The sequence below is a fragment of the Akebia trifoliata genome, chromosome 13 (assembly GCF_017979445.1).
Source record: "Akebia trifoliata isolate Shusen 1 chromosome 13, ASM1797944v1, whole genome shotgun sequence".
NCBI lineage: Eukaryota > Viridiplantae > Streptophyta > Magnoliopsida > Ranunculales > Lardizabalaceae > Akebia > Akebia trifoliata.
Window position 1 is genome coordinate 1,589,477 of NC_141387.1, and position 71,556 is coordinate 1,661,032.

General features: G+C 34.7%; 6 protein-coding genes and 1 pseudogene across 6 annotated transcripts in view; 3 read left to right on the forward strand and 4 right to left on the reverse strand.

Annotated features, from left to right (window-relative positions):
- The window catches only part of LOC147387195 (lysine-specific demethylase JMJ29-like), a 4,462-nt gene extending 860 nt beyond the window's left edge, over positions 1-3,602 (forward strand). The window contains 8 exon segments of the mRNA XM_086420498.1: positions 268-331; positions 423-1,128; positions 1,757-2,086; positions 2,180-2,713; positions 2,807-2,879; positions 2,962-3,047; positions 3,135-3,254; positions 3,342-3,602. Of these exon segments, the coding sequence (XP_086276624.1) occupies positions 268-331; positions 423-1,128; positions 1,757-2,086; positions 2,180-2,713; positions 2,807-2,879; positions 2,962-3,047; positions 3,135-3,254; positions 3,342-3,440 (2,012 nt within the window). The 3' untranslated portion in view covers positions 3,441-3,602.
- A 297-nt stretch (positions 3,603-3,899) lies between these two features.
- LOC147387196 (ribosome production factor 2 homolog) lies at positions 3,900-5,411 on the forward strand (annotated as a pseudogene).
- A 6,794-nt stretch (positions 5,412-12,205) lies between these two features.
- On the forward strand, positions 12,206-21,584 carry LOC147387197 (uncharacterized). The gene is made up of 9 exons (XM_086420621.1): positions 12,206-12,502; positions 15,679-15,750; positions 16,318-16,407; positions 17,284-17,326; positions 18,781-18,887; positions 19,692-19,787; positions 20,267-20,457; positions 20,594-20,663; positions 21,179-21,584. The coding sequence occupies exons 1-9, from the start codon at positions 12,305-12,307 to the stop codon at positions 21,302-21,304; spliced, it is 993 nt and encodes a 330-aa protein (XP_086276747.1). The 5' UTR covers positions 12,206-12,304; the 3' UTR covers positions 21,305-21,584.
- A 2,003-nt stretch (positions 21,585-23,587) lies between these two features.
- On the reverse strand, positions 23,588-27,433 carry LOC147387198 (uncharacterized). The gene is made up of 3 exons (XM_086421121.1): positions 27,039-27,433; positions 25,483-25,506; positions 23,588-24,360 (listed from the first exon to the last, which is right to left on the reverse strand). Exons 1-3 carry the CDS (start codon positions 27,259-27,261, stop codon positions 24,035-24,037), a joined length of 573 nt encoding a protein of 190 aa, XP_086277247.1. The 5' UTR covers positions 27,262-27,433; the 3' UTR covers positions 23,588-24,034.
- Positions 27,434-33,779: 6,346 nt separating this feature from the next.
- EMB2369 (tRNA synthetase class I (I, L, M and V) family protein) lies at positions 33,780-43,158 on the reverse strand. The gene is given in 21 exon segments (XM_086420332.1): positions 33,780-34,186; positions 34,595-34,726; positions 35,128-35,205; positions 35,774-35,951; positions 36,253-36,425; positions 36,546-36,647; positions 36,723-36,800; positions 37,441-37,522; positions 37,643-37,705; positions 38,711-38,790; positions 39,308-39,502; positions 39,594-39,858; positions 39,990-40,017; positions 40,020-40,143; positions 40,230-40,296; positions 40,409-40,632; positions 40,713-40,817; positions 40,913-41,032; positions 41,627-41,683; positions 41,787-41,931; positions 42,706-43,158. Coding segments are annotated over 21 exon segments (2,892 nt in total). The 5' UTR covers positions 43,059-43,158; the 3' UTR covers positions 33,780-33,943.
- Positions 43,159-45,174: 2,016 nt separating this feature from the next.
- On the reverse strand, positions 45,175-55,422 carry LOC147387200 (uncharacterized). The gene is made up of 9 exons (XM_086420333.1): positions 55,082-55,422; positions 50,919-50,990; positions 49,966-50,055; positions 49,247-49,289; positions 48,445-48,551; positions 47,187-47,282; positions 46,208-46,398; positions 46,020-46,089; positions 45,175-45,551 (listed from the first exon to the last, which is right to left on the reverse strand). Exons 1-9 carry the CDS (start codon positions 55,235-55,237, stop codon positions 45,450-45,452), a joined length of 927 nt encoding a protein of 308 aa, XP_086276459.1. The 5' UTR covers positions 55,238-55,422; the 3' UTR covers positions 45,175-45,449.
- Positions 55,423-59,208: 3,786 nt separating this feature from the next.
- Positions 59,209-69,940, reverse strand: EMB2729 (Alpha amylase family protein). Its single transcript, XM_086420995.1, has 21 exons — positions 69,521-69,940; positions 69,373-69,444; positions 69,118-69,182; positions 68,092-68,769; positions 67,229-67,401; positions 67,051-67,140; positions 66,582-66,657; positions 65,745-65,852; positions 64,951-65,041; positions 64,710-64,811; positions 64,363-64,465; positions 64,105-64,242; positions 63,719-63,790; positions 63,449-63,553; positions 62,377-62,454; positions 62,193-62,303; positions 61,721-61,801; positions 61,145-61,249; positions 60,033-60,118; positions 59,888-59,942; positions 59,209-59,700 (listed from the first exon to the last, which is right to left on the reverse strand). The coding sequence occupies exons 1-21, from the start codon at positions 69,775-69,777 to the stop codon at positions 59,668-59,670; spliced, it is 2,679 nt and encodes an 892-aa protein (XP_086277121.1). The 5' UTR covers positions 69,778-69,940; the 3' UTR covers positions 59,209-59,667.
- Positions 69,941-71,556: the final 1,616 nt, after the last annotated feature.

Genomic DNA, 71,556 nt, shown 5'->3' on the forward strand with positions numbered 1-71,556 from the left:
ATGATTTAAACAACCCCTTAAATAACTGTTGATATCTGAGTTATCTCCCAGGTTTCATGATTTAAAACAACATGTTAATGACACAATAAATATATGTGTCAAAATGGGTTAAGCAAGTTGTCATCCGTAACTTAGACATACCTGTTTAATAATCGTGTTAGATAGGTTGACAGATAATGATCCAAACCCACTAGTGTCGTGTCGTGTCGTGTAAGGTTGCCACTCCTTCCAATCCCAACTTATTTTTGACATGGTGTATTTGAACAGGTATATCATCGTGGAAACTGGAATTAGCAGAGGCATCTTGTCGCAATGATAAACATGTTTTCTGGTAGGCTTGCCTTTGTTTATAGTAGTTGTAGCCTTTATTTTGCAGTTTATTATTCCTACCTTCTGACAAATCTGTTCTCATCTTGGCACAGTAACAACTGTGCAACATCGATATTTGATTTTCAATGGAGCTGCCCAAAATGTCATTATAAATTATGTCTTAGTTGTTGCAAAGAGATTCGTGAGGGAAACCTTAAAGGAGGTGCTGAGGAGGTAGTTCTCCATTACCCAGATAGAGGGGATGGGTACATCCACGGTGGATATCCTCTTCAAGGGTCTTGTGATGTGAAGAGATCAGTAGATCAATTTAATCCATTGGTCAAATGGAAAGCCTACGGTGATGATGGAATTGTCCCTTGCCCTCCAAAAGAAATGAATGGTTGTCGTTATTATCGGTTAGAGCTTAAGCGGATCTTTCCCAAAAATTGGATCACGGATCTAGAAGTGAAAGCAGAAGAATTAACAAGAAGTTGTGGGGTTGTAGAAACTCCTTCCAAGAACCACACAATTCAAACAGGCAATGTGATGCTACGAAGAGCTGCTTCTAGAGAAGGCTACACTGACAATTATTTGTATTGTCCAAGTTCAAGAAATATTCTAAATGAGGAAGAACTAGTGAACTTCCAGAGACATTGGGCCAAGGGTGAACCAGTGATTGTTCGTGATGTGTTTGAACGTACATTCAGTTTTAGATGGGAACCAATGATCATAATGCATGCACTATGTAACAATGCGGATATGAAGACTGGTTCGAAGCATTCAGAAGTGAAGGCCATCGATTGCCTTGTGGGTTGTGAGGTTAGTCCTATTGTCTCTTACAGTTATTCCTTTAACAGTATTTCTACTTCAATGAAAGTATGTTTCAATCCCATAAGCAAAATCATAATCATCCAACTTATTTAATCAGTTTTGAACCTTATATCTAGACCAGTCACCACTGTTCAAAAAAATGTGATTTTGGGTGGTGGCTGTCATCTAATAAGGTTGATTCTTGACCCTAGACATCTAATGCGTGAACTTCTCAATATATATATTTGAAAATATGGCCTGCTCATATCATTCACATATTAATAAAAGGGTAATTAATAGTACCAAAAATTACAAAATCATATAATAGCTTTTTTATACTTACTTTTAATTTTTCCCTTCTTTCGACAGGTTACTGAATGGAAAATCTAAATTATTCTTGAACTTTTCCCGGGCCATATTTTTTTTATGAAGAATTGCTAACTAGGTCACCATGTTAGGAGGTGTCAAAGTTTTTCACACTGAAGTGTTAACTAGGCTCGTGATGGTAAAAGTTCAATTTGTTGGACATTTACATTCGGAATCTCAATGAGCAGTCCCATTACCGTCTTTGTCTAATTGAGTCACCGTTTTAGACTAAGAACTGTTTCAGAACACTGAGGTTAGTTTTAAAATGCAGGTTGAGATTAGTAGTCACCAATTTTGCGAGGGATATACGGAGGGTAAGGTATACGAAAATTTCTGGCCCGTGATGCTTAAGCTGAAGGACTGGCCTCCCTCAGCCAAGTTTGAGGATCTCCTTCCACGCCATTGTGACGAATTCATCAGTATGTTGCCATTTCAAGAGTACACAAATCCCAAGTCTGGTATTCTTAATCTTGCTGCTAAGCTTCCAAAGGACACCATAAAGCCGGACATGGGGCCGAAAACATTTATTGCTTATGGGTTTCCTGAGGAGCTTGGAAGAGGGGATTCTGTAACTAAGCTTCATTGTGATATGTCAGACACGGTATGCCATGTGCACATATTAATAGGTTTTGAGAAGGGTTTCAATGTCCCTTTTAAATAATGTTCATAGTTTTTTTCATTTTTATCAACACAGGTAAATATTTTGACACACACGGCAGAAGTAGCGCTGAAGAAAGAGTACCTCTCTTCAATAGAAATGCTGAAAAAGAAGCACAGAGCTCAAGATGAAAGGGAACGCACGAGTACTACAGCTAAAACGGATCAAGAAGTTGACAAGAAACTTACTGAGCCATTTGCATTGGAAGAAGATGTAATTGGAATTTGTGATGAAGGTATATCTGCCAAGGAATTTTATTCACTCAAAAAATGCCCCTTCAAGTTTAAACTACAAAATATGGGACAAAAGAGTGAAGACTGTGATGAAGATAGGAAAGATGATGTTGGTTCTCGAGGCATCAAATCTGAAACTAATGACACACTTGAGGCTTCGGTAGATGATCACGAGGGAAGAACAACATTTCCGGGTTTTTCAACAGGTGAAAATGAGGAAACAAGTGGTGGTGCTCTTTGGGATATTTTCAGGAGACAAGATGTTACCAAGTTGCAAGCTTATCTTAGGAAGCATTCAAAAGAGTTTAGACACACCTATTGCTCTCCAATTGAGAAGGTAACCCTGATGACACCAAGTAATTTCAATTTCTTGTTTTGCAATCCATGTCAATCATAGATGGCTAATTTGAATTATTTTTTTTATGGGCAGGTCGTTCATCCCATTCACGACCAATCTTTCTATTTAACCTCGGAGCACAAAAGGAAACTCAAAGAGGAATTTGGTTAGTATTTTACACCCAAATTAAAAAATTTGTATCATTTTCGATACTTGGCAACTTACACAACCATCGTATGTTTTCTAAGGAATCGAACCGTGGATGTTTGAGCAAAAACGCGGAGAGGCAGTTTTTATTCCCGCAGGTTGTCCGCATCAAGTCAGAAATCTGAAGGTATTTACCTAAGCTTTTCATAGACTCATGGTGCTATTATTTTATTTATGGACTTAATTTTCTTACTCTCTTTTCATGCCTGCACAGTCATGCACAAAGGTAGCACTCAACTTTGTCTCACCTGAAAACATGCACGAGTGCTTTCAATTGTCAGAAGAACTTCGACAACTTCCAAAGAATCACAGAGCCAGGGAAGATAAGCTAGAGGTGAATTAATCACACTTTTTTGGACTTTATTTTCTTATTCTCGTTCCTTTCTTTCTTTGATTAATGTTTTTTGTTCATGTGGAACAGATCAAGAAAATGACTCTTCATGCCATCAACCAAGCTGTGAAAGATTTGGAAGACCTGATGGCATCTAACATCGACTCTTCATGCCATCAACCCCATTAACTATGGGTTGTCAAAGATTTTTTGGTCCAAAAATCTGAGAGAGAGTTATCTGCTATAATGGTGCACGAGAATAAGCACAATTGTCGTTTTTGTAGTTTCTTGCATTTGTCACCATTTTGTAGTATATGTGTGTACAGTCTCTGAGGCAGCCTTTACTGGAGAGCGTTGTAGTTATAATAAGATTAGTATACGTACACTCTTACATTTCTTTGACTCTAACTGTATCATCCATTTGAAATTCCATTGATTCATTCTGACATTCATAACCTTACAAAAATTTAACAAAATGAAACAAAGTATGGACAACTCACCATAAGGAAAGCTATATAAATAATACAGATTTATTTATGTTTTCGAGAAAAAAAATCCGTTAAAAAATAATTCTACTAAATTGGATGGGGAAGAAAATAAAGGGGAATTGTTTGGTATTCCTGCAAACAGTTGTAAATTGATTTAAAGATGACTAGTGTTTGGTTGCCTTTCTGCAAATCTCTATGTATCATCGTAAACTTTTTTCGGTGGTTTGAAGCGAGAGGGATTTATTTTGAAGACTTCTTGGGGAGGTGGGAGTGGGTTTGTAACCATATGGGCAGTTCGTAACTACGTGGTGTTGTTGTTTGTTTCCTTTTTGTTTTGTTCGTTTTGTTCTTCTGAAAAGGGGTAATGCCATAAGATATACGAGGAAGAATGAGAATATCAGGCCCTTTGAAAGTGGTGGTGAAACTTCCTTAAGAGTTGTTCCCTCTCAGAACTGATTGCAGTCTTTTCGTGGTAAGCAAAATACTAAGAGGCACAAGTTCTTGTGTGTTTCGTCTTTCTGCTATGTTGTTAAAATATAAAATCTCTTGTTCTCTCTGATTATTAAATCTTTGTTAAAATATCAATAATAATAAAATACTGAATACAGTGATTTCTACTGCTGCCATGTTTCTTTGCTTCTCTTTGTGCAGACATGCAAAAGAAAGTAAATTAATGTGGCCTTATATTCTTGGATTCTCAGCTTGTTTTTCATTTTTATAGATGTGGTTATCACCTATAAATTAAAGCATATCCTTGGTATCTAATTTCCATTTAACTCAATTGATTATGTTAGTTGATGGCATTCAAAGGTAGTGTAATAGTTTGTTTTTGCAGTTTGGTTCTCACTTGAAGAAACGACCCAACAATCTAGTTATGGGTTGGACTTATGATCACCACGTTTATGATCTTGTGGATGTTGGGGTGGAAAATTTCAAAAGCATGGAATCGTTCTCATATGACAAAACCTTTCTTTGCTTTCATTGGAGAGGCTTTTGAGAGCGTAGAAGAGCTGAAACATTTGAAGGAGGTTTTGGTGGATTTGTTCAGGGGAGAGGTATGTATTTTTAACAATTTTCCAATTTCTTTTATGCAGGAAGAGAGCAAAACAACATTATCTTATTCATGCAGGTTGTAGAGAATTTAAATCTTGCTGGGGTAGACCGTGTGTACATGTATGTACAGCCGTGTCCCTGAATAATGTGTTGTTTACGCATTGTGCCTTGCGTCTGAAAAGATCAGGCTCTGTTGTCCCAAGGATGGAGCTTGTAGAAGTTGGGCCCTCCATGGACTTAATAGTTCGGCATCATCGACTTAAAGACAGCCTTAGGAAAGATTGTTGGAAAAAATATGAGATTGATCACCTTTGGATTGCCATTGTAGCTGCACAGTTGTTCCCCTTTTCAAGGGTGTCTTCTTATTTGTTATGTTGTATATAAAATGGTATAACACAGAAGTTGTCATGGCAATGTAAACGGCCACTATATTAAATTTTATCTGATTCATATGTCCTTCCACTGATTGTGCCAGCCAGATGATCCAAATCATTTAAAACAAGAAAATGTCATTTATCATCATTCGGGCACAGCAATGTTGCCTATTACTAGGCCTCAAAGATTGCCTGAAGTTCACCCGTCTGATGTGGGCAACAATGCCCAGAATTTGCCATTTTAGAGAAAATGGGTCTTCTTTAACGTCTTGATTTCACACTTATACTTCTTGATTTCATACATGTCCATGCCCAACGCAACGTCTGTTATAGCAGAAAATGCAAAATCATAACTACATCAAAGCTAGTAATCTTTAGAGAGTCAATTATGTTAGGTGAAGCATTAATCAAAGACCAAAAAAATAAAAATCTTTTTTTGATCGATAAAAAAAAAAAAAAATAATAATAATAATAATAAAATCTTAACCAGTGTAAAGTGGAAGATTCAAACCTTGGATACTCATAACATAAGAAAAACACACAACTTGATACCGACATAATGTCCAGCCCAATGTGTCGATCTATACCAAAAGAAAAACTCTTTATGTCCCTTCAAACAATTAAACTATCAGGATAACTAAAACATCAATACCAATTATTGAACAGTGAATTTGTTACCTGTTACAAAAGCCAGCAAACATTGTTTTCTCTCATACCTAGAACTCAAATTCAAGATCGAGTTTTCACTTAAACAGAATATCAAAGCGAGCAAAATAAATAAAGAAAATCCAAATAGAGCAATAAGAACTCTGAAATCAATTATCGTCATCCTTCACTTCATAATGCAAGTGCATCAAATTGATGTTTTGGAACATTAGTTACAAGCTACACCACTACAAACTGAAAGTAATGCTTTTGAATTTAGTAGATTACATGGAGGACTCGCAAAATCCAGTTATAGGGACACAAAATGCATGGTGTATGAATTTACTTTCAAAAAACGGATGTGTGGTTATCACGGGATAAACTCGTGCATCCTCAACAATATTACAAGCACAAGAAATGGAGAAACAAACTTGATCAGTGTGTTCTTTTCTTTTTAAAAGCAGAATGAATACTTGCATTGTACTTATCAAGTGTCTCCATCTTTGAAATACAGTCATTCATCCTCTTCAAAATGATGGGCATAGCTTCTATGTTGCTGGAAATCTTGCACTTAAGTGAGTGTATTTTCTCAGATGTCTCAGGATCCTCTTCTGCTATCAAGGATGCTCCTTTACTTGACTCGACATTATCTCCCGCATCTGTATATTTTACATATGGGTCAAGGCTTCCACGAGAGTTGGAGAAACAACAAAACCATAACAATATATGAACTACTGAAAAAAAAAAATTGTACAATACCCAGTTCTCAGATCGGAAAAAAAATTGAGTAGTTGTTCGGGGTTTTCTGTTGTTCTTTCTCTTTTTCTCTTTTTTGCTTTGTTTCTCAGTTGTTTTGGGTTGGTCCTCTCAACGACACCCCCCCCCCCCCCCCCCTTGTTTTCTTTTCCTTCTCAATAAAATCATCTTTAACGATCAGAAAAAGAAAAAAAGTGACACAACCCCAACTGGTCTAACCAAGAAGAAACCATGTACATGTCTATATGGTAACGGGTATGTCCGTGTTTGTCAATGTTTTAAAAACCGAACCCATGGTAAGATCTCAAATTTGTCAAATTGGATCTCCATTGGAGCCTGGTTTAATTTGGTTTGATGGATTTCCATTCTTTTATGGGTAAAAGAAAATTATTAGTGTACGTGCCGGGTAAAAAATTGGATAGATTTATTTTTATTAAAGGCTTTTAAAATGTTTTTTCCCTAAAGGCCTGTAATATTACCAACCCATCATAGGTGATTTTATAGTAAAATCACAGCATATAATGGCTTAGGAAGAAAAATATTTGATTATTAAAAAAATTATCCATTTATGGAAATTACAGTATTTTTCAAAAATCTTACCTTGAAAAGAAAACAATTTAAAAACAAAAAATGTATTTTAAAACAGTTTACGGAGTATAATCAGTTAAAACTAAATAAACCAAAAATAATTTAGAAAAATAAAAATAATAAGCAACTAATGAGATGAATTCAACCAAATAGCCCTAATAGGTCATCCCCAATTTCACAGATTCTACTCTTTTCTATTCGATTAACGCCTGTTTGGAACTCCATTTCCGTAAACCCTTCTTTAAATGGAACAAAAGTGGCAATCCAAACAGACCCAAAGCATAATCTTAAACAACACATACAACAATGTCGATAAGAATCGAAAAAACAGGAATCAGAACTCAAAAGTTGAAATTTTGACCTGGGTTTCGATCTTCGATGGTTCCAGGATCGAGAAGAGGAAAAGCGACTGGTCTCTGAGCGATGAGGAGAGAGGCGAAGGTTTTCTTGAACTGATCTGGGATTGTTGATCGGTAATGGAGAATGGATTGAGCCATCTGCTTCAATTGGAGCTCGAGATTTTCGAGTTCATCTTCATTTTCTTCGTGATCTTGCGAGGTTCGATTTTCTAGGGTTTGATGGAGAAGTTCGTCCGCCATGGTTGGGTCTGTTAATCAGGTTGTAGTTTGGACTTCGGGTATCCGTTTCGGTATTAGGGACTGAAATTTGACTTGATTTGAAATGCCTTTTTTTTTTTTTTGGAGGGATTTTCGGAGAAGGGGATTTCTACTTGGACCCACCATTTGTGCTCATTGCCCCCACTTAAAAGTCAAATAAAAAATGTTCAAACAACAAATTTGACTTTAACGAAAAAACTCTCCTAAAAGAAAATAGACTAACTTTTTACTGAAAATTTTCAGGTGATTCTGTAAGATACTATCAAATTTATCTGAAAGGACTCGGTAGAAACCTACTAGTTAGGACATTTGTTGGAATTAATTAAAAAAATTTCCCGTAGATTCAGCAAGATCCTATCGATTTTTTTATGTTATCGATATTTCCTAATTTCTAGACCAGGAGTTGAGGTTTTCAAAGTTATTTCTAAATTATTTTACAATTTTTAAGGAAATTGTTTCTTGTATTGTGAAATCAAAGTTAAAATCCTTATAAATGCAGATAAGAAGAACAAACAATTGAACAAACGAGGTATGGCGATAGAGTGTTGGGTGTAAAAAGTAAATAGAAAAAAAAGTGAATGTGTTTAGATTGGAGGGATTTTAGGGAGGTGCAAAGAGTAAGTAAGTGGGTGTGAAGATGCTAAATGGTTACTCCAAGTAACTTGACTTTTTGGAGAATATTTGAGATATCCCTAAATATTTTGACACAAAAAAAAATGATGACATAAAGCAATCATTTTGACTATTTCACAAAAAACCTTAATAATAAGTTCATCAAAATTAATAAAAATCACCTAACCACCTTCTACTTTTGTTACTCAAGCAAAAAATTTTGGTGTTAGTTATTGAACAAGCCTATTTTTCTACAACGTTTGAATTATTCTATTCATTGTAATTGTAATCATTTGATTGAGTTATCTCTCTTTTTAGATCAAATTTTTTTTTTTTAATCATTCATTTGAGTTCAAATAAATAAAATCAATCAATCAAAAAACCCAAAAAATAAAATGAGATTTCAATAGTAACCAACTTTCATCTTCGTAATCCGTCAAAATAATGATTTTTAGAATCCTAGAATCAACAAAAAATGGAAGAACTAAGAGGAGTTATCTTCATCTTCCCATATGGCACGAGCAGAAGTTTAGGGTTTTCAATTTCAAATAGTTAGTTAAAATAATGGGTCCAACGGCTAATACTAACGAGACTCATTCATTGTTTTCTTTTCATTTTTTAAGTAGGTGTAGATACTTCAAAAAGTGAGTGCAACTATGCTTACCCAATATTAAATCTATAGTCATATTTAGGCCACTTGTAACTTTGATGTTGTGCTCATTTTGTCAAATAGGCCTATAATTCATGAGGTCAATAACACAAGTGAGTAAATTTTGAACCTAGGTCTATGGTATCAACACCCATGCGCTTCATAAAAACTCACATATTTATCAACTCCTTAACCTATGTCTAGGGTATCAACACCCACATAGTTTACCACCACCTGCAAACCTAAATCTATGATATAAATATCCTTCTTATTAATGTTGTTAGTTGTGCATTACATGCATAGTGCGTCCTTTTTGTATAATGTTATATAATTTAGTTATATTTAAGTTGCTCGTAGCTTTGGGTCGAGTAGAAGTCCAATTATATGGATAACTTAGGTGATGGTTGATTTTGAGCCCAAGCCTATGGTATCAACACTAGAATATTTTATCATTGATCTCGATTTAGGTTGACAATATTAACACCCTCCTAAGTAATGTTGTTATTTGCGTAACACATGATCTCAACCGTTTAAACACAAAATTCAATGATTGGGATTTATTGTCATGTTAAGTATATCTGCGATGTATGTTATGGGGATATGCATAAATTTGACTCGTTGGATTTTGTGTTTACACTATCTAGATCACGTGTTTTCTCATTAGTCATTCTTCATGAGTCACTAGAACCTAATCCTATTATATAATAAAACACAATGGTAACCCTTTTCCCTCTATCCCTTACATGAAAAGGGGTTTGGATTTAATCTCATTACTAATCTCGATAACAACTTCTACTTTATTCTATTTTCTCTTATTTTTCTATAATACCTTTCTAACTTCATTAAATTTTTCTCTTCCACCCATTTCCAAGAACACCCCTCCAACTTTATTATATTTCCTTTTCTTCCCTATTTTTCAATAATACCTTCCAATTTTTTTTACCTTTTCTCTTCTCCCCATCTTTCAAATAATACCTCTCCAACTTTATTGTTTTTTATCTTTTACTCTAATAATGAATCAGAATAATAACTCATAGGCAAGTTTTGAACCCAAGTCTATGGTATCACACCCACAAATTTTATAAACAACACATATTTCACATTGCTCAGAGACCTAGATTTATTTTATCAACAACCTTCTGAGTAACTTTTCTTGTGCATCGAATGCATAACATGTGTAATTTCTTTATAATATTAAATATAGTGATTATGTTTAGGTTACTTGTGAATTTGGGATTAGTAGAAGTCGTGTAAATTAGATAAGTCCATAATTAATGGGGTCATTAAATTGGATGAATTGACTGGTTTTAACCCTATTAGGTTTGTGGTATCAATACCCACAAATTTAATAATCACCCACAAACTTTACCATTACCCACAAATTTTACCACCGCCCACAGACCCAAGTTTACATTACCAACAACCTTTTTGAGTAACACTATACAGACCCAAGTTTACATTACAACAACCTTCTAAGTAACACTGTACAGACCCGGGTTTGCGTTACGAACCAACTTTTGAGAAACGTCATAACTCACACAGAACATGCATAGCACGTGTTGTTTCCATATAAATTAAAATGTCTTAATTATACCTGATTATATTTAGGTTACTCATGCCTTCGGATAAGTCCGTAATTAATGGGGTCATTAACTTGGGTAAATCTGGTATCAATACCCACAGATTTCATAAACACCAACAAACTTTACCATCACCTACAGACCCAAGTTTACTTTACCAACAACCTTCTAAGTACCACTGTATATCCCCAAGGTTTACGTTGCCAAACACCTGTACATACCCAGTTTCACTTTACCGACAACCTTCTGAGTAGCACTGTATAGACCCAGGTTTAGGTTACCAAACACTGTATAGAACCAATTTTAGGTAACCGACTACCTTCTGAGTAACACCTGTACTAACCCAGGTTTACATTACTAACCACCTTTCAAGAAACGCCAAAATGCGTGCAGCATATGCATAACACGTGTTGTTTCCATATAAATTAAAATATATTAATTACACTTGATTATATTCAGGCTACTTGTGGTTTCGGGTTCAGTAGGAGTCTTATCTATCAGATAAGTTCGTAATTAAGGGGGTCATTAAATCGAGTGAATCTGGTCTTAATCCCAGGTTTGTGGTATCAATACCCACAGATTTCATAAACACCAATAAATTTTACCATCGCCCACAAACCCAAGTTTACTTTACCAACAACCTTCTGAGTAACACTGTATAAACCCAAGTTTACATTATCAAACACCTGCACATAGCCAGGTCACTTTCCCAACAACCTTCTGAGTAATACTGTACAGACCCAGGTTTAGGTTTCCAAGCATTGTATAGAACCAATTTTAGGTAACCAACTACCTTCTGAGTAACACCTATACTAACCCAAGTTTACGCCATTAACCATTTTTCGAGTAGCGTTATAACTCATGCAGCACGTGCATAACATGTGTTGTTTCCATATAAATTAAAATATATTAATTATACCTGATTATATTTAGGCTACTCGTGGCTTCGGATTCAATAAGAGTCTTATCTATTAGATAAGTTCATAATTAATGGGGTCATTAAATCGAGTGAATCTGGTCTTAATCCCAGGTTTGTGGTATCAATACCCACAAATTTCATAAATAGCAATAAACTTTACCATCGCCCACAGACCCAAGTTTACTTTACCAACAACCTTCTGAGTAACACTGTACAAACCCAGCTTTACGTTACCAAACACCTGCACGTGCCCAGGTTCACCAACAACCTTCTGAGTAAAACTGTACAAACTCAGGTTTAGGTTACCAAACACTGTATAGAACCAATTTTAGGTAACCGACTATCTCCAGAGTAACACCCGTCCTAACCCGGGTTTACGTTACTAACCACTTTTCAAGAAACGCCATAACCCGTGCAACGTATGCATTACACGTGTTGTTTCCATATAATTTAAAATATATTAATTATATTTGATAAGTTGATGTTTTGTAGATCCACAACCCTTAATTTTTTTTTAAGATAAGCATCAACACGCTTATGATCAGTGGGCCTAAACTATATTCCACGTGGCATGCAACCAAGACTTGGAAGTTATGATTTAAACACTCACATAGGAGTACCGGATACATACTATAAAATGCGGAAGTACTATTTATATGTCAGCCAATTATAAAACTTTCGCTCATACTCAGCTGTCTCTAACGAACTCTTCGTCTCCTCGAGAGGAAAACAGAGAGGAGGAGAACGGTGAAAGCTTGCAAACTCGTCTGTAATGGAGTCGAATAAGACTCCATCTCCCAATCCCAATCCCTCAAAAGAAGGGTCTGACGCCACTTCTTCAAACGCTGCTACTAATGCTGCTGCTGCTGCTCAGGCCAACAGAGAGAGGAACATATCTTTGGCAGAGCAGTTGATTCTCGAGCTCAGGGACCCTGAACTAAGAGAAAACGCTCTTCATGAGCTCTCAAAGGTTAGAGCTTTATCTTTATCGACCCCTCTATGGGTTTTGTTTTATAGTTCTCTTTGTTTAGAAATAAACGATCCCTGCTTTGGAATGTTTGAGGTTTGTATTTCTTATTTTTGATTGTTTGTTTATATGTTAGGTTTGAGAATCTTATTTTCAAATTGGGGAGTTTGTTTGGGTCATCATTTGATTGGTTAAATGACTCTTCAGAAACAAGAAATTGGGCTTCTGGTGTTAATGCATTTGGTGGTTTTATTCAAAAAGCTTGCGTTTTTGTAATTTTACATTGAAAAAAGCTTTCATTTTTGGTATCAAAACCACTGAAATCTATTGAGATAAGTGAACTTCAACTTTTCCAAAGCATTGTATGTGGCTTTATTTGTAAATTCTTGTCGCCCACCCAGGAGACCCTCATGCCTAGGCCATTTATAAACAGTTGCCGAAGCACTAGGTGTTAAAGCATTGGCCTTAGCCGTTGCATGTGTTGTGCAGAGGTCATCTCCTGTATTCAGGACACAATGAGAATTATTTGTGTCCTGATGGTATTTTTCTAATCAGATCGATGTTTTAAAAAAATATAACTTTGACTTAGGGTATGTTTGGTAACACTTCTGAAGTCTGAAGTCTGAAGTCTGAAATCTGAAGTCTGAAGTCTGAAATCTGAAATCTGGAATTTTGTTCTGGAAAAGTTGTTTGTTTATAATTTATAAGAGCTTCTGGTTACAAACAGAATTTTAAAACATAATGATCATTTTGACAATATTACCCTTCTGTAATTATAATAAATTGTTAACCAAAAAACATGCATAATGATGGTAATTTTCAAATTGAATTCTCATTCAAAATACAAAAACAAATCATTTATATATAAAATAATATAATTTTTTTTCCAATTTTCTGTTTTTCGTCTCTCTCATTTATATTATTCTCTCTCTCTCTCTCTCTCTCTCCAATTTATCAAAACCAAGAAAATACAAGAACCAAGTAAAACACAATAACCAATTAAACAAATCATACACTCTAAAGAGTCCATCATCCAATGACCAAGGAAATAACTCATACACCCTAAAGAGTCCACCTAAGGACTAAGGAAACAACTCATACACCTAACAAAACCTATCCATCTCTCTTTCTTTCTCTCTTTCTCTCTCTATTCGTCTAATGACCCAACTTTATGCAAGAAGAAAAATAAAAAAGATAGAAGGAAAGATAAAGAGAAGATGAAGAGAGAAATAAGGAAAGACGTTGAAAATGGTTCGATTTCTCCATAATGGGTTCGGTTGGTTATTTGAGATTTTAGGATTTTTGTTGAAGTTTTGATTTTTTATTTGGTTGTTTGTTAAAGTTTTGATTTTGGGTTTTTGTTGAAGTTTTGATTTTTGATTTGGTTGTTTGTTGAAGTTTTGATTTTGAGATTTTCTCAATATGAGATTCACATGCTATTAATCGATCAAGGAATAACAATAGAGTAGTAGATGCACATACCTTTGTAGATCTTGAAAGCCGAGTTGGACATGAAGGAGATGTAGAAGAGAAAGGAGAGGTAAGGGTTTAAAGATTTTTATAAAAGAGGGATAAGTGATGGAAATAATTATTTTGAGGAGGGTATTTTAGGTATAAAATATTTTTTCAGATTTCAGAACTTCGTCCAGCAACTTTTTATGGCTGATTTTTTTCGACTGAAAATGTCTTCTTGTTCTTAAATCTGAAAATAAACAAACAAGATTAAGACATCTGAAGTCTGAATTTTAATGGTGGACCACCTCCATTCAGACTTCAGAAGTGTTACCAAACACACACTTAGAAGGGAGACGGAGAAGGGTGGATCCCCTTGTGATCCTTTGCTCGTGATAGTAAAGATGATCGATCGCCTCCAAGGACGTATAGCCCATAAAGGGTGAACCTCGTAATAAATATCTGTGTTTGCATTTTTGTTCTTTGTTTCCATTGTGTGTTTGCTATTTCCTGTTGTTTCTCTTTTTTCCTCTGTTTTTTTCAGGGGCGGAGCTGAGCTAGTAAGGAGTTGGTGGGGACAATTGCCCCCACAAAACTTTGAGACACCCCCCTATATTTTCAACTAAGTACATGCCCCATTTGTCCCCACTCCCTCCAATTCCTCCCTGGCCCCTCTTCAATTTTTTGTTGATGACATTGCCTCTTGACTGGCCCTCTCTCATATACTAATTGGAAATGACCTAAATATCCTTTTCTTCAACTTCTAACCAAAAACCTCTGAATGTCTCCCTAAAACCATAGTTTGCCCGCACTACAAGAAAATCCTGGCTCCGCCCCTGATTTTTTTCTCATCTGTTTTCTTTATTGGTCTTGTTGTACTGTCTAAATCAAAAATTGCAGTGGGTTATGTTTACATATACATCTATTTTGCTAAAGCATTAAAAAAAATATTTTAATAGTAATAAATGATCAAGTTACATAATGATAATTGAAGGTGCCAACTTCTAAGTTGGTTAAGGTCAGTGAGTGTTCATACCACGACCCTGGTTCAAAATTCACCTTCACCCACTGATTACTAACCACTAACCCACTTGTATATCAAAAAAAAAAAGAGGTTATAGAATGATAATCATTTTAGTTATGTGTGCTACATATTCTATATAAATGTGCTTTACTTCTACTTTATTATTATTATTATTATTTGCATTCTTATTCTTTAATTCTTACAGATTAATTGAAGAAATGAATGGACCAACAATATGTTGCTTAGAATTTTCCATGGCTTTGCTTAGGGCTTAGGCTTCTCCTCGATTGAGTGAACCATGTTGAAAATATTTCTCTATTTTTCAATTTGTTAGTTCCAATAGATAAAGAACCAAATTTGGACCGAGGGTGGTGGGTTGAACACATTTTAACTTTTCATGTTTAAATGGCAATAGAATGTTTCCTTGTCAGCCAAAATGAACTCCGATTTTGCGTATCTTGGGGCAAAATGCTCTTTTTATTTTTATTTTATCATTGGAGTTTATTTTTATCAAGTTGGGGTGTCTAATGTTAATTTCAGCCGCTTTCTGTTTTGTGCTAAAAGAATTTGGAAGTGCTTAGGGTGAAAAACGAGCTTTTGTCCTTCATTGTAAACCATTTAATGTGTTACATTATAATTTGACATTTTGAAGTTAAGCATGATAAACTTATAAGCTCAACTTCATTGTTCCTTTTCTTTTCAGAAAAGAGAGGCTTTTCGAGATCTCGCCCCTTTGCTATGGAACTCTTTTGGAACAATTGCTGCACTCATACAGGTATGTTTGTGTTGTTTATACACATTCAGGTAACCCATATACTCATTTTAATTTGGAAAACATGGATTAGTTCTTAACTAGGCTTTTTGCAGCTGGTTGATAGCCATTTTCAGTCTTGTTTTATGTTACCTTTCTAATTTAATCACTTTTTTTTTTTTTTTTTTTTTTTTAAACTTATATTTGTTTTTTTTATACACATAAAAGTCTCTGTGGCCTCACTATTAAAGACAAGTTACTTTCTTCAAATCTAGGGAAAATTTTGTACTTGTAAGCATATATGTTTCATGTTTTTTTCCTGTGATGCATCCCACTGTATTGTTCTTTTTTTTTTTTCTTTTTAAACTTTTATTTACTTCCCCCCACTAAAATATCACCTTAGGCTAGCTTCTTTTTCAATGCTAGATCTTTGTACATTCTACATCTTTATTATTATTATTATTATTATTATTTATTTCTAAATAATTTACGTCTGTTTGCGACACATTCACATTCTCTTCTAACATACCACCTTACTTTTTGCACGATTGATGATTAACATCACAACTCACAACTTCTCATTTCTTGCAGGAGATAGTTGCAGTATACCCTTTACTCTTACCACCAACCCTCACCCCAATAACATCGAACCGAGTTTGCAATGCACTTGCTCTTCTTCAGGTTGTATTAATTTTTTTATTAGTTTTATGACATGGTATTCTTAACCTATCTCTTTTAACTAATCATTGTTGAATTTCTTGTTTGGAAGTAATTACATGTTTCTTTCATGTAATGATAATTTTTTATTTTTAAAAGGAATTTAATTAGAAGAGAGTGAGCAAATAAATGTGAAGGATGGAAGGGTGAGAGTGACAATTACTGAGCTCCAAATAAAGATAAAGAATATCAAAAGCTAGAAATGACAAGTTGCTCCCATCTAAACATAATCTTCAAAACTGACTCCCCTGAAATCATCAATAATGGAGGTCCACTGGTAGTCAAGATATTTGAACCTTTGTAGAATTGATTCCCCGGGCCGTCCTTGTTGTCATAGTTTCACTTTCTCCATAGAGAGCGAAGGATTTCAAAGATAAATAGGTTCCATAAGGTCTTCCCTCTAAAGTACAAGTCTTGGGTGGGTAAAGTAGCTTTCTCACCCACTATGCCCATTTTTTGTTTCTTGTAGGCAGGCTCAGTACTGTTTATTAGCTTTAATCTTCTTCAGAAGTGTTGCCAAAAAATCAATTTCCCAATCATTTAGGTTTCTCCTCCAACCCAAGCCTCTTTCCTCTCACTACCTATACATTGGATAATAACTGCTTCGATGATGACAGAGGATAGATCAAAGGAATTTGCAGTCGTAAAGGAGATCTTCGTTTCACGGATCTTCCCAAAATGCGCAATACTACTATGATCTGAGTGAAGCAAATGCCACCACCAAAATATAGTGGTTTTTTCATGCATTATATTTCAAAATATTAATGTTTTCTTTGCTTATTCATTATCCAGAAATAACTGATTAAGTTTTTTTTTTCCTTCAAATTTTTATTTATACAGTGCGTTGCTTCTCACCCACAAACGAGGGCCAAGTTTCTCAATGGTAATTTTTCTGATTCCTTTTCGACATATTTAATCCATTTCTTAATTAATCAATAGTTAAAAAAAATTTACACATTTTTATGAAGTTAAAGCATATTTAAAAGCCTGTGAGAGCTTATGGATGTGGAAGTATGTTGTCTGAGATTATCTTGAATTTAGGGTCCTAGCATGTTTTTTCGATTTTCATGGTAGGCATATGTTACTCCCTATACTTCAGTAGAAAATGAACATTATTCGTCTTGGGAGGAAGTCGTACATCTTTATTCTTACACAATGTTTTCAGACATTGAGGTATGAGGTTAAACGGTCGGTTGACCAGTGCTCTGAGGCGTAAGTCTCACAGGCATGGAATTTTACAAAAATAAATATAACTTATATAATTAATATTAAAAAAAAGGGTAGCCACTACATATTTTCGATTTTCAAGTTTCAAGTTTCAAATCCACAAAATACAATTCTAAGTTTCAATCCCCTAAATTAAAATAGTATGAGATGTTACAAAGAAAGAAATATTTTGTAACATTGAAAGTTCTTAGAATAAATAATTATTTTATATTTAAAATATAAGCTAAGCTTTGTTTTTTCAATGACTTTCTCTGCATAATACTAAATAGTGTTAAAATTATTCATGAATCAAATCAATTTATACAACTTACTTAGCATATATTACTATTTTATATTGAAATGCCAAGCCCTCTGCATGTTAGCAATAACAAGGAAATAGAAGAGAAGAAAGAAAAGAAGTAAATGAAGAAGAGAGAGGAAGAAAATAGAAAATTTTGTTAATATATAGTTTAAAAATAGGAAATTAACAAAAATAATCATGTGAGGTGTATGCTTCTGCCAAAAGGTTTCTCTTGGTCTGAATCGTAAGTCTTGGTTGTTTTCTTTTACGTTTTTCCCTTATGCCTCAAAGCATTTTTAATGAGCTTCACTCTGAAGCATGCCTTTTGGCATAACATCACACACATTTAAAAACACTATTCTTATTTTTCATGCATCAGTATTTTATCTTTGTAAATTGTTGACATAGTAGATGTGAAGCTGGATTGATGCAAGGTTTCAATTTTAACTAGGTGTAATGTGGGAGGATTTTTTTTTTTTTTTTTTTAAATTTCAAAGTGTAATATGTAAATTCAATTTGATCAAATAGTTTATAAGTTCAAAGGACTTTTACAGTTTTTACCTCGCTGAGCCTGTAAATATTATGTAAGTTTATTTAGAAAATCACTGTAAAAAAATGTTTTTCTTCTTTTTAGGTGCATGGTTGCAAGAAATTTCGTCAAATAATTAACTTTTAGATCCAAAACTTTATCTGCTCTCTGAGTTTGTTACACATGGATTATGGAGTAATTGTTTGACAATCTCTTCCATGAAGATGCATTTGGTACTATTTGTCTGGTTGAAAAATATAAGGAAATTGATGATTGAATATTTCCATTCTTTCTTTTGCAGCTTATATGCCTTTGTATCTCTACCCTTTCCTGAATACAACAAGCAAGACAAAACCATTTGAGTATTTGAGGCTTACCAGCTTGGGCGTTATTGGTGCACTCGTAAAGGTATCGAAGAGCTTGCAGATTATATATATATAATACTTGCAGATTGTATATTTCAAAACTTCTGGAATTCCCTTATTTTATACCGTAGACGACTTTCTGAAATAACTTGATCTCTAAATACATTTTGCTTCTAAAGTATATAAATGCACTTACATTTTCATTGAAAAGACGAAATTAACCTTATGATGTTCTAAAAATTACCCAATACAGTATACATGACTGATCTATCAACCATTCTTTCCACAGTTCGATAATGCATGAATTTTGAACTTGATCTAGATCAAAATAAAATGCCATATAACATTTGAAAATCTGTGAGCAAAAGTCCATTCGAATGTGTGCGTATAGGTATATGGTTCGTAATGTATGAAGACAAAGTTTTCATGTCAAGGCATATATCTCCATAGCTTTTCTTACTACCCCCATCCTCATCAGTTCCAGCCTTCCCCTTTCCCTCTTAGTGTTCTTGATTTTCACCAAACTTCTCCTTGTGCTGTTTTTGGTCTTCCTTCCCAAAATCTCATATACAATCATTTCTAATTTTGTCTTTCTAGTCTTACCACTATTTTGGATGAATGAGTTGGACTTGAACCCACAATCTCAAAGTTGCATTGCGATATATATCCTCAACACTTGTATATGAACATTTTTGGATCATTTAAGGGATTGACATTATTTAACATCGTCTGTCAAGCTGACACAATAATCCTCCTTTTATCTAGTCTTGGGATTGGCAATACAAACCTAATGTACACATTGGTGGAGTTTGGGAATGATTTTAATTTTAATTTTTTTTTTTTGCAGGTTGATGATACCGAAGTAATTCGTTTCCTTCTCTCGACAGAAATAATACCCTTGTGTCTGAGCAGCATGGAGATGGGTAGTGAACTTTCGAAAACAGTAAGTTACAAGACTTTCTTGATCAATCGTGAATATTTGACTATTTTTGGTGTCTCACTTTCCCAATAGAAACTTTGCATTTGTGTACATTCCTATATATTGGTTCCAGATACATCAATGTTTAGCAGATTATGAGATTTTAAAGATGATTCAATTATATTTTATGGTTTTTAATAAAGCACTTCGTTACAGGAAATTGTGCAACTTCCACATCTTTTAAATATTTCACTTCTCTCAGTGTTTGTGTCCTGGTATAGGTAGTGTGTGTATGTGTGTGTCGTTTGCTTTGCAAAAGAAGAATCAATGGGTTCCAAGAACATCATCTCCCCTCAGTTGAACTGCACTACCATACTGCCTCATATTCCTCGTTTAGAACCTTATTTTTATTGACTGATTTTGAGATTATTGTCAGAGAGCTATCATTTTGAAGCTAACATGCTTTTCAATTCTTACTCATTGACTCTTTTTTTACTGTACAGGTGGCGACGTTTATCGTTCAAAAAATTCTGTTGGATGATATGGGGCTGCGTTACATCTGTACAACACCAGACAGATTTTTTGCATTATGCCATGTTTTGGGAAGCATGCTCACAGCGCTTGCTGAAGTGCCCTCAGCCCGACTGCTTAAACATATAGTCCGCTGTTACCTCAGGCTTTCTGAGCATCCAAGGTTGGTTGATTAAATAATTTATGACCTGAATTCTTAGGTAGTAATGCCATTTTTATTTTGTAATTAACTTTTTTTTTTTTTTCATATGTATATTGGCATTGTTAAGTAATTTATGGTTATTGTTTCCACAATACAGGGGTTGTGAAGCATTAGGAAATTGCCTTCCTGAAAAGTTAAGAGATGCTACCTTCACCCCCATCTTTCATGTAAGTCCTACTTGTGAAATTTGTTAAGATCTCTATTCTTAAAATACCTCTCGCATAGGAATTGTATATTCAACTAGATGTATATTTCTATTATTATAATATTACGTCTTTTAGACTGATAGAATGCATTTTCATTTTGACTTTTGTTTAATCGCCCAAAACTTAGCGACCACCAAGGTTTTCTTGTTAACCATTGCCATAGCCTTCCCAATCCAACTTTGGGAGAGCTAAAATTGAAATTTGGTTGCCGATTTCCTTGAATTCTTTAGGTGATCATGGTTACCTCTACTTTTTTTTTCTTTTTCTTTTTTCTGTCTGACAATAATGCCCATTTCTTTGGGTTATGATGGACAGATCTAATAGTAGTCCCTAACTTCCTTTTACTTCCAATGCATCTTTCTAGGTGCTCGAAAATGGCAATAACCATATCATTGAACTAAACTTTGTGTGTTTTTATATTTATATTTATTTTTTCACTTTCAATTTCTTATATATATAAATATTTTTTTTTTCAGACTGACCCAAGTATCAAGCAATGGGTACAACAGCTCATCCATAATGTGTCAGCAGTTCAGGCTGGGGGAGGGGCTGATAATAAGCTGCGTGTAAGCCAAGCGAAAAACCAAGCAAGGGTTAAATAAAGAACCCTTAAGTGCGTCCCATTTTGCTTCCATGGGAACGTAAGTTTGATGTCAAAGTGGCAAGGGTGCCAGTGGAAGCAACCTTTTATATTTATCGCTTTTGAACTTATATATATATATATCGTAGGTGTGAACTTTGAGTAGTCCTTACATCGAGCAATTTCGTGTTGTTTAAAATGGTACTTATGTAATAATAAACAGCCACGCAGGTGGACTGGAAGACAAACTGAAATCAGTGTCTGAAGTTGCTGGATGGAAATAATGTTATCTTTTGCTCTCACCCTCCATCTTATTTTATTTATTTTTAAATATTCTTATTCATTTCTAGTCTTGTCAGATCATGCATTGTGTATGGCACAACCGATGCATGATGTGGCTCTTCAAGTACTTGTTTTGCATGATATTATGATATGGTTACTTACTTTGTAGGAGAGTGCATTAGTTAAATTTACAAGTAATAATAATGAAATTTTGTTTAAAAATTAGATAATGACAGAGATAGTTATATCACCCTTATGCATGTAATTGTTGGCCATGAAAACACAATTTGGAGTGTAAAATTAGTATAAATTATATCACTTCTTAAGTATTTGAAAGTAACTTTTAGCTCTAAAATTAACATTTTTCAAATTAAATGACTTTACAGGATCAGGACTCGGGACATAGATAGCCATTATTTATTTTTTTACTATGGTATCCATTTATCCTTCTCCTAGAAAACCACCTAATCCATTTTTTTGGTTTGGTTAGAAAAATAAGATTTTCTTAAATCTTACATTTCTTGTAGTGGTTATGAAATCAAATCCATTCTCCCTCTTTTATCTCCTCCCCCAACCTCTCCCACTGTTTCATTTTCCCTCTTTTTATGGTTTCTTTTCTTAGAACCCCCCCCCCCCCCCCAAAAAAAAAAAAAAAAAAAAAAAAAAACTTAGAAGATGGCTTTCATGCTTCTTTAATCTTAGTTGGAGTGCAATATATAAGAAAAGTTGTCCCAATAATTGAAAATCTAGAAGAAAAATTACAAGAAGCACCCATAGGAGGTGGTTGGTACAATTTTTTGTCTGTTCTAGTTTGTGCTTGTTTAAATGTTCAACTAATCACAAAGAGACATGATATCATCCTTGCTGCTTTCGTAGTTGATAGCCATGCGAGATAATTTTTATTCTTATTTTTGGTCATGTTATTTATCTTTTTGAGTATCCATAAATTGCTTAAATCTGTAGCTAAAATCATCTTCGAAAAATGCTCGAACTCAATGGCAAAAAATCACCAATCATACACTGATAGTTGGTTCATGGGACGGACTACCGACAACAAACATTTAGAGGTTTACATTAGGGTGTTTTTGTAAAGGATAGTTAAAGATGAGAATTGAACTCATGACGGTTCAACTTCTGAAAGTTGAACTTGAAAGTAAATATTAACTTTGGTGTTTGACAAAATAGAAGATGCAAAGAAATTTTGCTTCAACCTTCTTACCCTTTATAGAACTACCAGAAATTTCCCTTCATTATTTGATGGTATTAGTGGCAAATTAGTAGCCCCAATTTCGAAACGAGTACCCACAAAATCAATCTGAGTCTGCATATGGTTGAAATCAATTGCAATTTCATCCGCAATTTTGAGATCATCCGTTGGAAATCCAGCAAAAGGGTCCTATTACCAATGTTAGTAGGAAGGATAATCTCATTGGCAAAAACAACTTGAGAAGCAGAGACCAGATAAACATTGTGTCTGAAACCCACAATAGTTTTCATGATTTGAGCTCATCTAGACCATTGTTGAGGATCGTAGCTGTTGATTCAAGTTGACCAGCCTGGTTAGATGAGGCAGAGAAGTGAGCAGGGACTGGTGGTGGAGCTTGAGGTTGGGATATGGAGATGGGGAGAGAAAGGGAGATGATGAAGAAGATGCAGATGTTAGGATACTTGAAGGCAATGGCTGTTGATTTGAGAGAGAGAGAGAGTGAGGGCAGATCACGGGCTGGGAAGAGAAGAGAGAGAACCTGACGAGGTTGAGAGTTATTAACTTTCATCAAAATCTATGTAGGTTGAAATACTTGTAAAACTGCAAGTTGAAGAGTCTGAGAGTTCTTAACTTGCGTGGGTTAAATGTATCAAACACGCAATTTTAAGTAACAAGCGTGAGTCACAGACTCTCGCACACAGCTTTCCATTTACAAACACTCTGTAAATTGGATGGTTTTGATGATCACAACTACCATACCCATCCAATGGTGGTTTCCACTGCCATGGAAGTTGGTATTATACTTGGAGCATTACATATCAGTAAAACCTATATGATATTACACATTAGCTTGCAATCCCAATCACTACATTTGTTGTGCTTAAAACTTCAAAGAGCCAAAGTCCTTCCTTGTCTCGTGGAAGCTTTTCAAAATATGAAATAGGGGTGGAGAATGAGAACCTTAGATCTTACAAACATGAACTATTTAAGAAAACCAGAGAGCAATAGCAAATTCTAAACTGACTAAAAAAAATAAGAACTAACAAGTAAAAAATCGAATCTCCTATGCAACAGGGGACACTTCAGCCCACACAATTTCTTCCAACTCAGTCGCCTCCAAAATGCCCTCTTCGAGGTGTGATCCCAGTTAAAAATATCATCATCTCATTTACCCATGTAGAATGCCGATGTGAATGAAAATAATCCTTCTTGATATTGTATCTATCGGGAAGTCAATCCTTATTACACAGCCAGGACTTCAAATCAAGGCTGAGAATGAATCTTAGCAGACCCTTCTTTCCATCCTCTCTGACGAGCCCTTAGTTCCCACATTGCGGTAAGTCTCTTTTGTGAGGCCAATGCAGCTTCTGCCTTCTCCCTTGCCTCTTCGCAGGTCTCCATCCCTGAATTGCACTTGTCTGCCTCCTTTTGATATTGAGATGCCACCTTCTTAGCTTCAAGTAGTGCCATATCAGCCCGCTGCTGGTTTTCCAAAGCTTCAGCTTCTCGTAGCTTCAATTCCTCTGATAGGAGCTCTGTAAAGTTCTTCTCCATGTCTTCACTGACCTCCGGATCATGCTTCACACAATCTGCAAGATATACCAATAAAACTTATAGCTAAAACATCTTAAGAAGATGCAGAAAGATCGATAAAGATATTGTCCATAGAATTTGATGTGAAGTGTGTTTCTAGAATGCTATGTGACCAAGCATCCCAATCAAATTTCATAAACCTAAAGCAACACAGGTTATGCTTTATGGAACTGAATAATAGGGAATTGATAAACATATTCATTGATGAAACGTAGCAGAGAAGATGCAGATTAGATGAGTAAACAACTAATGAATAGCAAATAACAAATAAATGAAATCATGCAAATGTAGGTAGCCTCATAGTCATCGGTGATAAACTAGATTTGATGATGATGATGAAACACAAATGGACATTGTGATAAATGACAGTTAATTCCTCATATACCCTCGCATATATCATACCACATGAAATCTACTCAAAGATCGAATATAACTACCATGTCAATAAATTTTGACAGGTTTTAAGTTCTTGACAACTTGAATGAGGTAAAGAGCATGCAAATTTGATGTACCAATTGACAAAATGTCATCAACAATTATTTTTTATTATTTTTACGAATGAAAATGTCCCCAGATTGTTGAAGGTAGAAATGCTAAGCTTGAACCACAGACCCTTTTATGCCAATGAAATGGCATGGAAAATCTATCCATCTATTGTTTTTCCAACACAGTTTTAGCCTGGAGTTAGTTGTGGAATGTGATCACTTAATCTTACGAACTTAAGTGATCTTTTTTCATCAAATAAATATCACCACATCACCCCATTAAATAGTTAGAAAGAACAATCAACCTCCCATGAATACTGATGGTGAATTATTCAGAACACCTGAGGCATCTGACAAAACATGTAGGATCCAAAAAGAGTTAACACCTTGGAAACACTACACAATGAAAGGATGCACAATACAGATTCCATTGAAGCACATAGGACACAGTGCACTTTGGGCAAGCACAATAACACTTCAACTGATAATACATGTAACCTCTAGTTGCATGTATGCATCTCAACTTCATATGAACATGACAACCTCAACCTCAAGAAAGATGCTAACAGTAAATCAGATTTCATATACCAATCACCACCTTCTTTACATATAACTTGCACAAGGAAATCTAACCTGCAAGGGAAGAGTTGCTCAATCCTGCAGGAAAATAGATTCAGGAAACAAAGATAAGCATTTGTTAGACTGGCTGAGATCAAACAGATTAAGGAAAATAAATGAGTAATACGAATTATGGTGCAAAATATAAAAAATAAAAAGACTAGCCTCCAAGTGATTCATAGAAAACCATATGTAAGAAGATTGGAAAAAACAGGCACATAGAAAATGACATATTTTAGAAGACTGTCTAAAAGATAAACATGTGAAACAAATATAATTCAGCACAATGTTTATCAATAGGAACTTATATTGCTCCCAAAGATGGGATTATGTTCATAAAAATCAATCAGTCAACAAAGTCTTACAACAAGGTGAATAATATTAGATGGTCGACTATATAATGATCCAGTTCCTCCACTCATTATATGCTCCCCTAATTTCTACTCATAATTTTCTTCCTCTCTTTTTTTATCTTCTTTGTTCTTCTAACGACATGTATGACCCAATGATGCGTACAAGAAGATCTTACAATATATTATGAATAATCATGACACATTTAGATCCAAATTAAAAGATAGCACACGGGAGTATTAAACCGAATGACAAGAGAAAAAATAAATAAAACTATTGATATATTAATCAAGTAAATAAAGATGAAGTATTTGCACAAGTTGGCATTTATCTGTGTTGTGTAAATGTCTTCTATTCTGATTGAGCTTGGGCTTCAAGAGGTAAAACAGTATCAAAGGAGACTTTTTCCGAAGTGAAGTGGGCTCGGCCTGAAGGGCCCATGTGAGATTTGGGGGCAGCACCCCCGAGGCAAATTTTTTTGAAGGTATATAGGTAGTCTTTTGGGGAAAGTCTTCTAGGGTTTTCTATTTTTGGGAGAGAAATATTTTCTCTTCTCTCGGTTTTTGCTAGAGATCTCTAGGGTTGTAATTCAGAAGAATATAGTGCGATTGGATTTTGTTCTGATCCGTGGATGTAGGCACACTGCCAAACCACGCAAATCCTTGTGTTTTTGCAATTATTTATGTTCTCTTTGCTGCTTCGTTTATTCACAATCTGAAAGTTAAATTGACATGGAAGAAGGAGAAAATTCAGTAAAGACACTATTTTGAGAAAAAGTTCTACTAGTTTGATATCTACTTTATTATAATTAGCACGAACCTCGCAAGTAAATTCTTCTGAAAAGTAGGTAACTCGGAAAACCCATATAATAAGGATATTCCAATTTCGGAGACCACATGACGACACACTTCACCAAAGAAATCTTTAATTTTTTCAAACATTTTTTTTCCTAAATGTATCTAGCTCGTAAGGATCAGCAAGCCAAAGATGGGTTTCTTTGTCACCACTTTCACAGTCATAATTATGACAGATCTGTCAAAAAAACCCAAATTAGGCTTCTTTAATTTTTTAAGTTCCCTATAAAACTAGGGTTTACAAATCAAGAATTATCATTTATTACTAAGATGCTGAAATTAGCACGAAATCAATCAAATAAGAAACAAAAGATCTAAGCCGATAAAAATAAAATAAAATAACTAAAATTGATTGATGATTGTTACCTTGAGGCATGGAGAGAAGGGGTTGAGAAGAACAATCGCAATTGCAGGGAGGACAAGAAACAACAGCAGATGAAGAAGCTTGTCTCACAGCGGCCAAACCCTCTGTAAAGTGCCAGTACAGAGGAGGACCCAATATATAACCAAACAAACAAACAGCCATTAAAGCCACAGAACCCTTCAACACGGCCGGGCTACACGAACCACCAGGCCGATTGATAGCCATATCTGTGTGGGCAATTTGAAGAGGAGATCTAGAATTCTAGATTTGAAGAGTTTAATAGAGGAAAAATCAACGATTCGGTTCGTGTAGATCGGACTGGTGGGATTAGGGTTTTATGGTTTTTTTTTTTCTCTTTGTTTGGCGATCTGAGATTGAAAATTGTTCGAGATCGAGAGTGAAAGTGTGAAAAATCTAATAAAAAGTTAACAACAGTAACTAACCTTCTTTGTATTTTTTATTTTATAGACCTTTAGGTTTTGGGTTAATATTTGAGATGCCCATTGTTTCAGACTGCAACACACGCCCCTTGACTGTTAGGTCTTTTGCGAATGACTAACGAAAAAAAATACTAAATGACGGAAATACCCTTATTTTCACACCCTTTTGCCCTTAAGCCACCATCTTTTTTATCTCCAAGGGAAAAATGTTTTACCCTTGTCTTCGACCTTTAAAAAAGGCCTAAAGTCAATCCCAAAAAACAGTAAAGCTTCATAAGATCTTTCTGTTCAGATATGAAAATAATGTGCAAGGTTTTAGAAATCCTTTAAAGGTGTAAGGACAACTCAATCCTTTAAATCTCTGGTGAAGGATCATTCTTGAATCTGATATGTTTTTGATCATCTAATTGTTAAAATATCATCGTGTCCTACTAGAGAGTTTTATATAATTATTTATTATTATTATTCTAATACGATGATCGAAAAGTTGCCTATAGTATTAACAAGAAGTCAAAACATATATCTTGTTTTTGATAAAGCAACAATTAGGGGAAAAAAAAAAGGCGAAGTAGCAATTTTCATAGGTTGAAGATGAGGGTATTTCTGTCATTTAAAAAGATTGTTAGTCTTTGAAAGAAGACTAATGGTCAAGGGGTATGCCATCAGTTTGAGAACAAGGTGTGAAAAAGTCACCACAACGTGGAGGGGCTAGTTCTAAATTACAGTGAACAAGTTTGGGGGTTTACTTTTAACTTCCTATAAATAAGTCTCCTTCGATTTAAATAAGTTGAGTGGAGCCTCTTGATAGAGACCCTAAGTGGAACCAGAACCGATTTCAGCATTAAATGTTGGGATCTATGAATTTTTTATAATTGTTTGGTTAATTTAGACACACCCCTCCAGGTTTTGGTGAATATTTGAGATACCTCTGTTCTAAAACTCATGACATACCCCTTGACTCTAGTCTTCCATGAGAGACTTTTTTAAAAAGAAAAAAAAAATTCCATTATCTTCAATCTCTTCTACCCCTGATGTAATTTTTTTTTTTTTTTTCTATTAGACTTTGGTCTCTAATCCATCTTGTTATGACTTCAAATGGATATGGCTTAGTGCTTTCTTTCTATACCACTAAAACCTAGGTGCTTTGGTGTATTGGTTGGGTTCGTATAATTTGTATCAGTAGTTTCACCTCATGGAGTTGTCCAAGCCAAATATATATAAATTTAATATTTGGTACTACGTATCTAAAATTTAAGGAATATCATGAGGATATCAAAAGTTAATTTATAAAAATTTATTGAAAAATTAAGATAAATTGTGAATCTAGTTATCGAAAACACTAGGTGGTGACTCTATCCCCGTTATACATATATGTATAACGAGGGTTATCCGGATTTACGTCCGACTAGGGGGATCAGATGAGTCAGGGCTAGAGCCAAAGCATATGGGTCCTTGCCCTAGGCACGTGCAACGCCCGCACATCACAAGCATCAGGTAAGTGAGAGAACGCCCTCGCGGGTGGCCTCAAAGAGATATTGCTTATATTAGGTGTCAGACACACAATCTACAGACTCTCACCGCTTACTAGATCTGAAATTGCCATTGAGCCGCCCCTTTGGGGTTAAGTATAGAAGTATTGTTCTATAATACCAAAATGTTTAATTTTATATGAAGTACCTAACCATACTAGCCACTTTTAACACAACCTTACCTTTTTTCTTCTTCTACTTACTAACTAAACCTGAAAATGAATGACACTAACATTAAGAAAGGCACATGTTACAAATACCTACTATATTATGTGACCCACCTGACGTGTTTCTAACATTAATTGATTGTCAAAATATATAATTTCAATAACCTACTTGGTGTTCTTGTACAAGTTAATATGAAAAAAAAAAAACCAAAAGGGTTTGTATTATTAGATGTTTCTTTGATGGGTTAGAAAACCTAAAGAGAATCAAACTCTTGGCCTTCTCTTTCACCCTAAGTAAACGTTATTGATTTACTCGTTTTAATTAATATTAAGACACACTTTATTAAGTAAGGGAGGAGAGAATGGAGTCAAGAGAATGCCAAACTATTGACAAAGCTTGGATCGTGGATTTCGTTCTTCGACAATTGGGAAAATGGAGTATGCAAAGTACGCGATATATGATTATTTTAGTTTTGTTTCTATTAATTCATTCGAGTATCACATGATTCCAAGTGATTTTGCATGTTTAGCAAATCACATTAGTGTATAAAAGTAGAAATATGTAGTAAAGAAACAAGAAGGGAAGGACACCCATGAATAGAAGGACATGGCACCCTTCTTTCTTCTTCAACAATAACAAACACAAACTAATGGAACCTAAACTTATATCCAAAGCATATCATGCAAATAATTAAAACCATACTCAAAAGCCCTTATGATAGAACCCATGAATCCTTTTCCATGAATCCTCTCTTTGTATCTTCAATTGCTTATAGAAGTTCCCGATAAATGTTTCCGCCTTCGTAAACAGCTCTTGTCCACTAAGGCTTCCTTCCTCTTCTTCTTCCTCCATCGCTTCCACTTCGGCTTCCCCACCTCCTATAAAGAAGAGACTTGGCATGGAAGGGCACTTCTTCACATTACGTGCCTTAACACCTGACACGATCTTTGCAGATTTCGACTTTTCGATTATCTTCACCTTCTTTTCGGTTAAGTCTTTATCGGTGAGAGTATCAAACTTATTGCTAGAAGACGCTTCTCGTACTATAACAGGTTTAGGTGCATTAACAATAGGTTTAGTGTCCTCTTGAGGTTTAAAGAAGGAAAGAAAACCACCTTCTGAGACTAAAGTGAAAATAAGAAGATTAAGAAGGAAATAACGATACGGATGCCTCATCGAGGTCGATAAAAGAGGAGTGATGAGGAAGAGGAGAGTAAGTAGAGATAATTTGATTATTTGAGACTTCTCCATGGCTTCTCCTGAGTGAGTGAAGTTGTGAGGGTGTGGGATGGCTAATGGGTGAAGAAGGTGATAGTAGTAGTAGTAAAGAGCATGCGAGGGCTTGTACATTTATAGTGTGTGTGTGTGTGTGTGTGTGTGTTAGAGAGAGAGAGAGAGAGGTGGAAAGTCATGTATAGAGAGTGGTTTAGATAGTAAAACATGTGAGGGGAAGGTTGAAATTTAATTGGGCGAAGCAGGATAAGGTCGGTGGGCAAAATATTCCTTAACTTTTTGGACCTTCACGTATGAATGGTGATTGGCCCCAAGTTGATTGTGAGTAAGTGGGACCCATTTGAGGAGGCCCTTTAGGGTATTTGTTTTTGGGCCCAGAGAAAGAAATAAGCAAAACCGAATTTTTTACGCTAAGTGCAACTTGGATTAGTGCATATGTGGGCCCTCTCTGTCTCTACCTTTTGACTGGTCTGTATATATTTTTTTGAGACTTAATGGGCTAGGATTTGGACAGGCCCATTCATAAAAAAACCCATTATCAGGCCTTGGTTAAAGGATGATTTGGATATCCAGTCAAATAATTCAAATTCCAATTACAAAGAAAGGCCATACATCATGGTGAGCTCGATACCCCATTGTAGGCTCAACTCTTTTAGGCAGATTTTTTAAATTAAATTTTAATTTTCAAATCGTACACATGTCACTTCAAGATTAAAAAACAGTTGAATTTCACTAGAAACGAGAACAGAAGAGGACTAACAAAATCTCTTAGTCGATTCCAATACACAAAGGGGATCAACTATGATCTCAGGATTCACGGAGACAAGCGTCATGGGTAAAGGAAACTTGGCATAATAAAATGAATAAGATATATAAAAAAAGGTAGAAAAATAAATTTATTTATCAAATTTTTAGTTAGCAATACTACCATATTATTATGTGACTTGAACGATGAAGTAGAATTGATGGGTACTCCACTTGTCTAGAAATCGAGGTGAATGATCAGTGCAAGTATTAGTTCCCGAATAATTTTTAGTATATCTATTATGGGCCTTGAAATCATTTAACCCCATCTGGTAGGATAGTTAAGTCCAACTAGGGCTTAAAATGGGTTGAGTTTTGGCTAGATATGAATATATCCATATCCATATATATTAATATTCAAAATTTTATCCGAATCAAGATCTGGACCCGACTCAGATTCTATTAGTTAAAACCATATCTGAACCATTTTAATTTCACTAAACCAAATTCGGATCTGACCCGACTGAATTAATTGATTTGGTTGATTGAGTAGACGTCACCGTTTTTAGAGGGAGGCTTTAGTCACTGTGCCCAACACTTGTTATTTGAAGAAAAATATATAAATATAATTTTCAAAGTAATATATTATTCGAATCTAGGTGAATATAAGGTTGGATTTGTATATGATTTGGACCTAACTCAGGTCAAGGAACATCAACCCATATCTAACCCATTTTTATTCAAATATACTCAAAGGAATCAAATTCATTAAATTCAGATTCAAATTTCGAAAAAAATTCAACCCATTTTATGCCCTAAGTCCAGCCCATCAGGAAAGTTGGGAATTGAAATATGTGTCCCTCCCTCTCTCTTATCTCATTTTGGTGGAACCTCCTCCACACCATTACATAGATGCTTGTGGGATCTTTTTCACATTAAACATCAATTTCTAGTCTTACAAGTATTTAGATTCTAAAAGGTGGACCAGACCTTGAGAAGATACCTTGCAAGTACCCATTAGAGGGTTCTGACCTGGCACTCCTTAATATTATCCAAATCTTTCTCTCTCTGTCAACCTAGATTTTGATAAAGGGTAACAATGGAATATTTCTTGTCATACTAAAGAAGTATAGATCCTGTACTCCCAGGAGTTAGCTAGCTACCCAACTCCCTCCCTCCTAAATGCAACACATTTGCACCAGAATCAATGATAATCAACCCACACCAGTAGGACTATTGTTGACTCTCTCAAGGTCTTAGGTGTTGACCAGTCATTTAGCAGATTAACATGAGAATATGATAAAAGTTCCTCTTAAAAAGGAAGATTCTTTGTGGATAGCTCCCATGTTATCCACCTCTAGATAACTTCTTGTTCATATTTTCATTCAGGGGAAAAGAATTATAAAAATAAAAATAAAAATCACTGTACACTGTTTTTTTTTTTTGGGGGGGGGGGAATTACTTGAAGGACCGTAGCGAAGGGATTTTTTTCTAAATAGTCTCTAAGTTTTGGACATTTTCTTCATAATCCATTTGGTAGAACTTTTTTTTTTTTTTCTTACTAGTCCCCCGTTTTTGGCGAGCTCACAACCTTTCTTTTTTCGAGGTAAACATTTTTGTTGTCGAGCTCGCTAATTTTTATTGTTGAATTCGACAATTTTTTAAAAATATTGAACTCGACAGTAAAAAGTGGTGAACTCAAAGCTGGTAAAACCCACACATCTTTGTTTTTTGAGTTTTTCCGATTAAAATACATGAAAAAATCGATTAAAACTCGAGATAATGACTTGTCTAGATGATATCAAACCAAAAGAACCGTCCTTGATTGTTTTTTATCCTAAAACAAAGAAAAAAAGTTGAAAACCCCCTTGAAAATGACTTCTTCCTTCTTAAATCATTTCCGATAGAATGAAATCTATGAAACTTGATTAGGATACCAAAAATCCAATTTTTTAGGATGAAAACAGTGAGATTGAACAATTAAGACATTCAACCGTAAGAAGTGGTGAATGGGGATTAGGGATTGACTAGGAAAAAAAAAAGATTTTACTAAATTGAGTACTAAGAGAAGCACAAAAACTTGGGTACTATTTTTTTTAAAGCACACATTGATGCACCCAAGGAAAAGGAGGGAAATAGATTTTTAATGCAATTTTGTGTTCTTTTTATTCTTTTGGAAAATGCCCATTGAAGGCTTAGTCTTTGTATATATTATTGTTGTTATAGTCCTATTATTATTATTTTTATTTTTAAGTTGATTTTAATTAGATTGGTACCCATGGGCAAGGTTTAAAATCTCATTTCAAGGTAACGGTCTGAATAAAAGAAAAATCAAGACAATCTCGACCAAAACATTATTAGACAATTCGAAACATTTGGAAAACATCCAATATTTCACTTTGATCTTAATAAATATTGAAAATGCCTCAAATGAAACATTCTGAAAAGCGCAGAATTTCAAACTATGTGCATCAGTCACTTAACCACCCAACTATATTTCCATAGGGGATAACATTTTGTCTATATTTCCGTTACAATCGCAGAGCAAACCAAAATGTCCCAACAAAATATTTTGAAATGACACGAAACTTTGAACAATGGAAAAAAAAAAAAATGGATTGACAAAATATTACCCGAAAAGAACTGAAATTTTCTTCTTTTTTTTTTTCTTTCTATTTCGGTATGTTATACGTTACAACTACAATCTCGGGGTGATTGTGAGGGCACAGGTCCAAAATCACAAAAAAAAATTAATACATTTACAGGTAGAAAACCCAGTGAGACAGAGAGAGACTACCGTTGGCCTACCTTGACATTTTGAAGGTCCAAGATAATATTCAAGATTTTGCCGCGAACATATATTCTCTTTTTGATTGTCTTTCCAACTAAATACTTGGAGAGCTTATCATCGAGTGATGCTAATTTGAATGCGTCCTCTTCCTCACATGTTTGATCAACCTGAATGGTACCCCTCGTCTTCCCATTTATTTGAACTGGTAGGACTACCGTTGAGTCTTTTAAGTACTCGGGATTAGCCTGCAATTTAGCAGATTAACATGAGACGATGATTGAAGTTCCTCTTGAAGGGGAAGGTTCTTTATGAGTATCTCCCAAGCTATGCAACAACATACATAACAATGACAAGTGAAGAAAATACAAGTTTTAGACGACAATTTCTATAAGACATCGAAGCCTCAAAGCATTCCTAAGTTCATATAAATCAATATCCCGTATCCAACCACAAGAAGAGAAACCCATATTTAAGTTTTACCGATTTATTTTATGGAGCGTGGAGGTTTGAATCATATTAGCCAAAACCAAAGTAATACTATTCTTCATGTGTACAACTTTGAAAATTAAACTAGTCTTTTGGCATTTTCTTTCAGCATTTGTCATAAAGTACACAAGCTACTGATGATCTTTCAAGAAAAGACGAATAAATACCTTTGGGAAATGCTCATACGCCAATGAATTTGAGTGACCAAGGCGAAGCCAAAGCTCCTCTGCCATGTGAGGTGCATAAGGAGAAAGCAACAAAACGAATGCTTCAATGATTGACCTTGGATGTTTATTCCACTGAAAATACGAAAAATGCCGAAAACTTAAGTTCGACAATTTATGGGAAAAAACTCTAACATACCTAAAAAATGGGAGTAAGCGAAACAAATGGTAGCCAAGGATCATGTCATCATATAGAAGGTGAGCTATTATATTTTACAAACGGATGGCATAAATAAATTATAAATGGGGGATCAAAACTTCACGTATTGTTGAAGGAATAGATGATCCATAATCAAGAACAAGTTTAATTATTAACCGATCAGACACACGCACATGCACACTCCACTCAATCAATTCTGATGTGAAACTAGGCAACAGTCAGTATTATACTACATGATAGGTGGTCAACCTCAACTCGTAATGGTTATAATTTAGAAAATCTCGTAAATTTTTGGGGAGCAAGTACAAGTGGAAACCTTATATGCTGCATTAATGAACTCCATCATTGCAGAAATTCCAGTGTTGAATCGTGTCCCTTCAATTTCCTCCGTTACCTGCTAATCAAAATCAAACCAATCAATCAGTGGGAACAATTTAATCAGAAGATAACCCAATTGAAAAGTGCAACTGAAACAATACATAAGAGTGCCTACAATAGAGAATTCTATTGAGGACCAGTTACTTTATTTCAAAGTCTTATGTTCTCTAATAAGATAGCTTTTTGATGAGAGATGTAAAAGTTTTATATTAATGGACAAGAACATTGCTATCTACACCATTTATTATGCCAAGAGAATATTATCCCTCGCTTCTAATTGCCTTAAGTAATCTATGATGTGATACAAAAGTCATAGACCAATCCTTTCACAACTTACCCATCTAAGGGCATTAGAAGAGTCACTCTTCATTATTTATCAGGAAAAAAAGTCACTCCAATTTCCTTTTTTTTTTTGGAGGTGTATTTAATGCATCTTAATGTGAGCCCTTAGGGCACATGTTAACTGTACCCATAAGAACAGAAGTCAACAATGTCTAGGTAATACTTGTGCTAGAATCAAGGCAAAGGAACAATACAGAAATTAAAGGCTGGAAATAATAATACAAAATTGACATAAATATGACCTTCTCAATGCATTTATGCAGAGAACGAAGCTGTTCCAAAGTAGGTTCAACATCGATTGCCACCGTCCCATCTTTGAATAATCCATTAGGCAAAGGTGGACCAACAATTAACCTCCAAGTCCTCCCTAGAAATCGGTGGACACCTTCAATACCACCAGTACTCCATGTTTTCGAGTCTCTGAAAAAAGAAAATTAAGGTAAACGTAAACAACACAATTAAAAAAAGCAGCTGCAGTTGATACTCCATCCCTTGAATCTCTAGAAAAGCAAAGCTAAAAGATGGAAATATGTTCAGTAGAATATATTATGAGAGATTATATTGCCACATCAACTTTTGCTAACACCACATCAATTCATATGTAAATCACCAAAGAATTAGCACACATCCAGGGGTGGTGTTAGAAAAAGTTGGTGTGGCAATACAAGTTCTCTATAATTCTATATTATAGAGTTTGGATTTCTGCTCAGCCAAAGGCTACCTTAATGGTCCCATGAACATTTCATACAAACGAAGAGAATCTGCACCATACTCGGAAACGACATCATCGGGATTAATGACATTTCCCCTACTTTTACTCATTTTATAAGCTCGTGCAATCAAACGGATGCTTGGATTGTCTTTGAGTACAAAAGAATCACCAGATTTCATGACCTATGTAAAGGCACAACAAGATGTAGTAAGCAAATTGACGAAATGATGAACTAATAGAGAGAACCTATTCCCTAATTCAATAGCAAGTTGAATGCATCAATTTCGTGTACCGAGACAGACCTTTTCCTCCGGCACCTTTTCCTGACAATGCTCTGCCAGCACATCAGCCGCTTCAGCAGATATTAATTTCCCATCGGGGTCTCTGCATGCCGTATACTCAACCTGTTACTTAAATTATTAGAAATTTATATAACAATGGGTAGCATTAATTTGGTGCAAGCAAGCAACTCCACTTACTTCCCCAAGTATTAGCCCTTGATTTATGAGACATTGGAAGGGCTCCTTGGTGGACACAACACCTATGTCATAGAGCACCTAAAATGCAGAATCTTATTAATGGTCCTTCAAAAAATACACCAAGCAGAATATCAAAATTGAATGATTGATTCATTATGATAAGATGCACGCAAGCAAGTTATCTGAAATTCAGTACATTCTTTGAGTTCTTTAAACTTAATAAAATGGATATGATAAGAAATGAAACCATCAAAAAGAAAAGCACACTCAGACGGTCATAATCTTAAAATTCTTCCACCAGTTTATATAAAGCATTACTTTGTGCGTGAAATAGTCATTGGATATAAGATAATAAGATACCAGAGTTTGTACACTTTTCAGTTTTTAATAACATAAAACAACTTGAACTTGTCAATGAGAGAGATGGTGTCAAGTAATATCTTCAACCAAAGATATACAAGATTTGTCATATACGTTTTTACCTAGACGGGATTACAAAGGATGTTTGAACATGTAAAGTTTCCCTCAAGAATTGTTCGCCACTTGAACCTAGGCAGTATGGGTTTTTAGCAAGAAAAAAGAAAACAGAAAGGATGGTATAGAGCCAAACAAACTCAAATTTCAATATAGTATCCACTCATCCCCCAGACATACAAATCATTAGGGAGTGATATATTAATAGACTAAATGCCAAATGGCACAAATTTGGATGACAAACCTTGTGCCAGAACCTTGCATAAAGTAAGTGAAGCACAGAATGTTCAGCACCACCAACATAAATATCAACTGGGCCCCAATACCTGCAGATGAAAACATGCTAAAAGTGGTTTAGATATCGAAGCTTAACTTGCACCGCATATACTTTTACCATAGTAATCAGACAAACATAAAGTAAAAGGTATGGAAATAGCTACTCTTACATTTCTCTAGATTTGTCAACCAATGCTTCGGAATTTTTTGGGTCCATGAATCTCAAATAGTACCTGGACATAAATAGCAAAGAACCTCAAATCCCATTGTATAGAAGTTTCCTAGCATTCTAAATCAGCGAGGAAAAAAATGGAAGAGAGAGAAAAAGACTTAGATGTTAGTCGATAGAGATTACATAAACACCAACCAAAAAAAAAAAAAAAGAAATGATCTTCATTTAAAATATGCCTAAATGCTTAATGCAAACTACAACATAAAAAACCAGGTAAAATTAATTTTTCAATGTGGGTTAGAGAAACTACAAAAGAACGACATTTAAGACCAAACATTTGTTAAGAGTGAAAACTCTAATTTTGGGTTGATGCCGGTTTATAATGCAGATGGATGTCTTGACTATTAGCATGATTGGCGAATTACACAAATTATCTGTAACTCACCAACTAAAAACCTGCATTTAACATATACATGGGAAAAAAACAATATATAAATACACGTCACACATGATATACTGTCACATAATATTTAAATATTTATGCAATAAACTTTTATTGATGGGCTTATTCTTCTGTCAATTTCACATGTTTTCCACTTCTCAATTCTTTTATTTTTTTAGTTTAATCCCCACAACATAACCCATTCAAGTGCATGAGCTGTACCAAACTTGGATAGTAACTAGGTATATGGGTCTACTGATCTTCCAATGGTTTAGTGCTCACTAATTTGTCAGGATGGGGTTTCCCCGTTCCCTGCTTTCTTTCCCAACACTTTTACAACTACAACGACAACAAAACCTTATCCCAACAAGTCGGCTAAGTGAATCCTTATCGGATATTCCCAACTTTTTTATTAAGTTTCCCTTGTTGTACCTCTATATAGGTTGCTAATCAAAATAAGGGCTATAAGAAGACATCAATACGTATTGACAAATTAAACTTGAAAAGGAGATAAACAGATGCTCCACATATAAGAATAATCATAACAACAGAAGCAGCAACAAGAACAATGACAACAACAGATAAAAACTATCCAAAGCTACATAAGAACTCAGAACTCATTACCAGCAAGAACCAGCCCATTGTGGCATGGTGCTTGTTTCTCGTGTTGCAGGTTTTCCAGATATAGGATCAGTGGTTCTAATCTGAAACACAAAAATAATGATAAATAACTTCATTTTTTTTTTTTTGATAAGTTTAAATTTTATTTAAAAGGGCGCCAGGTGGCCCCAAAGAACAAACTACAAAAAGACAAGGCCCACTTAAGAATCATCTAGAGTACAAACCATATCCCATCTAACAATGATTATAGGCATATTAATAGTACAAAAAGAGGTAAAATATATAGTTGGACAATCAAGCAACCAGCAAAGGACTCCGGAGAGAATCAAAAGAAGCCAATTAAGGCTACCAGAGAAAGGATGAAAGAAGGTTGTAGAGCTCTTATTTAAGTTTCCCATTCACATGCTTTAGAGCTAGCATTTGGAACTGAAGATACCAAAGATGTACATCGAGAAGGCATTTACCACATAGTTGGACTATCCAATGGTTGAGTATGACGACTCACAAGTGAGGAGGCTTTTATATTTACCTCAACAGTTACAAAATATGTCCATAAAAAAATTAAAAAATTAAATAAAATCACATTACAATAGGGCATACCCAAGATGCGGCTTTTGCTAACGGTGGTTCCCCTGTTCCTGTAGGAGTGAAATCATCCAATTCGGGTAGCGTAACGGGCAGTTCACTCTCAGGAAGCGAGACAATCTCACCAGTATCATCTAAGAAAATTAATGGGAAAGGCTCCCCCCAATAACGCTGCCGAGCAAAAAGCCAGTCTCGCAGCTTGTAGTTCACCTAAAGAAAAAGATCACTAAGACTCAACTTACAATCTAGATGAAGCAATTGTACATACCCATATTTTCAAATATTCGGAGAAACCCAGTACCTTTTTCTTCCCATGCCCAGTACTATCAGCCCAATCAATGACTTTGGAAGCAGCTTCTTTGCTAGTCAAGCCATTGATATTAAGTTCGGATGCTGAACTCGATGAATTTATCATAATACCTTCCCCTGAATATGACTCTTCAAAATTACTAAAACTTTCATCGTCCGGGTTCACAACCCAACAAATTGGAATGTCATATTTCACAGAAAAATCATGATCACGAGAATCATGGGCGGGTACAGCCATTATTGCTCCGGTACCATAACTGCAACAGAAAAAAAAAATGGTAATATATTTTGGGCATACTTCATAAAATTTCTTCATATTTATTCAGGAGTTAAGAAAACAAAATCACAACATGTGCTTGACACTTGAAAACTATAACGGTGAACACACCTTCCTAGAACATAATCTGCGACCCAATTGGAATAGCTTCCCTATTAGCTGGATTTCTAGCATAAGAACCAGTAAAGACACCTGTTTTTTCCTTCTGAAGCTCAGTCCTCTCAAGGTCACTCTTTCTTGATGCAAGTTCTCTATAATCCTCTACCTGCACTTACAGATTAGTTGCCTTCTATTTGTCCAAGATTAAGTATCCATTAAGGCAGAATTGGATATAGCAACCAATAAACGTACACATTTTCTATGGGCCTCAGACACCAACGATGACAACAAGGGATGCTCAGGTGCCACAACTAGATATCTGCACATATAAATAGAGAAGGAGGCCGTAAATGCACATCCTATCGCAGACTTGCCAACATGTCCATATGACAATTATAAACCTATATTACTACATATATTCCGAAGCATACGTTGCTCCAAAGATTGTATCTGGTCTGGTTGTATAGACAGTGAATTTCATGTCTCTTTCATGTCCATCACGATCAAGCACACAAAATTCCATCTCAGCTCCTTCTGACCTCCCTATCCAGTTTCTCTGCATTTCCTTTATGCTTTCGGGCCAATCAAGGCCATTCAGATCTTCGAGAAGACGATCGGCATATGCAGTAATCATGAGCATCCATTGGCGCATTGGCTGATTGATAATAAAAAAAACATGTCAACATAATTGGCAACCCCTTAACCAAAAAAATCTCATTAAAAATAGTATTATACCTTCCGTATAACTGGATGACCACCACGTTCACTAAGCCCATTCACTACTTCCTCATTTGCCAAAACAGTACCAAGTGCAGGACACCAATTTACTGGCACTTCAGCCTGACAATGAAAATTGTGGAGCATCATTAGAGGTGATACTTAGTTAAATTTAAAAATAAAAATAAAAACGAAAGAAAGCAAGAAACAATCCAGACCTGGTATGCAAGTCCTCGCTTGAAGAGCTGAAGAAAGATCCATTGTGTCCATTTATAATATTCTGGTTCGGTGGTTGAAATTTCGCGATCCCAGTCATATGAGAAACCTAGTGATTTAAGCTGCAAAATAAATAAATCAACATAGAGACAAAGAATCAGATTATGGGCATAACTAACTGACGGAGAAGTTATCAGTGACAAGTTAACACAAAAGTGTGCAACATAAATTCGCACAAATCATGAAAAGAAAAGCATGAAACAATCAAATCTTAGTACGTTCTGGTCCCATTAGGCATGACCCACAAGTTATGACAAACATGGCCCACAAGTCCTTGGCATTCCTGTTCTTTTGGTGTAAACCCATAAAGAAGTTTAGGGATATTTTCTTGTAAGATGGAATAGGGTTTGTAATCTTGAGGAAAGGTAGTCCTTGGGTTTGGGTTTTGGCTTAGTGGTTGTCTTCAATTATTTTTCTTTCTTTTTTCCTCTTTATATCCTTTGAGTTGGTCATCTCAACCACCTTTTTTCAATAAATTATCTTTACTTATATATGAAAAAAAAAAAAAAAACATTAGAGTCCAGTAATTCTTCAGTTGATTTGGGGAACCTATATGGGCTGAACAAAGGGATCTCATTGGAATTACATAGAAACATATTAGAGTCAAATGATATAAAATAATGAAAATTCATCAAGAGAAACAGACATTACATGACCTGGGAGCGAAAACGCCCAATGTTCTTAATTGTTGTGAGTTTTGGATGGGTTCCTGTCTATTTGCACATTAAAAAGAAAATAGCACGTTAGCATCAAGGCATAATCAACAGAATATTTGGCCAACAAACATAACTAGCATATCAAAATTGCAAAGCAAACCTCAATTGCATACTGTTCTGCGGGCAATCCAAAAGCATCCCAACCCATCGGATGCAAAACATTGCAACCTTGCATCCGTTTGTATCTAGCAAGAATGTCTGTAGCAGTATATCCAAGTGGATGACCCACATGTAAACCAGCTCCACTGTAACAATTTATCAAATTCAGAACCACAAAATTCTCCATCACAAAAAGTAAATCACAATGAAATTCACGTTAATTTGACAGGTAAGGGAGTTAACTTAGCCAAGCCTTAAAGTCTTATAAACTCCCAACCAATTTATCAAATTCAGGATCACAGAATTTTCCATCAAATCACGATGAAATTCATGTTAATTTGACCAATAAGGGAGTCAACTTAAACAACCCATATAGAGTTATAAACTCCCAACCAATCCCAAATACTGATACCCATTTGCTCTTCTACTGTAGACTGCATCAATCTATCAAAATTCAGGATACATAATTCTCCACCAAACAAGCAAATCACAATGAAATTCACATCAATTTGACTGATAAGAGTAAACTTAACCAGCCAATATAAATTTATAAATTCCCAAACAATCCCAAATTCTAATACCCATTTTCTCCTATTATAGAATTGAGCACACAAGTGAAGTTACCAACAATAAAAAAGTTGGCTTGAAATTGGTTTTCAATGTTCTTCAACGGGTAATGGTGAAAAAAAATAAAAATTTGAGGAAACAAAGAGTTGGGTTTAAACTCTCAAACAATCCCAAATTTTAATGCCCATTTGCTCCTACTATAGAATTAAACACACAAGTGAAATTACCACACAAAAAAAAGTGGGTTGAGATTGGTTTTTGATGTTTTTCAGTGAGTAACGGTGAAAAAAAAATCAAAACTTTAAGAAACAAAGATTTGGGTTTAACTGAGAGAAAGATTAGAGGGGGTGTACCTTGGGTAGGGGAACATATCAAGGATGTAGAACTTGGGTTTGGAAGTATCGACTTCATCAGGGGTTCTGAAAGTGTGATTCTCCTCCCAATAACGCTGCCAACGTGGCTCTATTTCGTGAAATGGGTATGCTGTCCTCGACTGCTGTTGTTGTAGTTGTTGATTCTGATGTGATTGCTTGGCTTCATTTGAGACCTTAGTTTTCCTTCTTATATTGCTGGTTCTGACCTTCGAGACTTGGAGACGAAAAGGGGTGGTTGTGTTAATGGTTCTGAGAGATGGCCAGCTAGGAGAGGAGAATGGAGATGGTAGAAGCAGTTGGATTTGCATTTGTGTTTGTAACTGTGTCTGCATTCTTGAAGAAGAAGCAGAGATGGAAGAAGAATTATGGAGGGAGTGGAAGTGTGGAACGCAGTGGCGTGGCTAAAAATTGAAGAATCTAAGAAGATAATGCTGGGGGCGATTAATTTGACGGGTAATACGTGACAAGAAGACACATTTTGGGGTGCTCTTAGTAAAAGTTGGTGTGGTAATAGAAGTTCTCTATGTGTACTTTATGCCCAACAAAGGACATTTGATTATCTAATCATATCTCAGGATAGTAACTTTAGGATATAAATGGGAAACCTAACGTGGAATTTTCTTTTTAAATATCTCAAATTTGGATGGTAAGTTAATAATATGAGAGTTACTATTATCACACCAACTTTTACTAATACCACACCAATTCCTATATTTAATTGGTGTGGCATTAGTAAAAATTGGCATGGCAATAGCAACTCTCTAATGCCACACCAACTAAATATAGGAATTGGTGTGGTATTAGAGCAACTCCAAACTCGGTTTCGCATCTCGTCTCATCCAGGCTCGATATCAAGTTGTTTCGGACGAGTTTTTCAATATGTTTGAGACGACTCATTCAAAAAATCAAAAAATTAAGCGTGAGTCCTAAATCTCAATCAAAAAAGTGACTTTGTGAGTTGGTCTCGTTCAACTCCAATATCGAGTTAACTAGGGTGATACGTCCCAGTCTCAGACGAATTTTAAAACCACGACTCCAACACACTAGGTCTCGGACTAGGCATCCCCTCCTAATTGTTGTTTTACAGAGCCAATTAGGAATTTTGAAATTCCTTAGAAAGAAAAGAGGTAAAAGAAGAGAATGAGATTTTCTCTCTCTCTCTCCACTTGTTGACAGTAAAATATATGGCAGTTGAGAGACATTTTACTGTAGATGAATTTGTGAAGAGCTACTTTGATTAGTACAATTGGAGTTCAATCCCCTTGAATAAGCAAAATGCCTCTCTATAATAAAATGCCTACAAATTATGCTTATCTAGTATGGCTATTTGCGCTGGAGTTGCTCTTATTAGTATAAAAAAAAATTACTTCAAAATGCCCTCTCCATCTTAAGAAAACTTTTGAAGTATTCAAAATATCTTGTTTCACTTCTTTTGTCATTTTAAAAATTACCAAAGCAATGAGCTTTGGTAAGTTATTAATTAGATAGATCCTGATGAAACATCATAAATGTATGTATAATGATAGTGAATCAAATATTTAGATTAAAAATTACGTCTAAATCTTCAAAATTATGAGTCTTTTGTTCTTTGTTCTTCATTGATTTTCACAAATTGTTAAAATATATTGAAAGTTATGTCTATATCTTTGAAAATGAGTATGCCGTTTGGTCGAAATGGATCGTCATGAGAAAAAACTCATGTAAGGTGAAAATTCATATTTTTAATACCTCAAAACTTTTGTTAAAGGGTGTTTAGAAAGAGAGAGTTTAGTAATTATTTTAGAGTCCATTAACTAATTTTCCCTATTTTGACCCATGGATTTCTATATAAACAATCATTTCATGTCAATTAACGTTGGAGTGACCTCAGTGGGAGACACACGAGGACATCTTGACGTGATGATGTACGCATGCCCGTAGATGCGTTTCTCCAAGATAAGAGTAAAATACATCTACGGACATGCACAACCACATCAAGGTGTCCCCCGCTGAGGTCACTCTAGCACAACTCTTTCATGCCCGCCCCCCCTTCTCACACACACAACAAAATAACAGTAATGGAGTAAACAAGTTCAGTGTCCATAATTACTAGGTGGTTTTGGAACGGTACATCTTGGCCTTCGATTTCTTACCAAAACCCATCATCTAAAACCTCTCTAAAATTCTTGTCTCATTCTTGAGATTTGAATGTCGATTTTTTTTTGGAAAGTGAAGGGTAAAAATGTTGAGTCAGGATCCAGAACGGTGCCCCGTTCCTATATAGCATAGGAAAGGTGTCTAGACGGTGTGTTTTAGTTGGAGTTTACGATACAATGGACTGCTAATCAAGTTGTTTTTTTTTATATGGCAAGCAGTCCAATGTGTTTATTCTCCAATAAACATGGGTCGCTCTAGATCATGACTAAATAAAGTTCCCATATTGAGTACTAATGTTAATAAATCAGGAGATAAGGAGATGAAGGGTGATCTTGCCTTCTGCAAAATACAGCATTAACTCCACTCTACAACTTCTTACCTATGGATTGTAATTTCAGTTTAAGTGTTTCAATCCACCTGTTTCTTACTACACTATATAAGACTATAAACAACAAGAAAGTCTTCTATGTAACGCTGTATTTAAAGCTAAAAAGGATAAATAGAAAGGTTGCTTCGAGTGGGATCCTTGTTGGTTTGAGAAAAAAGAACTATGGGTTCCTCTGGAAGCAATTAGAGTTCATTATAATTTATATAACCCTTGATCCCCCAGCTTGAAGTGCTGCCACCCGGTTGCCACCATACAAATTATGGATGAGTTGTAGTAGCCACTGCTGAGCTGCTGGATCTACCTGATAAATATACAAAGGAAATTAAAATTGAAAAAATAAAAGAGAGAGAGAGAGAGAGAGAGTACAAAGTTTAGATTAAAGAGATGGGTTAGTTGCATTTTCGAGCGTAAAAGGAAGTCAAGGACCATAATTAGATGGGTCCCTCATAACCCAACATATATGACCACAACCATCGGACAGGAAGAAAGAAAACATGCAATTGTGACCTTTTGAAGAACAATGACACTGAGCTGATGTGGAGGTTTGCTCAGAACCATATATGGTTTTACATGTATCTCGAGGAAAGCATCTATGGTTCTGAGCACACCCCCACGTCGGCACAATGTTGAATGCAGTGTTGTAACTTTGAAGAAAAAGGGCAACAATAATCGAGTCTACACCATGAAAGGTCAACTCACTTCAACTAGAACACCCTTAAGGGTGATTTAAGAGTAGGAGATCCTAACAAATTTCAGAAGTAGCACTTACACTAAGGTTGCTGCAGAAAGTTTCATCTCGTAATATTTCAGGAAGGCAATGTTTTAATGCTTCAGAAGCCCTGCATCGTGGAAACAAGGATCATGCATTCATGCCTATATATATAAAACAAACCGTAGCTATTTAAAAATGGCACCACTATTTTAGAATTCAGTTCGTGAATTACTTCATTAACCAACCTTGGATTCTCAGAAAGCCTAAGATAGCATCGAATTATATGTTTAAGCAGTCGTAAAGAGGGTTGGTCATCCAACGATGTAACCATGGCTCCCAGAGCACGGCCTACAGCAAAAAATCGTTCTGCTGTTGCGCAAACATATTGCAGCCCCTTATCATCCAACAGAATTTTCTGAACAATAAAGGTAGCCACCTATACATTTAACAAAAGTCAATTATTAAGAACTCAAAAGCATGTTAGCTTAAAAAATTATGGCACCTCTCAAGACAACAAACTCAAAATCATTCAATTAAAATGAGGTGCTTGACAAAGAATGTGGGGCAGTATGGTATTGCAGTTCAACTAAGGGGAGATGATGTGCTTGGAACTCATTTTCTCTCATTTTCTAAAGCAAACAACAACAAGAGAAATTTTAAAAAAATAGTCATTTTTACCTTAAATTACCATATCAACTGCATGTTATGGATGCCAATTATTCGACAATAACACTATAAAAATACCAATTTTTTCAGTTGTGTTTCTACTGCTAGTTGCGTATTAGTTACAAGGCTTTTAGTGTCTCACCAGATCTAGATATGCTTTCTATGTTTTTGACTTCTACCATATTATAATTTTTCAGGTGTGTCAATTTATGGAATTTTCTGGATTTATTTTCTACCTACTATCCGTATTGAAAATCGATACTAGTCCAAGACCAACCTCAAACAAACAAAGCTCAAAAGGACAATCTTTTCATAGACACGACAACTCTTAAGACCCCATAGGACAGTCCCTGGCAGTCAAGACCCCATAGTGAACACGTGCTTTATTAAGAGCAGAAATTAAAATGGAATCATCTTTAATCTCTCTAAACTGCTAAACATTGTTGAATATAGAACCAACATGTTTGGAATGTGCACAAATTCAAAAAAATAACAGGAAGGAGAGACACCTAAGATATTCAAATATTCATAGTTGATCAAGAAAGAATTGTGACTCACTGTTTTCGAAAGTTCACTTCCATTCTCCATGGAACACAGACACAAGGGTATTATTTCTGATCCAAGAAGGAAGCAGATAACTTCTGTATCATCAACCTGCAAAAGAAAATTCAAATTATTTCCAGACTCCGCATGTGTGCATTAGGTTTTGCATTGCCAGTCCCAAGCCTAGATAAAAGGAAGAAGAATGCGTCAGGTTGACTGATAATGTAAAATAGTGTCCAACCTTTACATGGATTGGAATATGTTCATGGACGAGTGCAGATAAGGATATTGAGATGGACGAGTGATCAGAATAAGGGGCTTAGACCCATAATTCAGTTGGTTGACATATTGCGATACGAGTAGATTGTGGGTTCAAGACTAGCTTACTCATCCTAAAGAGTGCTGAGACAAATAAGGACAAAATAATAAAAGATTGCCTTCAAGGGTTTGGGCAAGAAGACCAAGAACAACAAAAGGAAAAGTTTGGTGCAAGTTGATGACTCTAGAAGGGTAAAAGGAAGGCTTGAAATGAAGAGGATGGGCATAGAGGCAAGCTTTGTTTCTTTTTTATTTTTTAATTAGTTAATCGTTTAAAAAAATTCTATTGACTTTTCTATGAAATGTTTTGGAAATTATTGAAAGAAAAGTTGGAGCTCACGCCACCTCAAGGCCAAGTTTCACTCCATGTAGACAAACTGCCCTGTATACAACTGATGCTACATGTCATAGAAGCTTTTTCTATACAGGGCCTTTTCCGTGAAGTCTAGATCTTGGAAGAAACCTCCCTGAAGGCATAAAAATTTTATCTTTTTATGTTGTAGGTAGAAAATCGTACCTTTATTCGTCGGAGGGTCTCGTACCCAGTTTTAGACTTTTTGCAGTTTTCATAGGGGAGATCAGCATCAAAATACATGATTGGGGGTGAGGTAAGATTTTCTTCCTACATATGCTATACTAACTGGAGCCCATAGGACAAAACGAAAGTTGTCATTTAATGGTTTAGGTGCGAAAATATAATCTATCTAGATATAGATCCCTGCATGACAAAAGCTTTTTAAAAATACTTAATATGTTCAATTGCCCGTGTATCTTGTACTGGGTATTTTTTAGAACATCATATGGTTAATTTAGCCTTTTTCATGAAATTCTAAGTGCAATTGTATATTTTAGAGGTAAGATGTCTTTAGATTTCAAGTTATTTCAGAGTTATCAAGTGTATTAAAAGAGGGACATATAAAGTTTTGAAATATAAAATCTTCAAGAACTTAAGTACCTTTACGAGTGCACCAATAACACCCAAACTAGTAAGCCTCAAATACTCAAATGGTCTTGTCTTGCATGTAGAACTTAGGAAAGGGTGGAGATAATAAGGTAGACTAGCTGCAAAAGGACATAATGAATAATATTCAGTCACTAAGTTCCTCATATTGGTCAACCAGACGGACAATACCAAATGCATCTTCATGAAATAGATAATAAAAGAATTATTCCGTAATCCATAATTCATGTATAACAAACCCAAAGAACAGATAGAGACTCTATTTTTATTGACAGAAACAGAAGAAGCAATTGAGTAAAGCGTCCTTTGAAATTAATAACCTATTGATCAAATCTCATTCATATATTGCATTTTAAAATTAAAACCCCAACCCTCTTATAAGCATTGTCAAAATTAAAACCTTGCAGCAATACCAGCTACAAATCTACCATACCAACAACATACAAAGATTAGGCACCAATACCCCAGAAATGTAAGAATAAAGATGTACGACTCTCAAGACGAATAAAGTTTATTCTCCACTAAAGTATAGGTGAGTCATATGCCTACCATGAAAATTGAATAAGATGCTGAAGATCCTAGAATTCATGATAATCTCGGACAGCATACTTCCATATATGTAAAGTAGTGATTTTTACAAGTCGTTTGCAAAAGAAAATAGGATACCACAACAAATTGTAAGAAGTTTTTAAATATGTATTAAATCCACAAATGTAAAATTTCTTAGTTTGTTTATTAAGATGCTTTTCAATTAAGACATGGATTAAATATGACAAAGAGGAATCAGAAAAATTACCCCTGAGAAATTTGGTCCTTGTATCTGGGTGAGAAGCAACACACTGTATAAACAGAAATTTTAAGGAAAAAAAAGAGAGAGAGAACTGCATCAGTCACTTCAGGATGATGAACAAGACAAGAAAATAGTAATATTTGACATCAATATGCATGCAAAAAACCACAATTAATTATTGATGTTTTGGCATCACTTCTAGAGAATATTAAAGTTCATAAATAGATTTGAGCCTGGTGTACACTCCTAAAGATGGAAAAAATAATGGCAAGTTCATTGTAGCGCCCTTCTATTGCCATATTACATCCTCAAGCCACAATTATTTTTCTGAAAGAGGTTTTTTTTTTTTTTTTTTGGTGACGTGGAATCAATTCTATTAAGGATCATACATCTTGGCTACCAGTACCAGTGGGCCTCCATTATTAATGATTTCATGAGGAGTCAATTTTGATGGGATCAATTTCTCTCATCTAGCATTTGATCTTTTTAATCTTTCTTTGGAGCTCAGAGCCTCTTTCACACTTCGAGCCTTAGTATTTATTTGCTCACTCTCTTCTAATAAAATTTCTTTTACCTATGAAAATACCTTTCATTTCTTCAAATACAGCCATTATGTAGAAAACACGTAATTACTACCAAACAAAGAGATTCCACATGATTAGTTAGAAGAAATGGGTTTAGAATACCATGACATAAAACTAATTAAAAAATAATGTAATAGTGACCTGAAGAAGAGCAAGTGCATTGCAAATTCGATTTGATGCTGCTGCAGAGAGGGTAGGTGGTGAGAGAAGAGGGTATACTGAAATGATCTCCTGCAAGTCATCGATCGGGCAAAAAAAGTAAGGTGGTATATTCGAAGAGTATGTGTTGCAAAAAAAAGTAATATTTACTTAGCCAAAAATATTATGATACAGAAGTAGAATCTAAAAAGAGCTAGTGTTGATAAAGAACCTTGACTAATGTGATAGTTTGGAGGAAGTAAATAAAGACAAAGCAGAAAGAAAAGAACAATGCATTGAAATGTAAAACACAAAAAAAAAAAAAAAAAAAAGAAGAAAGATATATGATACAATAAGTACAAAATTTTAGCTTTGATGATAGTAACTTGTCTTCAATAATGAAGCCAGGAAAGAACTGCTACATTTATAAGAAGCAAAAAATATAGAAGGGAAAACAGTGATAAAATTTGAAAGGTACAAAAAACTAAGAGAACAAGAATGCTAATTAACCAACTGAAAAAAGCCTAGTTATTAATTCAAGAACTAATCCATGTTAACTTGACTATTATAACGAAAAAAGGGCGAGTATTGTTGACCGAAATCGGAAATCCACATTAGTTAGTATTTTCAAATTAGAAAATTTTACTTGTATTAGAAGAATTACTATTATGATGAGAGAAAGGTGACTATCGTTGACATAATTTCACATTAGTAAATTTTTAAAATTGTGAAGATGCCCTTATATTGTATTAAATGACATAGTATGTTATAAAGCTCAGACTGTCTATTTGAAATTTTTAACACAACTTCTTAAAATAATTATAAATTAAGACAATTCTAACCTTAAATGAATATTAAATTTTCTAAATCACGTGGAACCACAAATGCCACCCACTAGTCTAAATTAAAGTGAGTATTTGTGTCTAACTGACAGTGGATAAACAACACAAGCATACCTGTAGGAGCACAGTAATTGTACCAAAAGACTTCCATAGCAAGGGGGCAAGATCTTGAAAAACCTCCCTTTTCTGAAAAGTAAAGGATCAACGAGTCTTCCATGCATAGCTCCAAAATTTCAAATTTAACATAAACACGCAATAAATAGAATATGCAACAAATGACAAAACCTCGTTTCTCAATTCCCGCTCTCCCAAATCATTTTAGCACAAAAAAAGGGGAAGCTACATAAATTAACATTAGACACCCCAACTTGATAAAAATAAAATCCAGCAATACAAAAAGTGCATTTTGCCTCAAGACATGGCCAATTGGAGTTCATTTAGTCTAAAGATGAAAATTTAAAATGTGTGTCAATCTAACGCGTCAATCCAAATTTGGAATTTTATCATTGAAACAAACAAATTACCCATTAAAGTAATATTTTCAACAGGTTCGTCAAAGCATTAGGCGAAGCCTAGAAGATATGTGTCATTCAAGTGACGAGACACCTAAGAGAAGCCTAGGAAAGTCCTAAGTAACAGATTGTTTTTTATTTTTTCTATTTTTAACAGGTGAGAGTTTTGTAGAAGAATGGGACTGGGACTTTTTTTTTGTAAGCCTGCCTTTAATGAGATCACTAACTTGGTGATAGTGGGAATTGAACGTGAGTCTATGGTATCATCAGCCATAGACTTTACCAACTAAGCTAGTCGGCACCTTCTGAAACTGGATTTATTCTCTGAATTGATCACAAGTACTCTAATAGGGTTTATATAGAAAATGAGGTTTATATAGAAAATAGTACAATTATATCCTAACTAGAGATAAAGTCTATTTTTAACAAATCTAATCCTAATCCTAAACCAATCTCATCCTATATTAATCATGATTCGGTGTATTGCATTACACTTTTTTTTTATTAGCATGCATTACACTACACCTTATTATAATGTTTCATAGCAAATACTTTAACATTATATAGATAAGTTAAGGATGATAGAAACGAGTTATATGAATCATGATAATCTTGTAAGCATATGCGAGTATGGATGGGCTTACAGGGATAATCATTTCGGTCCTTCTAAAGCAGCTTAGCAAGCCTTTAATGATTAAGTGTGATATTAGTGACTTGGCTAATCTAAGCAGGTCAATTTCTCTGCCATTGCGGTAGAGCTTTTGAGGAGTAGACCCATGTAGTAGTTTTGACCAATGACATCATTGCTATGGTGCATCTCATCACATATCTTGAAGATCTAAATTTGCATCAATTAGGATTAATTAACTATATTAGATTGGATTGATTGATTGTTTTTCCGCATTGGTGGATCTCTACATAAACCCTATAGGATAATGTAATCATCATCCAAGAATTAAAATAAAACTTTTCTCCTACAAGGTATTGGAGCTTAAGCTCTATTGAGAGAGAATGATCATGGTATGTCTCTGTATGGCGGCAATGTCACCATCATCGCTGGACCTAATTTTTTTTCTCTCTCCACAAGAGTCTTTTTGCTATAGCCTAACCATCCTACTTAGTATGCTTTTGGAAGAGACCATGACAGATCTGATCTAATGGGCCACGAGCTCCAGTAGACTCAAAAACAAGCAAGATGCCACAGTGATGGACTTCACAAACAAATAATGACCACCATCAAGCATGATCGAAAGTTTGCATCTATCCACAGGCAGTGACCACCATCAACATGATCAGAAAATTCCAGCTATCCATTAACAACTTCTTCATTAGATCAAAGGCTAATATTCTATGTACTCAATTGCATGCTCTTTCTTCAAAGGATAACATAATAATGTGCATGAGATGCCTTATTTGGAATAAAAATATTCATTAACCATTTAAGATTCTTTCATTTCCATGTAAAGATCATTTCCTTCACGAGTACGTTCACCTACTCCGCCAAATACAGATACACCCCCATGAGCTTTGGCAATGTTGTTGATCAATTCCATGATGAGTACTGTTTTACCCACTCCAGCTCCTCCGAATAGTCCAATTTTTCCTCCACGGCGATAAGGAGCTAAAAGATCCACTACTTTAATCCCTGTTTCAACATACTAATTTTGCATTGGGTTTATAACTCGAAGATTTGGACCAATTGGATTGATGGATTGTCTTTCCATATTGGTGGACCTCCACATATCTATATAAACAATTTAAATAAAATTTGTTTTCTACATTTTTTATCCCAGTTCTATGGGTATTACTATCCACAAAGTTTGCCACCTTGTCAAGATGACACCTTCTTATTTATTCATTTTAAATTTTATTTATTTCGTAAGAAATAAAAAATTAAAAAAAAAAAAAAAAAGAAGTAAAGCACATAGCCAAAGATTATGAAGCACATAGCTAAAAAAATTATCATTCTGTAACTTGATCACCAATTACTATGAAAATATTTTCAGAAAAATGCTTTGAGCTAAGTATATGTACATGGCCCACTGCCATTTTTCTTTCGATAGTGAGAGGAAACAAATAAAGAAAAAAAAACTGAAAAAGGTGGGGATGGGGTAGCTGCACAAACACATCTGCTCTTCAAAAAATAAGAAGAAAATTATCTTACCTAGAGTTTAAAATGATCTTGACGGTTAGGTATTCAAACTGAACGAGAGAAATAAGTCAAAAATAATCTATAAGAGCAATTATACTTCCAAGTTAGAAGAGGTAACCACAACGATTTACAAATAAACCCACATCAATGCTTTGGAGTAATTAAAGGTCACTTTTTCCCATAGAATCCAATGGTTTAAAAACCAAAATGCATGCTTTTGGCATAAAACTACCAAATATTTAGAATGTAAAAGCCACATTTATTGTTTCTGAAGAGTAATTTGAACGATCAAACGATGACCCAAACAAATCCTCCACCCCCCACCCCATTTAACAATAAGATTATCAACTCTTAACAGATTAAAAAACGATCAGGATAAAGCCACATACAATTCTTTGTAGTAGTTAAAGTTCACTTTTTTCATAGATTTCCAGTTATTTAAGAACCAAAATGCATGCTTTTGGCATAAAAATACCAAATATTTAGACACTAGAAGCCCCATTTATTGTTTCTGAAGAGTCATTTAAACGATTAAAAAAATGACCCAGACAAGTTCTCCCATTTAACAACAAGATAATCAACTCTTAACAGATTAAAAAAGGATTTACAACTAAAACCACAAACAATGCTTTGGAGTAATTAAAGTTCACTTTTTTTCCATAGATTTCAGTGGTTTAAGAACCAAAATGCATACTTTCAGTGTAAAACTACCCCCCAAAAAAAATGCATGCTTTCAGCATAAAACCACCAAATGTTTAGACACTCTGCCCCATTTATGTTTTTGAAGAGTCATTTGAACGATCGAACGAGGACCCAAACAAATTCCCCCATTTAACACCAAGATTATCAACTCTTAACAGATTTTAAAAAAAAAACTATCAGGATAAAGTCACATGCAATGCTTTGGAGCAATTAAAGTTCACTTTTTTTCATAGATTCCAGTGGTTTAAGAACCAAAATGCATGCTTTTGGCCAAAAAATACCAAGCATTTAAACGATCAAACGATAACCCAAATAAATCCCCTCATTTAACAACAAGATTATCAACTCTTAACAGATTAAAAAAAAACGATCAGGATAAAGTCACATGCAATGCTTTGGAGCAATCAAAGTTCACTTTTTTTTCATAGATTCCAGTGGTTTAAGAACCAAAATGCATACTTCGCCGCCCCCCCTCCCAAAAAAAAAAAATGCATGCTTTCAGCATAAAACCACCAAATATTTAGACACTCTGCTCCATTTATCTTTCTGAAGAATCATTTGAACGATCGAACGAGGACCCAAACAAGTTCCCCCATTTAACACCAAGATAATCAACTCTTAACAGATTAAAAAAAAACGATCAGGATAAAATCACTTGCAATGCTTTGGAGCAATTAAAGTTCACTTTTTTTCATAGATTCCAGTGGTTTAAGAACCAAAATGCATGCTTTTGGCCGAAAAATACCAAGCATTTAACGATCAAACGACAACCCAAATAAATCCCCTCATCTAACAACAAGATTATCAATTCTTAACAGATTAAAAAACGATCGGGGTAAAAAAAAAAAACCTACAAACCTTCTAAATTAGAGATTTTTATAATCAAACAAAGAGAGTTTTAATGACTAAACCTTAGAGAGATCATGAAGAGCTTTTTCTCTGTGCTCAGGGTTCCTTAGCTCTTCCACCAACTCCTCCAACAACGCCAATTGTTTCTCCTTGTTGTCCTGATCTTCATAAACTTTTGAAGAAGATGCATTAAGACCTTCGAAAGGATGATTCGACATCTTCTCAAGAGTGTACTGGCGGAGCTTACAACCTCTCTCGCTCTCTCTCTCTCTTTCTCTCTCTCTCTCTCTCTCTGGTTTTTCTCTTATAGAGTGAGAAACTCTGAAAGAGAATTAAGAGAAAGAGCGACAGATGGTTTCTAATGTCCTCTGCTTCGTAAACGGAAGCAGAGAGTTAGTTACAGACAGCTGAGAGAACCTGAGACAGACAGACAAAAAATTTAAAAAATTTTATGACAGAGAGAGGAGTGATAATCTAGTACTCCTGATGGTAGTTTTTAATCCTACTCCAGGTCTCCACACACGCCACGTTTCAAATTCTTTTGATTCAAGACATCCATGAATATTTGGAATTTGGCCAAATTCTTAGTAATACTTATCTACAAAAGCATAAATGGAAGTATGCATTAAATTGTGGGTTTGGACTTCAGAGTAGACCTAATGGTCTGTTTACAAAGCCCATTATCCAAAAATAATAATTAATTAAAGTTTAGATAAGGACAATCTGGCTTATTTATTATGATAGATTTACCATTGATTTGCCCATAGATTTCCATTTATAAAATTGGTATGATAAATGTGATATGTGGCAATCAAAGGAAATTGAAGTTAGGTCACAGCCAACTCTTGTGTAAAAAAAAAAAAAATAGGGTTAATCGGTACTAAAATCTTATTATTCCTAATATCATCTTCATGTAAAACTTCCTGTACATTTCCATGTGTACAAGAATTCAATATTATCGAAAGAGACTCACACTGATGCATAAGTAACGACTTTTTTTGAAAGAAAGAAAGAAAGAGGGAGTGACTTTCATCCTTCTAAAAAGTGAGAGGTCTTGAATTCAAAACCCTTTGTTGGCCACTCACAGGGATTTATCCTTACTTACCTGATATGTGTGGTTTGTGGAAGTATTGTATGTACCCTGAACATTTGGTTGAGATATGATACTCTAAGAGGCCAGTTGCCTCACTCCAACTAATCAAACCTACAAGTCTGAAACTCCCATCATCAAAAAAAAAAAAAGTAACTTTAACTAGGGGGATTCATTTATAAATTTTACTAGTCGTAGTTTCTTAGGCTTTAAACATAATTAATAATTTAATATATGTGAAGTACACGTGCTATGTATGATATGCACAAATAATATCATTATTCAGATCGACGTTAATACCATTGACCCAACAAGTCCGTAGGCAGTGGTAAAATTTGTGGGTGTTGATACCATAGACTTGGATTCAAAACCAGCCCTCACCCTAATTACTGATCTCATGAATTATAGGCTTGACTATCTTGTTCAAAAGGTGCAAATGGTTGAAAGAGAGAAAATTTTAACAAAGAAATTGACTTTTTTTTTTTTTTTTAATTTTATACCAAAGATTGAAACCAAGGGCATTTTAATCATTTTTATCGGTCACTTCATGGAAGGCCAAAGTCAAGGGGTGTGTCCTTAGTTTGAAAAAAATAGTTGGTGTCTCTAATTTTCACCAAAACCTAAAGGAGTTCTTCAAAGTTACCCATACTTAAATAAAAGGAAAGCTTCTATTGGAGTCCCAAATTTTACTTATTACATTCTAATTTCTTAAATTATTTATGAAATTCCAATTAAAGATTAAAAGACACTACCCAACCATTAAAAAGATTTGGCTCAAATTATTATCTCAACATTACAAAACATTACAATACTCATCAAACAATTTCAATAGTTTTTTACAATTATAATTAGGCTCATATAAAATCCTAAATCCAAAATATAAAAATCTAACAAAAATAAATAAAAAATGAGAAAACTTCAATTGGCACCCCAACTTTTACTTATTCTCAACCATTTAGTTATTTTCTTTATTTTTAATTATGGCGTAATACGTAAAAATTGAGGTGCCAATAGTAGTTCTCATAAATAATTAGTTGTTTGCTTGAAAAAGATTATATATCTGTAAAGAATGTTAATGTTCAAGAACTCATGGGGACATAGCATTCTTCACCATATTTTTTCTATAATACCATTATTCATTTTGTCTTTTAGTGGCAATGATGTATTGATTTTTTACATAATAAATATTTGTTTGCATTAATTGCCAAAACATTTACTACAAATAAGACATTTAAATCTAGTACTTAATGTTCTTACCATTTATTTTATAAAAGACAAACATTTATAATGTAAATAATTATTTATTATCTAAAAGACAAATATTTCTTATCTTTTTCACTAAATGACAAAATAGGTAGGAAAATTTTTAGAAAAAAAAAATGTGATGGATAGTGGAAAATGCTAACATTCACATGAGGTCTTGAACGTAAGCATTTTCCTATACCCATATTTATAGAATTAAACATAATGTGGACCCCATCACTTTTATTATAATTATGAGGAATAAACACCCCCCCCCCCCTAAATAGAATGGAGTGGAATCCATAATAACTTATTTTATTGCCTTTTAACTTCACCCATTCAACTTTCAGTGTTGATATTCTAAGTAGAAAGTCTTTATTAGGTCAATATTCGACTGACATGACAGACATAGAACCATAGATATGTTTTCTCGAGATATACAATTGTAAATCATCATAAAAGATGTATAATTGTGTATCCCTAGGAAACATATTTATAATTCTATGCCCGTATCACATCAGTCGAGTATTAACCAAGTGACAACTTTCTAGTTAGAAAATCATTATTCTTCAACTTTATTGTTTTTTCTCTCCTTTTCTCAATAATATCCCTCCAATTTACAATATTTCCTTTTTTAACCTCTTTTTCAATAATATCACCTCTAACTTTACTATCTTTTCTCTTTTGTCCCTTTAACCCTCAAAGAGAATGTCCATGTTATAAGCATTGACAAACTCTAGTCTATATAAAAAAAAATACAACGGTGGATTTATAATTTTGTAGGATATAAAGATTAAGACAAATGATTAAGGTTCACATAACCCATTTTATTATTTTTCATCTTCTCCCTACTTTCCAAGAAGACCTTTCATATCTACCTTACCTCTTTTACCCACTTAACCTTAAAGGTGGTGTCATAGACATAGGCAAACTTTAGCCTATATAATAAAAAATAACGATGGATCCCACTTTGTTTCAAGATTTATACTATAAATAACATATCTTGAGGATAGATTTTATTTCAAAAATACCTTTAATTTTATTCTCTTTCTTCTTCTTCTCTCATTTTTACCCCCCCCCCCCCCTCAAAACTCTACTGTCTTTCTTCTTCTCTCTTTCTTAATAATATCTCTAACTTTATTATTTTTTCTCTTTACCCGCTTTTAACCTTAAAGGATTATTTTTTAATAATACCCTCCAACCTTTATATTATCCTTTTTTACCCCTAACCTCAAAGAGGATGCCCGTGCCTTGTTATAGAAAATACTAGCATTAATACTACGCACCCACCCTTACTAAGGGTCGTGGGCCCCACTGGACTGCCACGTTGGCCAAATAACAACTTGTCACGTGGAGTAGATCAGAGTTAAAAAAAAAAAAAACAGATAAAAACTGTCTTTAACTAAATCCAAAGCTTTGAAGATCAACAACCATAAAAATTCCAAATTTAAAATAAAAATCCAATAGTGAAAAATAATTTTTAATTTTGTGCTCTACGTGCATGTGGCATCCAACCATGTTTCTGGTGAATCAATCGACCGATACTTCACGAGTCAGAAATATTGCATTTCGAATAGGATTTAAGGGGCCGTTGACAAAATTTAGATCAATGTGGGTTATGGCCCAAGTCCGATTGAAGAGATTATTCAGACGTCGGTCAAGATCTAAATACGGTACCATAACATAACTTACAATGCCAGTGTGCCCCTTCAACAGGAGTAAAAAATTTCTTAAGTGAACCCTCTTACATATTTCAGACCCAACTAATTCAAAATCATGGATCTTACAGTTCAAAAATTCTAAATGTGGTTTAACAATCCAAAAGATTTAAATTTAGAAAGGAACAAAATTAGAAAAAAAAAAATCTCAAGCTACAAACAAATACATCACTTGGGCAAGAATGGGATGAGATACATTTGATTTGGTTTAGAGGAAACCCAAGTACTCCTGTGAAGAGGGCATGTTGAATGAGAGTCATAACTCGCACGAGCCTCTATTCGGTAGGTTCCACCAAGTCCTATCTTCTAGACCGAAAAAACCAAACTAACAACATGATCAGAGCAACCTGAGCGACAACATTCTTTTAGTATGCGAGTGTGAGAGGCACGTCCCGCGAAGGTGGCATGATAACCTTTGGCATTATAGCTCTTAAATGATCGTTATGAGGAGCCCGAGGACCTTTGGATGCTGTAGTTCCACTTTGTTGTACTTCTGTGGTATCTTGGTCGTGAAATACTTCGAATGAGCATAGAGAACAAACACTCACGGAGAAATATTGTTTCATCCCCGGAAGTTTTCTCTAGATCGCAAACTGGTTCATATTCTTAGTATTCGAGTTAATTTATAGACCTGCAATCATGCAAAAAATCAAATCTATAGTGGTTCACATGTTCATCAAGTAGGAGCAACCCGGGGTATCAATGTGTGCCACGTGTAGGAGTGAACAATAATACATACGGGAGTGCCCATGTTCGAAAAAATAAAATACATATTTGAAAGTTTGAAGTCCTCAATTTATAAATGAAAGATCACTAACCTGAGCACTTCTACTAGGCAGTGTCACCTCTAAGCAGTTTCGGAGACCATCAACCCTACAACATGGTAATGATAAGTATAGAAACGAGAGGAAAAAAACGAGGAGGTTTTATAGGCTTATAGGGAAAAGATGAGGTACTAAATACCTTTTCTTAATGGTTCTTTGAAGACATTGCTGATCTTTGAGGTGTCCTTGTCCAGCATATTTTATATCGTCGGTGTTCAGTATTACCTATATATCAATGCAATTCTATTTATCAATTTTATTAAAAACTAGATACAAGTAGCTATTTTAGTTTCAGATAACAAACTGATGGTTTTTAGCTATGTTTCTCAACAGTTCACAAGCTTGGTAAGAATCATCGTTCCAACGAAAACCTTTAAAAAAAAAAAAAAAACTTAGTGAAATAAATATTAGCGAAAATTAAAAAAAAAAAAAAAAAAAAGGGTTGATTTTCTAATTATTTATCAAAAAACCGATTTAAAACACTGGAGAGTCCAGCGATTTCATGCTTCATATCTTTTTCAAATGCCCATGAATGAATAAACCGCTGCAGCGATAGAAATTAGAGTAAGGCTAACCTTACTCACAAATCCGACTAAGGGCCTTAGAGCTCACCTTGTAGCATCCTAAAACATGATCCGATCCCACATGGATGTAGAGGACAACATTTTATGAACTTAGAAAACAAAAATTAAGAAAGATTATTTTTCACCATTAAATTTTAATTTTCAATTTGGGAGTTTAGAAGCCATTCATATTCAAAACCTTGGATCAATCCCAAAAAATTAAAAAAATAGAATTTTTTCCGGAACTGAGTTTTTCCATGAAATCTAGAGGGCTGTAGTGTTGGATTGCCAATTTGGAAATCAATTTGAGCTCAAGGATTGTTCTCTCAGCATTTTTGATAAATATGGGCATTGATATGAAAGCATAAAAAGCCGGTGTCCTGCGATTTCAAAAAACGTTGGACAGTCCAACGTGTTAAATCATTTTTTTTATAAATTATTCTTTTTATAATTAATTAAAATATGAATTTTTTTTCGTAATTTTCTGTAAATATTAAGACAAAAAAAAAAAAAAAATGGAAAGACATGTTTATAAATATCAAGAGTGACAATATAACTCTGCTTTTTCTTTTTTTTTTTTTAAATTATAGCAAGGAACAAACCTCCATATGAGATGAAGATTTTGTTTAACGTATGAGCACTAATTTTAACCATCAAATACATTAATGGGTAGATTTGAGTCTCTTACTTGATACTCTCCAGCTTCTTCAACACCTACGCTATATCTCTCGTACGAGGTATCAGGGTGGAAATTGAAAATGAAGAGAAGGGGACCTCTTATGTAAGATATGACCTGTGACAAACAAAAAATGCCCAACTCAAACATCTCGAGAATTTCTTGATTGATTTACATAATAGTGAATGTTTCAATGGTACAGCTTTAAAAAAGGTCCAAAATGGATATAAAAAGAATAATGATTTTGACACCCCCTCTGACACGCCCCTGACATGGCACATGCTAGAACCATAGTTTTTCCTCGGGATACACAATTGCACATATTTATGGGGATGTACAGTTGTGTATCCTGAGGGGGAAAATCTATGGTTCTAACCCATGCCACGTCAGGGGGCATCAGAAAAGCACGACACATAAAAATGAAGTTGGTTGCTTGAACATCACAATACTAGATGGAGACTTCTAAAGGAAAAAATGTGGGGAATGATTTATAAGATATACTGTTTAAATGAAATTCTACATGGAATTTTTTTTGTAGAGTTTTTTATTCTGCAAGTGAAGGAATGGGAGGAGAGAGAGTCACCATACCATAGTAGTGTTATTTACATGGTGAACATTGGGTGGACCTCTTGGAAGTATCCTTTCATTTTCATCCAACTTCATCATATCCTGTGAAAGAAGAAAAAAATATTTAATTCATTAATGGCCATCCACTATAAACTGTTCACTCAATCTACAAGAGCAATGCCTACGTTTGCTGAAATAAAAAAGCGGTTGATCGCTTTCTATCTAAAAACAGGATCATATAACAAATAAAATTTACTTGCAATAATACACAAATATGTCAAGATACACCAAATAGGAAGCCTCGGAACAAAGAAAACTACTCTCCAGAGGACAAAAACAATATAAGTACTTTCAGGTAAGTTCGGGTCTAGCATTTTTAAGAAAATGGTCCTACCATATTATAGTAAGAATTAATGCAATATATAATAATAAGAAGATGAGGACTCGGTATTAGAAAAAAAAAAACGAACCAAAAAAAAAAATAAAACCATACCTTATCAAAGGAAAATAGACCATAATGCAATCCTTTATCCATCAACAAATCCCAACGACGGTTGGCAAGGGAAAAAGAAAATTCATTGCTTGGCATAGGGAACTCGACCCTCTAACACAAGACAAAATAATAAATCACATGAAGATAAAGAATTTAAATGGGTATTAGAGAGAAAGAAACCCACCTCTGGATGCCCGAATTCATTCCCCATGAAGTTGAGATAAGCACGACCACTTATTGTAAAAGTAATTAATTTGATCATCTGAAATCGACAACAAAATGCAAAAGTTCAGAAAAATGAAAATAAAATGAAGATATTGTCAGAGGATGATAGGTGAATAACAAAAATCTAATGCCACACATTGTACAAGACTTGGGAATTGTTGGCCAAAAATGGGAAATCTTCTTTTCTGTCTTTAAAAAAAAAAAAAAAATTCGTTAAGACAATCAAATAAACAAGATAAATTCATAATCAATTGATTTCAGGCTTGAAGCTCATGAGCGCTTCTTCAAGATGGTTGGAGCCTCTCACTTGCAACAAGGAAATTGGCGACAACTTTATCTCCAAAATTCAACAAGCCCCGACTCAAATATGAGTCTCCAGAGCTTGCATAATTTACAATATTGTAGAAAACAATTTTGGTACAATAAAAGATATGGTAAAATCCGGTTTAACAAAATGGTTATATTCCAAATTTCAAGCAAAAGGTAACAATGTCATTGCCATCCATGATCAAAATCAAGGACAGAAGAGTTTATACCTATAAAAGTCAAGAGACAAAAATGTATTAAAAAAAATCTAGAGAGGAAGAGGAAGTAAAAAAATGAAATTTCTCTTCTCTGGAACCTTACTTCTTCGTTTTCTTTTCAGAGATGGATTTCTTGTTCTTGGATCAAAGTATTGTATCTGGTCTAAGGTAGAAAATATTTTCATGACCAAACCATTTCAATTGACTTTCTCTAAGTTTATCACATATTGGGGCTACTCCTACATTTTCATGAATGTTTTCAGATCTAGTTTTATTCTGCATAGTCGTTCCAATTATCCATCTCAGCATTGTCATTTATACTACGTTCAATCTATTAATATGTTACTTCTTGATCACCCAACATTTAGCTCCATAAAGCATAGTGGTCTTACCGTCGTCTTGTAATATAAGAAAAATGAAAAAGAAGAAAAAGCAATAGAAATATGTAAATTGGTTGACATTAGTATTTAAGCATTTTTAATACGCTAAGTTGGTTTCGAGAAATACTTTGTGTAATGAAGATCCTCTAAGCAATAAATTCTCTGAGCCAGGAGAATGATCTTCGATTTCACCAAACAATATTTCTGCAAATGACCTCCCTCCAGATATGGACTGCCACAGAATCATCAAGATGGATCACTAAGAGATACATGGATAAGACAAAATTTTCATATTAAAATTTCATTATTGTATTTTTTTGATAAGTAATTTAATTATTGTATTTTATAAAGGGGCTCTTATAAATATAAGGAATCGCAGTTAAAAGTATACAAATACCTGGTTGTGGTTTTCAGCGAACGTAAGCATTTTATCCGAAATTTGTTTGTTGCTTATCAGTGTGTTCACAATCTGCAATTTTTTTATCGTTAAAAGATCGAAGCATATATTATAGGTTAAACTTGAAGACCTAACTATAAAGGGAAAAAAAAACATGACTAGAAATACAACAAAAGAAAAAACCAAAAGGCATAAAGTATTTAAACTTCAACAAGGCTAAATGAAAGCGAGACATGACTCTAGATGCATACGAACAGTGAATTAGAAGCCCTAAGGATAATTGGAGTAAACTAGAAATTAGAGCTCTGGGTTCCAAACATTATATAATAAGCATAAAATTTCATATAGCTACAAATCATCACAATGAGCAAAATCAAATGTTAGACCTTATTCATGTTCCATTCATGGTCGGGGACATTCTCAAGGAACCCTAACCACATCTCTGATATAGAAACATTTACAAAATAATCAAACCCCAATCCACCTTCCGAAGTTGGCTCACATAATCCAGGATATAGTGTAGCCTGCACAATAAAGCCAAAAAGTCTTTAAAAAAAGCCGTCGAGTACAGCACATGAAAATAAGAACTTCGATAGAAGCAAAATCTAGAAAAATAGATGGACTTAAAAAACAAGAATACTCACATCTTCTGCAATTGTTATTATTTTGGGGTGAAGGTAATGCAGAATCTCGTTTGCTAAAATCAGGTATATCAAAGCATCCTTGTCGACGTATTGATTACAATACCTAAAATTAAACAAAAATACTTAAAAAATCAATATCTTACTCGCATAAAGGAGTGGAAAATAGAAAAACAAATTGAAACAGTCATTTGTATGCACAAATCCAAATATATATATGATAAACATAGAAGATCATTTTAGATGTCAGAGACATGAATGTCCATCTGCCAAGGAAGAACTATTTACAGAAACTGTGTTTATATCAGTACATTTAGATGATACAAAAGATTAGTCCACAGACTACTCACTCTTCCATGTCACCGGTAAAAGAAGCAAAACCGTTGTGTGTGTATATCATGGATGAGAGTGAATGGAATTGGAAACCATCAATTTGATACTCCACAACCCACCTGTTCTAACATTAAATAATAAACAATTCCAAACACGATGTCAACCAAAATTGTCGGGAAAAAATATTTATAGGATAAAAAGCAAAGCACCCAAAGACAGTTTTTAATAGAAAAAATTTCTTGATGGTTCATAGAGTACCACTTCAGATTTGACAGGAGATAATGTAGCACATCAATATCTCCATACTTGAACATTCTGGTACCCCAAAATTTGTGATGCCCTCGTTTACCTAATATTGTACAAAAAGCTTAGAAATTTCAACCCATCAGGGGAAAAAAAAAGAATTTAGGGATTTTAACATTACCTTCTACTCATTCACATTTCAACAAAATTCCATGAAATCTATGAAGACTATTAATTCACAATATAAAATTAGAATCAATGCAGAAGAAACTGTCTCCAAGTCCATGTAAATTCCCTAAATATGGTTCACTAGAATATATCTGCTTGCCTTACCACATAAGGAGTGGTAAAAAGAAGAAGAGTTTAAAGATGCAAGCAAAAACTTCTCAATTGAAAGTTTATATAGTTTACTAAATAAAGATCTCAACACTTCCAGACGTGATGTTCAAGAAGGAACAAAACACATTCAATGGAGACAGATTAAATACCAGTCATCTGGCGTAGAAAGAGCAATATAGCAAAACTAATGCAGGAAGGAGAAAACTATATTAAAGAAAACAAAGCAGCTATATGTTAATCATTCAATAACACCAACTTAGATTGAACAATGCTTCAATGATGAGGGGCTGTTTTCAAGTGGTGCAGTAGTTGATAGGGCTTGAAAGAATTTAAGTGAAATGTGAATTTGAAGTCCAGTACCCTTTGAAAAGCTCATTGGTCCTCAACACCACTTAAAAATGAGGAAAAACAAGATTCTTGATCCGGTAGATGATAAAATAAAATGTCAAGCTGACATTAATGGCACATACCAAAATGAAAATAACAGTCATTTGATCCATCAAACTGTGACAACCCAACCATCTCGTCAGCAGCCGAATAGGAATGAACAATATCTAAGAAAACTAGCATCCCAAGACCTGTAAACAGAAGAAAATAACAGGATGTAACCCATCAACAAAAAGTTACAAACAACAAAAGGGACATGTAAATTGAATGTTTGATGTAAATACATGACGGAGAAATTTAAATATGGAAGATTTCCATAAAACTGTTCAGATACCAATCGCAAACTAACATGAAAATAAAAAAACTATAATTTAGGCAATTGTAAAAGATGTAAAAGGCAGTTTCATTCGGTCAAAAGAAACAGCTCGCTGAGATTGTTCAAATGGATTAATATGAATGAATTTCAGTATGGGACAACAAGGTGGAAATGATCAGAAGGATGGTAAAAATGTGGCCGCTTTACAAACAATAACTGTTTTATTTTTATTTTTATGGATAAGCGGAACCCACGACCTCAAAGTTGCTTTGCAATGTGTCAAACCAACTGAGCTATGGGTCTAAGCACAATTACTGTTGGAGAAAGCATATCCCTATTTTCAGCAGCTCTTCAAACAACCAAGACTCTGCCAAAGGTTGGGGTTTAATACTGAACTAAAGGCAAAAGCATAAATTTTGGCCACCAAAATATGTGGGATATCTAAATATGCCTTGAAAAAGTTCTAGATTCAAAACTCTCAATCTGGATGAAACTTATTATTTATCAGACCGTAGAGCTTCAAAATAATATTAAGTCTGCCTCCATTCGGTTTTATGCAAATTAAAAAAAATTAAGCATAAGATGAGAGTTGGCGAAATATGACCGTGTGCTTCATCCACCAAACGCTTGAAGTCATCAGGAGTACCAAATCGGCTGCTGACAGCAAAAAAATTGGTGACCTGCATTACAAGTGAGGAAATGCATTAGATTAATAGAACTAACACATCAAGCATATATTGAAAAGGAACATGGAAGTTTATATGAATAAAAGAAAATGGAGTTCTCAAATAGAAAATGAAGTAACAATTTGTGCAATCATTACTATCACTAGAACCATAGACTGAAACGCTTGAACAAAAGCATAGCACGTGAAAATAGACAATTAGAATAAAAATAAATCAATTTCGCTAAAAATGATAAGAAATTAAGTTGGTTAATACAAATACCAAGAAATCAAAAGTTTAAACAAATTAGCAATTTCTTAAAATTGATTAAAAAATTTTCACTCTTTTTTTACTGGAGAAATTTTCTTGTAATTGGCAAGGATGAAAAGAAGAGAATATTAAACTCACTCTATAACCAACGGTGAAATAATCTTTGTGCTCAACAACACCAATCAACTGGATTGCATTATATCCTGCTTCTTTCACATGTGGAAGGACCTGCAAAGGAGAAATAAGTATGAAAAAAAGAAAATAGTGCCGTGCTACAAACAAAACAGATAGTTTAAGTCTACAATTTGGGAGTAACCTTGGCAGTAAATTCATTGAAAGAAGAAACTTTTGGCTCTAATCCACTTATTCCCACATGACACTCATATATACGAAGAGACTTTGGAACTTCCGGACGCATGTTTTTCCAATTATATGTAATTTCAGGAGGTGGCTCCCAATGCACCGCAAAAGATTGCTTTCCATCTACATCTGAAAACCATCAATAGAATTCGTGACATAGCTATAGATACGTAAGATTTGAATATTTCCACATGAATCGTTCTACATCTTTTGAACCTCGTGTTAGAGAATGAGAATGACCCCAGATAGAATAAATGGTGGAACTGAATTGGCATTATAGAACCCATTTATAGCTGGGAGAGTGAACTCAAAATCTTTAAACCAATGTCGTGTCCAAATATAAATAATGATGATATAGGTAGTGGTAGGAACATGATCTCACAATCTTCAAACCAAAATTATGTCCAAATATAAATAAAGGACTCATCTATAAGAGCAGTAGAGCACCTTACTGAGAGAACATTTAGGATTAAGGTGTAAGAACGAAACAGCCAATCAACATAAGTAGAGAAAAAAGGACAAACAGAAATAAGCACTATTCCGCTAAATATAATGAAATATGAGGAAATTAGGAAAGCCAAATAAAAAGAGTGAGTTCATATATGTATGTATGTATGTATGTAGGAATTGTGTGTGTCATGTTTTCTCTAATTCTTACAAATTTTCTCGACTAGAAACACTCAAATTGTATGTCCTCCATCATAAATTAAACGAAAAGAATAGAAGAGATGGTACATCCCACTAAAGAATCTCTTAACATATAAAAAAAACACACACACACGATGAACAACAACATTTTTCAAAACCAAAAAAGCTTACCTGGAAGCACATAAGTAGCCCATGCAGGAACTCGTTCCAACGGCCCACTAGGAGTGTTAAAATAGACTCTGTATCTGCTTCCATGAGGAATGCCAGGGTTATACTTCTTTAACCATGCTTTCCTTCCTTTACGCATCTCTAACCAATAAGCCAAAGGAGGCTTTTTACCACGAAACTTCGCCCTCCATGCAGGATCAGTCACTACATTGAAAATGTCATATTCATTTCCATTATCCATCACATGGGTTGGAGGCAAGTTGCTAGGAGGATCATCTTTGTGCTGTTCTTTCCATGCTTTATACCGTGTTTCTGCATCAGGTATTTCCTCCAATTCCTCTTCCGTCTGGGGCCCATTAGGACCAAAAATTTGCTCATACAACTTTGCTGGCACTTCAAAAGGTGATTTAGTGTACCGATCCTCTCCAGGTTCCCAATAGTCATCATTCATTTTCTTAAATAGTTCTTCAAGTGTAACACCACTGTCACCTTTATCGTAGTCATCCAAGTAGTTGTAATGCTGAAAATAGTATTCATCTGGTTTTTCTCCCTCCTTGAGTTTATCTTCTAGGATGATAAACCAATACCCATAATCATCATGGCCAAAGTATCCCTCTCTCGCACTATTTTCCGTTGGCAACCACCCATTAAAATCTCCAACCAGTGCACAATAGCGGGCACCTGTATTCCACGTGTCTATGGTTCACAAAGAGTATCGAGATAAAAACTAGCAATTCAACCCAAGGTAATTTCATATCGATTGAATGTTTCGGTTAATGAAAAAACTGATATGGTATCAACCAATACATTCCTGAAACATTCAATGCTTCGGTGTGAATGCGTCATATCGTTCGCAGCCGATACATTCTGACGTTTTAAACCATGATTCAACCAACCAGGAAAGATGGTACACATGAAAGGGCTCAGAATGATAAAATTAGAACTAAAATGATGGGTTAAGCTTGCTCAAAAATTTAAGTAATAATTGGGAGCCGAGAACATGAAATTGACGCAATTAGTATAAGATACCTGGAGCCCACTCCATGAAATCCACACGATGATGCATGTTACGGTGTAGACCCAATAACTCATACCTTAACAAAATCAACCCAAAACCAGTTACAAAACTAAGCATCTATAAACAGAAATATATAACTAATTTCATAAAAACAAACATTGAATTAAGCTCAACTTAAGACTTCATAACTCTACTACAAAACCGAAAAGAAGGATAACCCATATCATGAACTGAAAGAGATTAAATTTTGGTGTTATAAGACTAACCCAGAAGCCAGTTCCATCAAATTGGCGTATCGAGTAAAAATCTCATCTTTAAGGTCTTTCAAGGATTTATACCTGTAAAATCAAGAAAAATAACATTAAATTCTCTCTCTCTGACTCTGTCTCTCTATCGAAACTTGTAAATTAGTACCTATCTCGGAGAAACTGAGCAAAGGGTTTGTGGGAAATGCCGAGTTTGGTAAGGAAACCAACTGGGTCGATCCCTCTCTCGCTATCTGTCTTCTTCGAACGTCGCTCGGATTTCATGGGCTGCTTTGGTTGCTCTGTTGCAGAGCAACTCCATTTGTGGGTTGAGATGGGTCTTCTACCTTTATTGTAGGATTTAAAGGACATAGAGCGATCGTTTGAAGGGAGAAGAAAACCAATTGGAAGTATAAGTGACTTCATTTGAAGCTTTGAACACTGTACTGTGGAAGAGAGAGAGTGAGAGTTCACTCTGGTTTTCAGTTTGTTTCTGATAAGAGGTGGGTTTATTACAAGAAGCTAAAACCCTTCACCGGTGTTTGGCAACAAGTTTGGAGTTGTGCGGCAAAAGATTATCCCACAATAAACTTGGTTTGAAATTGGTTTGCATGATTTTATAAATATCATTGATAATAATTTCTTTTTCATAAGAATCTTAAATTATATAGACATAAACAATAGATTTCATTAAGAAAATGAATTTTTAGGTATAAAAGAAAACCAATCAACTTGATCGAGATGAATTGGATTTAAACAAATCAAATGTGTCATCTACATGTCCTGGGTTTAGTGAGATGGCTCACATCGGGCATGTAGAGGGCTGTTATGTTCTTGTGTTTACGTAAACATGTTTGCATTGTGTACATGTATGCTTAAATGGATTTTCTGTACAGGAGCATATCCTCTGTAGTACGTGTTCCCTGTAGTGGGATTTGACGATTGAGGGAGAGTCATGTCAAATATCCACAAAATCAAAGGTCTTGGACCATCCATTTCCAAAGCCTTCATCAGACTTATAAAAATGCGTATTTTTTGCTTTTCTTTTCTTTTTGATTTACACAATAATCCATACAATACTGAGGTATTAGATATAAATTAATACAATAATCTAAATTTTAAATATAAACAATGAAAAAAATATATATAATAAAATTATTATTTTGATCATTGAACCAAACTGTTGGGTTCATTGAACCGAATGTTTTAATTCACTAGACCCAATCAAAATTCGGTGGATTTCTGGTTCGCTTGATTTTACAAATCATATTGTGAATTGTTTTGTTTTGTATTGGTACGCGATTCAGACTAGTAGCAATGAATTGCGTAACATAGGTTAAGATCACGTCTTAGGAAGCAAAGGTCTTGAGTGAATCCAATACTTCGGATTTATCCCAAAAATTGCACATGCCCCCAGAATTAGTCGGGTGCCCTAAGAGACTTAGATATCTCAATTCACAATATATATAGGAAAATTTTAGAGATAACGAATTTAATCAAAGGGGTAAATCTAATATTGCCAAATTTTGTAGGATGAAATTATTAAAATTCCCTTAAAAATATGATTGGTTTAGTAATTTTTGTAAAATAATCCATCATTTTTGTACAACATCCAACAGTCTATATGAACCCACGTGGAGGAGTAGATAGAAATAGAAAAGAAGAAATATGGAATAACTCAGCCTTTAAGAGCAACAACGTGGGGGGGGTGAAGATAGGACATGTGTTTGGCCACCTTTGGTGGGAAATTGGTTTTTTCAAGGACTTATGAGCTACAACACATAGGTTAATTAATTTGATTTCGTTCTTATATATGCCTCTTTTTGTTGCTTTGAAGCATCATTTTGTGTACGAATCATTGAAATAAGAGAATAAAGCCAACTTATGCTTGTTAATTAGATCACTATTGTCATTTTAATAGCCCTAGAAAGCTTAGTTTACAAATAATTACAAAGGTCTTGTGCACACCAAAATTGTTAAATTGCAAGAAGACCCTTAGAAGTTAGAAGTCATAAATGGACTCGAAATCCAAATTGGACCGGTCGGGCTGGAAATGGATCTTATACGCGTTGGATCTGGCTTTCATGACCATGGTCAAAGCTTAAAACATGTCTAATTAAATTGTACATATCAAGTATTGGACCGGCATATCCAATAGACTGAGGATCCAATACGGTATCTTGTTCTTATAATAATTGGAGTTTT

Coding starts and splice junctions, on each gene's coding strand:
- LOC147387197 (XM_086420621.1), top strand. CDS start 12,305: ATGGAGTCGAATAAGACTCCATCTCCCAATCCCAATCCCTCAAAAGAA. Junction 12,503..15,678: donor CTCTTCATGAGCTCTCAAAG/GTTAGAGCTTTA, acceptor TTTTCTTTTCAG/AAAAGAGAGGCTTTTCGAGA. Junction 15,751..16,317: donor CAATTGCTGCACTCATACAG/GTATGTTTGTGT, acceptor CATTTCTTGCAG/GAGATAGTTGCAGTATACCC.
- LOC147387200 (XM_086420333.1), bottom strand. CDS start 55,237: ATGTCGAATCATCCTTTCGAAGGTCTTAATGCATCTTCTTCAAAAGTT. Junction 50,991..55,081: donor CTCTTCATGATCTCTCTAAG/GTTTAGTCATTA, acceptor TTTACTTTTCAG/AAAAGGGAGGTTTTTCAAGA. Junction 47,283..48,444: donor TTATTGGTGCACTCGTAAAG/GTACTTAAGTTC, acceptor TTTCTTTTGCAG/GTTGATGATACAGAAGTTAT.
- EMB2729 (XM_086420995.1), bottom strand. CDS start 69,777: ATGAAGTCACTTATACTTCCAATTGGTTTTCTTCTCCCTTCAAACGAT. Junction 64,812..64,950: donor CTCCTGTCAAATCTGAAGTG/GTACTCTATGAA, acceptor ATGTTAGAACAG/GTGGGTTGTGGAGTATCAAA. Junction 59,943..60,032: donor CAAAGAACCATTAAGAAAAG/GTATTTAGTACC, acceptor ACCATGTTGTAG/GGTTGATGGTCTCCGAAACT.
- LOC147387198 (XM_086421121.1), bottom strand. CDS start 27,261: ATGGCTATCAATCGGCCTGGTGGTTCGTGTAGCCCGGCCGTGTTGAAG. Junction 25,507..27,038: donor CCTTCTCTCCATGCCTCAAG/GTAACAATCATC, acceptor ATTTTCCTGCAG/GATTGAGCAACTCTTCCCTT. Junction 24,361..25,482: donor GAGCAACTCTTCCCTTGCAG/GTTAGATTTCCT, acceptor TATATCTTGCAG/ATTGTGTGAAGCATGATCCG.